Source organism: Tiliqua scincoides, chromosome 2 (assembly GCF_035046505.1).
Source record: "Tiliqua scincoides isolate rTilSci1 chromosome 2, rTilSci1.hap2, whole genome shotgun sequence".
Classification (NCBI taxonomy): domain Eukaryota; kingdom Metazoa; phylum Chordata; class Lepidosauria; order Squamata; family Scincidae; genus Tiliqua; species Tiliqua scincoides.
In genome coordinates this window covers 70,007,352-70,068,299 of record NC_089822.1, presented here as the reverse complement: position 1 = coordinate 70,068,299, position 60,948 = coordinate 70,007,352, and the positions used below count along the sequence as shown (strand labels likewise).

The 60,948-nt window shown below is 41.8% G+C and overlaps 2 protein-coding genes across 2 annotated transcripts; one reads left to right on the top strand and one right to left on the bottom strand.

The window, feature by feature from the left end:
- Nucleotides 1–1,256: 1,256 nt before the first annotated feature.
- Nucleotides 1,257–17,151, bottom strand: ABHD17B (abhydrolase domain containing 17B, depalmitoylase). Its single transcript, XM_066614870.1, has 4 exons — nucleotides 16,781–17,151; nucleotides 7,970–8,444; nucleotides 3,265–3,444; nucleotides 1,257–2,891 (listed from the first exon to the last, which is right to left on the bottom strand). Exons 2-4 carry the CDS (start codon nucleotides 8,434–8,436, stop codon nucleotides 2,672–2,674), a joined length of 867 nt encoding a protein of 288 aa, XP_066470967.1. The 5' UTR covers nucleotides 8,437–8,444; nucleotides 16,781–17,151; the 3' UTR covers nucleotides 1,257–2,671.
- A 253-nt stretch (nucleotides 17,152–17,404) lies between these two features.
- C2H9orf85 (chromosome 2 C9orf85 homolog) lies at nucleotides 17,405–49,152 on the top strand. Its single transcript, XM_066616363.1, has 4 exons — nucleotides 17,405–17,525; nucleotides 37,693–37,799; nucleotides 46,520–46,630; nucleotides 48,729–49,152. Exons 1-4 carry the CDS (start codon nucleotides 17,424–17,426, stop codon nucleotides 48,877–48,879), a joined length of 471 nt encoding a protein of 156 aa, XP_066472460.1. The 5' UTR covers nucleotides 17,405–17,423; the 3' UTR covers nucleotides 48,880–49,152.
- Nucleotides 49,153–60,948: the final 11,796 nt, after the last annotated feature.

The following is a 60,948-nucleotide window of genomic DNA, read 5'->3' as shown; positions in this document are numbered from 1 at the left end:
AACTATGTTCAGGGATGTCACTAGGACAAGTGACAGTGAGCAGATATTTTAAAAATACAAAAGATTGTCTTAGATAATTATTTAAGTGAACAAAAACACTGAAGCGAAGTTTTAGAGATTCCTTCACTCATTAAGGGCAACTGAACTTGTTGATTTGGTAATACAGAATAGAACTTTAAGAAGGTACTTGGGCAGAAAGCAAATCAGCACTGTATAGCAGGGGTCTCTAAACTTTTTGGCCAAAGGGCCGCATCAAATATCTGTATCAGTGTTGAGGGCTGGAAAAAAAAAATTAAATATAAAATTTATATAAATACATTAGAGATAGAACTTAGATGAATGAATAAATGAATGGGCTCAAATGTCCAGGACTTCTCCAAGCACAAACACAGCCCAAGAAATAAAGCACGAACTTAAATAGACCCCCATTCCCCTACCCCACAAGCACAACTCTGGTTGTGCTTGGTTAACTGGGCCACATGCTCTCAGGGGATCAGAGGCTGGCCGCAGGCTGGATAGAGGCTCGCCGCGGGCCGCATCTGGCTCCCAGGCTGGGGTTTGGACACCCCTGCCCTATAAAATTACTCCAGTAAATTCAGCAACACTTTCACAAGGCTATATTGTTATGGGTGACTGCATAGTTTGCAGTACAATGTTGTAAAACCACCAACATCTACACAGGCACTTAACTTGATATTCCAAGTAACTTTGCCTTGATCAAACTGCCTCATAATGTATGAAGCAAAGCTGTGCAGAGATGTAAAATTAATGGTCATAATATATTTAATAAATCGAGCCATTATGGCATCTACGAAGTCTTCACCTTGAATGGTGGTGGTGCTTTTGATTATGTCAATACTAGAACACCTTTAATTTCACTAGCACCACTCTAGGGATCTTCATGAGTGTGAATTGGTTGCCTTTACCCATCTCAACATAATCCTTTCTGTACAGGGAATTACAGTAAATCAAAACACAGTATGACCCATACAACCCAGGGAAGACTGCCTGCAACCATTATTGCAATAATGGCAGCACTTTCACCAACGCACAGAGGCGAAGTGTTCAAATGTGTTCCTATGCTGCCTAATGTTTCAACTGGGGTTTGCCATTACATGCAAGTATAGTATTATTTTTTATGTTTGACAATATTTGCTACTCACTTTAATATGGTTTACCCAGCATATTTAATATGCACAGTCCTTCATTAAAACATAAAAAGCTACTCAAACCTCTAATTATAAGCCAGTGCGACTTTTATTTAAGCAAAGTATTCGATAAACATGACTGTTTAAAACAGAAATGGACAAGGAGATTGGGAAAAGCTCTGGAAGGGGAAAGAGGTCAGAATGACAGAAGCAGCAGTTTTGGGCAAAGTTTTCTAGTCACATTGGAAATCGTGCTATTCTAGCTTTTTCATGACAGAAGATTGGTTAATCAGCAACTTGGCTTATGCTTTGCAGATAAGACTATTAAGTGTGTGGAATTTCTCTTCGAGTTTAACACATTGGAACCCCGCATTCACAATACATAATACATTATACAATATTAGACTATCACAAAAACGAGCAGAACAAGTCAACTACGTAAGGCTTTAAAATTAGAAGCACAGTGTGTATTGGAGTACTATTACTTTGTTTACAAATTAGGCTACATTTTAGGTCTATTTTATTCAAGCAAAAATTTATTCATGGGAAAGGCAATTTTACTATGAGTTAATTGTTAACATTCATTTCACTATATAGGAGTACATTAGTAGAATTCTCATAATAATTGAAACAATGAGCCCTACGCTTACAAACCTTCAAATCAAATTTGAAATGACAATTGCGACTTTGCATGTTTGCCAGTACAAAAGTCAGATAAATGTTAGGGTTCTTATAATCCAAGTTCTGCTTCTTTACATGATCATTTCAAAATGGCCACACACAATGATCTTTACATTTCATTGGTTTCTCTGAAATTAGTAAGAAGTTCCAAAATTAATTTCTTTAATGTGGACCCTGTTACTAAGACAGGTTAGAAAAGAAACAAGTTTTGTGCCTCTGCTTTGTAGAGCAACATGAATGATCAAAAGGCGTTTTTTAACATCAATCATCCAGGAAGAGAAAAAACATTGAGAATAAGACATGAAAGGTAATAAAACACTTGTTTTGACTTGCTCCCTATATAATAGGGCCTGTAATTTCCAGCAGTCATTTTCATTCCTCTTTCTTATTCTTCAGATCTAATGGCTATTTGTACAACTTATTCAACTACACGTGTGCAACAAAGTCACAGTATGCTTGAGATGTTTTAAAAATATTGTATATAAAGTTGCTTGATATGCCAAAGCATTTGGCAACACCTTTACAGCATCTGAGATTTTACATAATTAAAATTGCACTTTCCTCCCTGTGATTTATGTACATCTTAAGAATAACTTGCAAATATACTTCCATTTAGTCTAAGAAACTTGCACAAAATATATGAACTACACCAGCTTGTTTCCATCATCTGTTCCAGTAAACACTGGTGTTAAAAACCTTCATTAATTATGTTTACAAATCATTACCTGTACATTTATGAAGGCAACTGACCTGATTTGAAAACAAAACCATCAGGTTTTATGCTGAGATTACCGAGACGTGCAGTTCAGCAAAAAAATTCCACAGTAACTATTTAAAGCAATTTACAAATTCACCAGTTCTTGTGATACAAACTGTTTTAATCTTTCAAGATATTGTCCATAAAGCTCAACATCATTGTGCCCTGCTCCTTCTACCCACAGTGGTTCCACAGGTCTTTGGCAGCGCTCAAATAATGCTAGGCCATGTGAAAAGTCAATCACTTCATCTTCAGTCCCATGTATTATCAACACTGGAGATGTTATTTTAGAGATCTTGTCAATGCTGTAGAAAACAGAAGAGAGTTAGTATAAGAACATGGCTTGACAAATAGTCAAATTATTTACCTATGCATAGGAACTTTGAATATCTGAAGCTGATCGAATGTTTACCATGCTTGCTTGACATATCAGTGGTGATTTTCAAGCCAGCACACAGAATTCATATGTTTTTATGTAGACATGGTCAGTTGGGAAAAAAAACTGATAAGACATATTAACGCTCTCATATTTACAGTAAAAACTGCTACACATTGACCAATCCTTTCATTTTCTTGTTTAGTGACTTCTTTTAAGTGAGAAGTCAACATCTGGCCCACCATGAAGAGCAAGTGAAGCGGCTCATTTCTCTCTAACCCCCTTTAAATACTACAGCTTACTTTGGGAATGCATCAAAGCAGTAGGTCTTCTTTGTATCAGGAAAAGCTACTCGCATTCCTGAGGTCAGAGGTGAATGAAGAATTACAGCAGCACTTTCATAACGAGCAGCAAGATCCACAGATGGCACTGTTCCTATGCTTTGGCCATATATGATCACATTTTCAGGACGAATTCCGTACCTGGAAAGAACAGCATGTTATTTCAAAACAGGGGCAGATAGCCTACAAATAAAGTATCATGCACACATGCTACATCTCAGAAAATCCTGGAATTGCATTACTTAAAGAAATCTGAAGGCCAAAGGATTTTCAGTTTTTTCATCAAGTGCAACAAATCAAATACATTGTATTCTACAAAACTGATGTTTGCAAAATATGTACTTATGGACAAAATACTTTCTAAGATGAAAAAGTAACTGAGCATAAAGCAAAGATTTCTCCTTATAAGTCTACAAGTCTTCTTATAAGTTTCTTTCTAAAAAGCTTATAAAAATGGCAGCCATCATGTGCACAGCTGTCATTTGTTCTCTCAGAGTTTTAAAGAACATTCCTGCTGCATTCAGAAATTTAGGACCAAAAACTGTTTAGAATATCCCAGCAGCTTTCAAGACAAGCCATGTACCTAAGCAATTCTTTTGAATCCTTAATTAGGACATTCCTATAGACTAAACAGCTTGCCTAACGAATTCATCCTGCATAATTCAATCCAGAGTAACCACTTTGGGCACACTACAGAGGTATCATGTGGAACCAAGTCTCATTTCCATGCATAGATGTCACTGTGTTTTGTGTTCTTGCTGACACAAGCTAATATGGCTTCTTTCATGAAGAGAAAGCCAGGTAAGAGGCAAGACTGGATAGTAATTGTTTTTTCACACCAAAGAAACAGATTCACATTGTATGGCAATCAATCAAAAGCAAGCAAGCAGAAGAGCTCTCAGGTTAGAAACCTATACACACACTATCCCAGAAGTCAAGTTCCACTGAATTCAGTGGAACTTGTTTCTAAAGAGACATGCCTCGGAAAGCACTGTCAAATACTCATTGTGTTAAAACTTTAATTGAAGTGGTGGAAACAGGTTATTTTTATATGTAAAAACAAGCATGTAGTTGAATAAAATAATTTAAGATCACAGAACATGGTGCAAATGACATACAGATCCAGCTATCTGTTATTTTTATTCTACCTTTGACTTAGAAGCCCTAAAAGCAGCTTAAAAAAATAAAACCATATACAATAAAAACCACAAAATAAATCTCCTCTGTTGCAGTCAGGTGGAATGGCTGTTGAAAGGCATTTCTAGGAAGGAAGAAACCAGAAAACCAGTTGATCTCAGCTGGGCCAATGAAGGAGGCCCAGCTCCCTGTCCTCAACCCCTTGTTGTAGAGAAGACAGCCCTGTCTGAATACAGAGCAACAGCTTCATGAGTCTCCAAATTAAACTTTCAAGATAATGCCTGGCCATGTGTTCATAGCTGGTACTAACACCCATTCCGAAATATTCCCCATTTTATTCCAGCTAACCTAAGCAAGCCCTATTAGCCTGGTTTACAGGGTAAGACCACACATTACAGAGTACTGTAATTACTTTTTCCCCCTCAAAGTTTACAACGTTCACTATTGATAATATCACTATTAACAAAACTTACAAACACACCCTGGAACCTAACCTAAGTACAGGAACTCGTATATCTTACATCTTAATGCAGCAAAGATTATTATAACAATGTCGACTGGCTAAGAAGAAATTCTTGCACCTCAAGGGCTTGTACTTTCACAGTGCACAAAAATTTTTTGCAGTCATTTGTGACTGGACAAGCACAAGATTATAAAAACTGGTTGTAACCCAAGATCAAAGTCTTTAACTATTAGTCCCCAACAGCCCAATCCTGAGCTCCCATCGCGTGCGGCTGTGGTGGCACCAAAAACAGCTGCCACCGCATCCTGCATGCCAACAGCAGCCACGGGTGGCACCTTGGGAGAAGGGGACTTTTGTCCCTTTCTCCCTGGTAAGGGAAGCAGCCCCGCAATGTAAGAGCATTCATGTCAAGCACCGTGCCCCACACGAACGCACAGGTTCTGGTGCAGCAGAGCTCTACCAGTCCTGCCTCCCTCCCCCAGCACACCATCCACTGCCCTCTCTCTGCCACGGCTCCTCCCCACCCTCCGCCTGTCTCCCCCTCCCTGGAACACCTCCTCCCCGCTTTCCTCTCTGTGGCTTGGCGGTTCCTGTGACCGCTAAGCAGCGGAGACCAGGCATCCACCCAGCTAGCTAGCACAGGCACTTGCCTGGCATTAGGCCTCACAAATGTGCCTTACAGCACATTGGCAACAGTGCACGCCGGCAGTAAGCTGGCACATCAAGCCCAGGATTGGACTCTAAGTCATTGACCGCTAGTTTTCAGATGGTATCTAAGGTGTTTGACCACAAACCATCATTCCACCTGGCAGCAAAGTCATTTCCACAAAATATACAGTAGGTCACAGGTAGCCAAACTATAGATCATGAGCTGTTCGCTCCACAAGACAGATCACAGAAAGGGGGGGACGATAACATTGTGCATGCATATGTGCGCATGCACACATACTTTTTTACATATATAAAAATACAAAATAGAAGAAACTTTGGGATGTAGGAACTTTCCCTTCTCTATAATGTGTATTACTACAAACTGGAAACAACGGAGTGAAGAGCAGGCTGATCTTCACATTTTACACTTAATGTGACAGGTTAATATGCCACAGGTTATCTAGAGCAGTGGTTCTGAAACTTTTTAGAGGCTGCAGCCTGATGTAGAAACACCGAAGGTGTATAAAGGTGATTGGGCTTCCCCCCCTCCCAGTAACAACTAGTTTAACCCTTGATGCACATAGCCTAATCTGCCCTGTCAGTTTCATGAATCACCAGAAATTGGGTCAAAACCCATTGGTGGGTCCCAGACCTACAGTTTGAGAATTGCTGAAAACATATAGAAACAGTTTTCTACTTCTGTTTATAATTCATATTCCAGATTTCCATTTACTAATGTCAGCCCCACACAAAAAATCTATTCTATATACTTCATTTTCAAACTCATTTTACTATCCCCACTTACCCACTATTCAGACATTACTTACATCTCAGCCTTCACTACTCTACAAGTATCTGAAGCAGTTTGCACTAAAAGTTCCTAAATAAAAGGATATCAGAATGGAACTTCAAGAACTTATAGGTCTCCTCCCTTTTTGCACCATTATTGCAGCTACCAGATTCCACACAAGAGGCACAATTTACCTTACACACAAAGTGTCACAAGCCTAGAATACTATATTTTTTATTTCCATTCCCAGTTTCACAAATATTACATGTCAAACAGTCCCAGAAATCTTCAAAAATATGACAAAGATATACAGTTTGCATTATTTATCTTCCTACAGCAATTATTTCAGAATTCCAAAAAAATCAGCCAAACTGATGATGGCTCCTCTGAGCGGTACCCAAATATATGCCACTGTTGGGAGGACAAACATCCCTCTAAGTGGAAAGAATAGGAAGAGGGAGCAAAATGGAAGCCTAAAATCTTCCCTCCATGACCACAATTTTGCAAGCACCTAAAAATATGTTACAACGTATCAGATACTAGGCAATAGAACAGTTCTAAACATTCACTTGCAGATATAAATACAGAAATTTATGCTTGCATGATGTCTCAAAGTGTCAACTAGCCTTAATTTACCTAAATACAAAATCTTCTTTACATGATGCTCACATAGGTCATTTCATACAAAAAAAGTTTTCTCCAGCAATTTAGTTAGAAGCATCAAGCTGCTTAATGCTATCACACATCCCATACAATATATGTCTTAAAGATCTCTGAGATATTTAAATTCTACAAATAAAAGGACAACATTGCACTGGTCAAAGCAAAAATAAGTAATTAACTGCTCTCTGTGATAAAATACCAACTGCTCCAAGGAGGATAGATCAAGGGCAATTGTTTCTTCCAATCTTCAAGAACATTTTCCTTAAGCAAGAAACAGCATCATATCCATCCCGGGGAAGACTGACATTGTTGAAGCTGCAGGCACAGCTCAAAAGCACTCATTGCTGAGTGAAGAAAAACAACCACCAGACACGACTGCTTCATACAGTCCTAAACAGTGACAAGAAATAGATACGACTGCAGAAGGTGAATGTGAAGGTACATGCCTATACAAAGGGATATAGAGGAAAAGGAAACTTTACATTTATTTGTAAGGTTGTCTTAAACTCCTTACAAGTGAACTGTATTATCAGTCCTATAGTAATTCCGAGATACTTTGTAGCTTCTCTTGCTATACATGGTTATATGTAAACCTGTTTTTAAAAAATGCTGCTTTGTCTTTCACAAGCACTCCTGTGCAAAGTAAGAGTTTCAGCTGCAAGCAAATTTCAATAGAAATCTATGTTCTCACTTGACTCTCTTGCTTTTGCAGAATTTCTGACTAAGATCAACCATTCTTTCATTAACCCATGCTCTGAATTCCACCAATTTAAACTGCTATTTTTGCTTGCTATACTATGCATTAGCAATGTTTCTTTTCTCTTCTGGGGGTAGGGAAGATAAAGTGAAGGTAATATGGCCTATGTACAAATCTTCATAAAAAAATTAAATTGATTACTTTAACAATGAACATGTTCCAACTTAGTAAAAAATATACACCAAAATAATACATCTCTATTTACCTTGTTCTAAGAGCTACCCATGCAGCATCGATGTCAGCATACAAATTTTTCTCCGTTGGTTTTCCAGAACTTGCTCCGTATCCAGAATAGTCATATGAAAATATGTTGCAATTAATCCTTGAGCCAAGTCCTATGTAAAAGCTGCTCATCTGACCCAAGTCAACAGCATTTCCATGTGAGAAGAGCAAGGTGTACTTGGCATTAGGGGAACAACGCACAAACATACAGGCAATCCTGTTACCTTTGCTGGTTCTAGTCATGAAACATTCAATGGCATCTTTTTCTCTAGAAGAGTACTGCCAGTCTGCTCGTTCAGAAAGATGTAGAGTCCAGCGACTCCCACTTTCATCACACATCAGTGTATATGTAGGGTCTGGGGGCAAAAATGCCAGTTTGGAAGCAATTTTTCCTGGACATGGTGGACAACAGAATAGGCAGCACAGTTCACTAAATGAAAGATTGTTCATCTTCTAATCTGAAATAAGAGAAAAAAATTAGCTTCCAGTAGGATTCCTATTCAACGTGTTCTTTTAAAAAGCAGAGATTTAAGAAAGAAAAACATTAAGTACAGTGTTCCATATATTTTTAGTACAACTCATACACTTTTGTTAAGGGGTTAAGCAAGTCACAGGGAGTGGGCCATTTGCACGCCTATGGTGAGGCTCCCTGCAGCAAGAAGTGCTTTGTAAGCTAAGATGAGGCTCCCTGCAAAACTTAGTGTTTTGCATCCCCTCTAGCTACCCTACTTGTGGGCTCCATTGTTACTTGGGAGGAGAAAGCCTCAATGAATGACCAGAAGGACTACTTCTGAGTAGAGCTGCAAAGGATTGGGTTGTTCTGGTAAGCCTTGCAGCTGCTACATGTGACCCTCTTGCTGCCTCTGTCCTGGCTCTCACTTAGTCTGTCCCACCCCCTCCAGCCCTGTTTATAGATGGAATGGGGACTGCAAGGGAGTGGTTAAGGTAACTCTGACAGACACACACACACACACATACAACCCAGTAGCAGTCCTGTTTTTTTTCCCCCAAGGCTGGTTTTTTTTTTTTTTTTAAGGGAATGACTCAAGTCTTGAGTCTTTTCAAGTTGCTAAAATGCTCTAGGCAACTCAGAAAATGCCCCCTTTAGGACTCATTTCCAAGTTGAGTTGCAGGGGGCAGAGATTCATGACTCAACTCAAGCTGTGTTGGACTTCTTATTCCTGCTTGAAAGCATGAGTGTACAGAATGGCCTCTGATACCCAAGTAACAGTTATGATGACAACACTAGGCAAATTTGGGGTATTCCATACAGCAATTCCATAACTTGAGCACCACCACAAAAAGGTCCTTTACCCAACAACCATTCACTAAACTTTAAAAGTTAGAATCACATGGTGGAGGGCCTCACTTGCATATCTTCAATGACAGGCAGATTTCTATGGCAAAAGTCAACCATGAGGAATCCTGGTCCCAAACAGTTTTGGACTTTAAATAGTCAATATTCTTTCTAGAAAAGCCCACCAAGCTCAGTCAATGCCTGCCTTCAAGCATATGAACAAAGTTTGAGCTTCTGGGGGGACATTGCAAATAAACTGCTTGGCTTATGGGCAGAAGTGCTTCCAGCAGTTATGTTAATTTGTGGCTATGATTACTTTCATTTGTATTTGTGCAATTGTTTTATTTAAAAAGTTGTTTGCAACTTCAAATACACATTATGATAGAAAGGTAAGATGTAAAGCTACCTAATTTGGGTAGAATAATAGAAGTTGTTAACTTGTGTGAACTTCAGTGGCTGCCACTGCATAACAAATAAGAAAAAGTGGCCAGGATGAAACTAATTACAGTAGATACTCCCCTATAGTACCTGAAATTTTTGCCAAGTACTCAAGCTCAAATTATCACTTTGCTTATCTCCGGGTCAATCAGAGGGCAAAGCCTTTCAACTCTGAAAAGTTTCTCAAGCTGCAGACAGGCAGCAAAGTTTCTCAAGTAGCAGGCAGCTCCTTAGAAGCAATCTGTTAACCTTTTATTCTCCTGCTGCAGCCTGGTTCTGCTTTGCAAATGCTTGCAAAGCAGGTGTTTCTTGAAACACCAGGATGGAAATCCTTCTTTCCATTTGAAGCAGGCTACAATCCAATGCACCCTTACTTAAGAATAACACCCATGGAAAGCAGTGGATCTACTTCTGAATAAAAAGGGTTGCAAATATATGCAGCTGCATCTCTCTGCTGTGAATTGAATTGCACACTCCCAGTTATATGTTATGGGTTGTATGTTGTACATAGAGCTTCTGGCTTAACACACCAGGCACCTTAAAGGTGGATTTGATTCATGGTTCGCCTGCAGTGGTTGCCAACCTTTTTCACTTGCATGTCCCTTGGCAGCCCATTTCCATAAATTGTACCCTTCATATTAGCAAAATGTTTGTAATTAATAATACAAGCCCTCATCTCCTCTATATGAAAGCCTCTTCATGTATTTATCACAGAGTTTTCTCTTTTTCTTTGTTTGAAGAACAGAAGACTCTGCCTTTGCACTGTTTTGCACCAGAAGTGTGCTGAGAAATTCTGGCTGACTGACCACTTTCCATATTATGTTTCAGCTTTTTCACTGTGCTGGTTTTCAATCACTGGTTCATACATGAATTGATGACCAAAAACTAGCTATTGGTGGGGCTTTCACAGCCAACTAGCTACCTCCCTTCCTGGTCCTTGCAATGCATTGCTGCCTTGCAAGGCATTCTGGAGCATGACCTGCCTTTTTCTACAATTATTCCATTCTTTTTCAAGCACCCCTAAAGGTCCTGTTGAGTGTACATGAATACCAGGTTGGGAACCACTGTTTTACTGGTATGTTGTTTACATTGCACTTACTCTGATAGTGCTTACAAAAAGGTAATGAAGACCTGAATTTGAAAATAATAAAAATGTATCTTATGATCTTTTACTATGTTTTTAATAAATTAGAGACTACAGTTCTTAGGTAACAATTAGTGATGGGTTATTTTTCAGGATCTGGCGTCGAGTAAAATCAGACAAAACTATAGTCAGACACCCCCCTAAGTTAAACCCTGGACTTATCCGAGTGTCATAGAAAATTCCATGATTTTTGGCTCAAAACCTGCCCTCGGCTTATCTGTGGGATCGATTTATGGGCGGGTGTCTGCGATAGGTGAGTTTCTGGCTGATTTTCTCTCCAGGTGTTATTAATAGTTCACTGTCCACCTGGGAAAAGGTAACAGGCAAGGCACCTCAGTGATTCTCCAGAAAACAGTATGATTCAATGTTTTCATCAATGACAAAGATCAGAGCATTTATTAAGTTTGTCAGTGACATATCCAGAAGGAATGATAAGCCCTTTTAAACACTGTTGCATAAAAATATAGTTATCAAGAATAGATCACCAGGAGAACCTGGATGAAAACATCACCTTGAAATTCTATAAAGATGCAAGGTACATCACATGTGCAAAATGGATTGTAACTAAGTATAGGACATCTAAAGGGGAGACACACAAAATACCAGGGATAGACAAGATCTTGAAGCATGTCAGACATGCTTTCCCCATCAGCCAAGCTCAGGGTGGGATACCTCCAAGCAGGCAGAAGACCCTCAGTGACCTACAAGAATCTGCAAAAACCAAATTCTTTCAAAGCAGGTCATGATGGTGGGGCACTGAGAAGCTCAAAGTTGTTGCTTTATATCAATGCTAGTGCCCCTTGTATGTATTTAATACCAGGTCAGAGATTTGTTCTGTCAATGTTCGATTAGTGTGAGAAAGATCTGAGGGCACCAATTATACATTGTCACCAGATTATAATTGGGGCTTAAATATGACACATGCAAAGAGATACATGTATTTTGGGCTACATTTGCAGAAGAATCATTTTCTAAAAAGCTAAGACACATTTTGATGAAGTCCTTAACACATTGCTAATCATCGAAAGCTATCTTCTTTTTAAAAAAGAAGGCTCTCAACTTATCTCTTCCTTTGGGGTAATTTGAGTAGAAAAAATTACTCTGGTTTGTTACAGGTAGAAATATAACATTAGTTGGCTCCCTATTCTTATTCTTTAAAGTAGCTTTGTAATGATAAACAAAAGGCCATTGAAGTTGCTATTTTGCATAGGTGTTGGAAGAAATTATTGCATCACAATTTTAGTAGTCTACTAGAAACGTAGTAATCTAGTAGATCACCACAGCAATTAAGATACTGAACTTAATATAGCTCAAGAAGGCAAAAATAAGAATTTACCACAGCTAATTGTGAAACCATCTTAGCATGCAACAATCTGCACTGACACACACCTACACAAAACTAGCAAAAGAGCAGCCCCAGCGGTTGATTTGTAATGTCAATACCGTACTTCCACCAGAATACACAAAAATAAAAGAAAGTTTTACAGCTCCATGGTTAGTTTAGTTGTATAACTCTTCAAGAATCAGGAAGTAAATGTGTAGGGTAAGTACACCTGCTTATGATAGAAAACTTTGAGATTTGCAGTTCAAAGCCTCTTACAAAAGTATATGGTTTGACCCAATAGTATGTTAAAAGGAAGTACTGTACAACACTTGCATTTCCATGCTGTTGGATAAGTATGAATAGAACACTTGATTAAACAAATCAGTTCTTCACAGTGTACACTAAAAATAAGATGTCCATTAATAATTATTCTGCTCGGTTATGCATAAGTGAAGATTTTTAAGTCAGACATACAGCCCACGGCTATGTTTACATCGATTTGGCAATCACCCGTCAGTGGTCCCCACCAACTGTACTATCGCCATTATGTATTTTAGCTGCCTGTGAACACAGTTGTAATTGCTCAAGAACTTTAAATGACTTTATTAGCATTATGTTGGGTGCTGCTTTTAGAGTTTTAGTACTTTTAATATTTTACCAGCTGCTATTTTATGGCTTATTAAGTTTTAATATTCTCTTGCGCTTTATTTTATTATTTGTATCCTAAATCATCAAGGAAAACTCTGAAGTGCCTTATCCAGAAAACTCTGAAGTGGGTTCCTAACTCACAGGAGGGTCTATCCTCTACATTCTGGAAGCAATGGAGCTATGCTCTGGTCACATCCAGAGGACCTTCTGAGGGTCAGGTATTCCTCCCCATACTTCAGAAGGCTTTTTGAGACCTTCAGAAGGCCAAAAACTGCAACTTCTGGTTTTGGCTGAAAACCGGTTGTGGTTTCCAGCCTTCTGGAGGCTTCAAAAGGTCCTCCAGATGCGACCGGAGCACAGCTATGTTCAAGTTTGGAGGCCTGAAATCAACAGATTCAATCATTCATGGATTTTGGTATCCACAGGGGTTCTGAGAATGGAACCCCGTAGCTTACTAAGGGCTGCCTTGTACTAATCAATCAGGGCTGGTCAATGGCCTTCTTGTGTCTAAAGCTGTGATTTTCAAACTCTCTGGGAGTTTGAAAAGTGCAGTAAGTTCTTGCAAGGGAGGGGAGGGAAGCAGCAGGGGCGAGGGAAGGCAGCAACGCAATCCCCAGGGGGACTGCAGGGACTGGGATGCACTCACCAGTCCCTGCAGCATTGTCCTGGGGGTGCGGGGAGCCCTGCGCAAGCACATGAAGAGCTCCCCAGCTGGTTCAAAGTGAAAGTAGAGCGATTGCGTTCCACTTCCGCAAAACTGGAAGTGGAGCGCGATCGCTCCACTTTCACTTCCAACCAGCTGGAGATGCCTGCAGGCGCTCGTGCAGGCGTACCCTGGGAAGGCTGCTTCAGGGACTGGTGAGTACATTCCAGTCCCTGCAGCCCCATTAGCAACACGATCCTGGGGATCGCGTTGCTGCCTTCCCCCCTGCCCCTTAAGGGGTCAGAGGCCTGGGCCCTCAGGCTGGGGCATCACGACATCCCAGTCTGAATACCACTGGTTTAAAGGGATGTGCCAAATGCTCCCCTCCCTTTATCTGGTGATGTACTAGCTTCTCCTCCATACTTCATCTTCTGCTCTGTACCTCCTTCATTTTCCCAAATCCAGGAAGTGAAAGGAGGAGGGGCAGCAGCAGTGGTAGGTAGGTAAAGGTAGGGTCCCCAAACAATCCACTGCCTGAGGAGACCACTTCTGTTGAACTCATGGATGTGTTGGCCCTGCTAGTAGTACACACATTTACTGAGAATCAAATGCCACTTAGTTCAATTTAGCTCATTCCCAAGTAAATGTGCGCATGTTTACTGCCTAATTTTATAAAGTTTAGTGTACCATGCATAAATCACAGAATTTGCTATGTAAATAATAGCATTTGCTATGACCCGTAGATAAGACAAGTGAAAAACTTAAAGATTTATTAAGTTCTTTGAATTAGATAATTTGATCTGATTTTATCCAAGATACTGGAAAAGCTGACTATCATTCTTGACATCAAATGACTTACCAGTAACTGTTACCAGTAATTGTTACCAGTCAAATTTACTGAAGAGTAATAAAAAAAGTGAAATCATAAGATACACAATGGTGGCACTATGGTTGTTAAGTGCCAATTTGTAATAGTGTCTGTGCATTAAAGACTAAAATAAACTTAAATGAAAATGTACTTTATGATTTCACTTTTTTGACCTTAGCTGTGCATTTGGAGGTTCCCTGAAAATGTTGCAAAAATGAAACTTTTAAAATGTTGCGCAAACGCAACTGCTGTAAGAAACGGGTGTTAACCTGTCAATACGAGTATAGCTTTTAAGGGTTGATTTTAAGGCTTACACTTTTTTCTTATACAGTATATACAGTATCATTTTCTGTGGATATTTTAGATGTATCCAGGTGAAGTCTCAATCCAGATCTTTCTACCACCAATCCAGCAGTGCTCCCAGTCATCCTTTGCACCTTCCCATTCAGTATAACAGAAGGACACCTGTTATTTGGCTAATGACAATGCAGAACCAATAGCTCTGAAAAGGACTACTTATATATATATATATATATATATATATATATATATATATATATATATATATATATATATATATATATATACACACACACACACACACACACACACACACACACACACAGATATAGCTATCACAGGATACATCAGCATTAACTACAGGAGAAAACACTCAGATACGTTTATCTAAAAGATTTGAGAAAATATAGCTGAGTAGGAACTATCATTCACAATTCATTTTACTTGATTGATACACCATGGGCTAAAATGTAAAATAGTATAATGCACTCTAATCTAGTAACAAGAAAAAAAGACAAGAAGGGAGAGAAAGAGAGATACACCTTGGGTTTCTGTTTCTATTTGCTATTTCTCCAAATCTGAGGAGCATATCAGAGGACTGACCAATGTGAATAAGTACTAGTTTCCAGTATATGTTTCCAGACAAGTTGAATTAAGAGACACTTGCCACAAATCAAGTTAGGTACTGTCTACACGGACACCTGACCCATTTCAAATAAGCAAGGCTAGTTTTAAAAGCAAAGAATAAAGTCAATGAAGAGACAGAAGCTATGATTCCCAATGTGACTGAATCAGATTTAATATTTATACATGCCAAAGCATCACACTGTAGCTCATTCTGTTCAAACATACAGAAAACAATCTGCCCATTCATAACCACTGAAGCCCTGCATTGTGCCTTTTACACCATCTCAAACTGGTACCTCTTTTCCCCATCACAAGACTGAAGCTTAGGAAGCCTTTTGAGAACCCCAAACACTAATCGGAAGCTGAAATGCCCTTTTCTGCTTAGTTTTGTTGACAAGTCCAAACAAGGAAAAGGAGCCATTATCTACCAACTGTACCCTCCTTTGAAGCTGTAAGTCTTCAGACTTTCTACAAGCATCAGGATCCAAAACAGGGCTGGAAAGGGATATGGTTGGGGGGGTGAGGAGGGAGGAGGGAGGGAGCTTTGTTCAGAAATAAAGCCTGCACTGCTTGGCTCTTCTGTATCCCTTTGGAACAGCATGCTTCTCATACCCAAAAGAAAAAGAGCTCTCTTACATGCAGATGAGGACTAATCAGACTCCAGGTCCTTTGTCTGTGTGTGTGAGTGAGTGAGATGACTCCAGGTCGGTCTCTCTTTCGTGTGTGTGTGTGTGTGTGTGTGTGTGTGTGTGTGTGTGTGTGTGTGTGTGTGTGTGTGTGTGTGTGTGTGTGTGTGTGAGAGAGAGAGAGAGAGAGAGAGAGAGAGAGAGAGAGAGAGGGGGGGGGGAGGCAGGGAGGGTCCTTCCTGGAGTGATCTCTCTCACACACACACACACCTGAAGTGCCAGAACTCTCAACTACATATCCCACCTGCTCTGTCTTCCCTTCTCTGCCTCCTGAAGCTGCAACCCTATGAACACTTTCCTGAAAGTAAGCCCCACTGAAAACAATGGGACTTACTTGGGAGTAAAGTCAAGCCTAGGAGGGGGCTCTAAAGGAGCCATAGGCTCTATTCAACCTCACCACACAGACCAGAAGGCGACTGTGTTGTGGCAGCACCGTAGAGTCTTCGTGGTGGGGGGGCGGAAGGGGCTCCTCAAGCCAGTCCCTCCAGCAGCAAGGCATGCGCCCCATGGCCTCAGAGGCCGTGAGAGGTCGAGCGGGGGGGGGGGAAGCGAGGCGAGTCAACACGGGGGAGGGGGCTGTGTGGTCTCAGTGACGGGGGAGGTGAGGTCGAGGGAAGCTCAGGGCCTGGCTCCCTCGAAGGCAGCTGAATGAGGGCAGCCCCAGGTGAAGCTGCTGCGCTTCCCAGGCAGCCTCTCATACAACCCCCCCCCCCTTGCCCAGGCTCGGGTGAGTTCCGCCCAGAGCCCACTCAAGTCGCCTGAACAGACGCTGTCCCCTCCCCCCCTCAACGCGCGCGCCACAGTGAAGCAGGGACTCACCTCTCGTCTCGCGCTCCACTAAGAGCGCGCGGCCGCGGCCAACGACCTCGCAGGGCGGCGGCGACACGCAAGCTCCACACACTCACTGGCTGGCGGCGCGCGCGCTCCCGCTCACTCACTCAGCCGCCCCCCTCTCAATAGCGCCTTTAACCGCCGCGTTCGAAAGCAGCAGGAGACGGTTGCGCTGAGTAACCGCCTCGCGTTCCGGCTCGAGCCGCTCTGGAGGTGGACAAAGCACGACGACGGCCGCCGAGGAGGAGGAGGAGGAGTCTCTGTCGCCGAGGCCTGTGGGCACCGGTCTGCCCTCACTACTGCCGCCGCCGCCACTCCCGAGCTCACTGACTCGGGGAGCGCCAGCCTGAGGGGAGCCAGTCGAGAGAGAAAGGCGAGCGGGGCGGGACCAACGCCTTCCCCGACCGGCAGCCCTGAAGACTTGACCAATGAGAGGCCGCCCTCCGCCCTCAGCGATCGGAAAGGGGGAGGCGGGGCCTGCCGTGGGCCGAGCCAATCCCAGGCTTCACGTCGAAGCGGTGAGGACCCGACGGCCTTGACGTACGGCGCCTTGGCCAACCCGCTGACAGTACGCCTAGGCACCGGAAGCTGAAGTGCCGTGCTTCCGGGTTAAGTCCAGCGGCATGGAGACATGAGTTCTCAGAGGGGGAACGTCTCCCGCACGCGAGCCCAGCGCCACCAGAACGTGGAAGTCTTCAGGAACGACAAGCACGACTCCAGCGCGCAACGCAAGGTAAGGTAAGGCAAGGCAAGGCACGTGCGTGGGCTGAAGTCCCGGCCACACTTACCTGGGAGTAAGCCCCGTTGACTGTAATGAGACTTACTGCTGAGTAGACAGGTGTAGGGTTGGGTTCTGAGGCTTCAGCCCTGTCCACTCTTACCTGGAAGTAAGGCCCGTTGACTATAATGAGACTTACTCCTGAGTAGACAGGAATAGGGTTGGACTCTAGTTCTCCGGACGTGAGAAGAGCAGCGCATGGAGAGAGTGCTGAAGGTGCAGTGCCTTTTCTCTCAAGAGGCTGCCTTCAGCCTTATTAGACCCTCCCTCAGACCTGTGTTGAATCTCCATCTGGCCAGGTAGTTTCAATTGTTTTCTATGTATGTGATGTACACCAGTGTCTCTCAACCAGTGGTACTGGTACCACCACTGGTACTTGAGGTGGTATCTGCTGGAATTAGCAGGACCGCTGGACACCTGCCACTTGGCAGTGATGGCCAGAACATGATGCAGCAAACAGTGGCAGGAGGCTTGGCTTGGTGGGCAGAGCACCAAAGCACATTTTTCTGCACTTAGCAAAGCCCCCCCCCCATCCACCCTGATCCTCTTACCAGTCTTTGTCACTTCACATCTGGCCTCCCAACCCAGAAGTAACTGGCAATTATGTCATCTTAGTTACTGCAGTTGGTACTTCAAATAGGTGGACCATGCGAAGATATATGGTGGAGGACTAACATTGAGAAAATTTGGGCCCGATCCTGTACAATTTTCCAGCACTGGAGCAGCTGCAATGCAGTCCTGAGGTAAGGGAACAAATGTTCCCACACCTTGAGGAGGCCTCCAAGACTGTTTCCCCAACACAGGGAGCAGTGCATACCCCATAGGCACAGCAGCATTGGCATTGGAAAATTGGATGGGATTGGGCCCTTAGATGTATACAGTGGAATTTATATCCCTCCCTTCTCTTTTTGCACAGCTTTCAAGGTGGTTTACATGAGCAGGCTAATCTAAACCCCTCATTTTTCATATATTTACAATATGTTATGTGAAAAGCACCACAGTACCCTCAGTCACCAGATGTTGCTTCCAAGGTGTGGTTATCGCTGATAAGTCATAACCATGACTGCAACTAAGCTTTAACAAGCAATTGTTAATCAAGCCTGGACGGGTCCTCGAGGTTTGTCTCCATCTTATTTTCCTCTTTTGAGTGACCACATGCAGAGGAGGAGGGCAGCAGGACTCCTGCACTTTTTTAAAGTGAAAAGAGAATTTTTAGCAGGAGCTGCTTGCAGTGAAGCCTTGAGTAGTTTTACTGACCCCATATTTGCTATTCCATGGTTATATAGACTCTTCTTGCACCTGGTACCTCTTTCTTTCCTCTTTAAAAACTAAGACCAATATATGCAAGAAAAGGAAAGGGTGGTGGCATTTCTGATGCAGCCCAGTTCAAGTTAGGGTGGGGTCCACTTGTGGGTCCTTGTCTACTGGTTGAAGACGAGTGATTTAAAGTGAGTACAGTAAGTAATTTGTACATTTTCCATTTCATTCAGACTGGTAGGGATGTGCTGGAGTCACTGTGCCAAGTCATGAGACTCTGACCCCAACTCGAGTCAACTCACAAGTCATAATAGGTGGCCATTACGACTCATTCTATACCGCTGTAGAGTCATTTTTGACTTGAGTCTGTATTATTATGAAAAATATATGCCATGAATCAGATGGTGCAAAAAAAAAGTAATCAAGCACATACGCTCACACAAGTCACAAGCACACACAAAAACGAGTCAGGATTGAAGTCTATTCGAGCCATGACTTTTTTCCGAGTCATTGGCCCGAAGTCACGAGTCAAGTCCAAGTCAGTGAGGTCTGTGACTCAAGTGAGCATGAGTTTTTGCTACTTGAGTCAAGTCTTTACTAGTTGAATTCCCATCCCTGCAGATTTCGGTAAAGTGGGAGTGTGTGTCTGAAGGCAACTCTGTGCATGTACTTATAAGTTCCACATAATACAGTAGAATTTACACTCGGGTGTGTGAGAGCAAGATCTGCAACATTTAGTTACCTCAAATATGCTTTGCATGGCTTTATTACAGCCATCTAGCTTGCCAGACAAGGCAAGTATCCCCTGAATGTAATTCCAAGGTTCATCACTATATTCATGTCTTATTATGCACTGACATCTTGAGGATGCTGCACTGATTGAGTTGAAGGTTGAAGTTCTTGTTTAGGTGTGGACCAGGGAATAATGAATCTTACTAATTATTTTTAAGGCAATAGGAGAAGTTGTTTTTCTTAAAACTATTATGAATTTTCATCCTGTAGATAGGTGTTTGATTTTTTCCAAACATGTTTTTCCAAATATGTCCTTTCTCCAGCATTGAACTGAAGCCATACTTCTCCTACTAACTGGGTAAAGAGTAAATTTTTAAAATGTTGCTGCTCTTTTGTTTAACAGCAGACGATCAATTGTCTGTATTGGCAATTTTCAACCTTTTTTATTCTCACAGCACTCTGACAAGGTGCTAAAATTGTCAAGGCACACCATCCCTTTTTTGACAATTGAGAAGGCACACTGTGCTGCTAGAAGGGGATTCGCATTCCCCAGTGGCCCTCCTAATAAATGACCGTCCCCAAACTCCCGTGGCATACCTGCAGACCATTTGCGGCACACTAGTTGAAAACCACTGGTCTGTATTCATTGCTGCCCAGCATATTTTATAGTGGTTGTTTGCTGATGTCTCTTCTGTATCTGTTTTAGAATGTGAGCTATTTTGGGATAGGAGCTATTTATTGCGCTGTGTGAACCACTTTGTGAATGTAAACTGCTTTGTGAACTTTTTGTTGAAAAGCAGTATATAAATACTAGTGATGATGATACAATACAGTTGGACCTCGGTATCCACAGGGATCCATTCCTGGACCCCCTGCAGATTCCAAAACCTACAGATAATGGAGTATGCAGGTTCAGTTCAACAAAGACCTCTGAAAGCATTGAGAACTGCATTCCAGTCACATCTGGGGGTGTTCTGAAGCATGGGGAGGCAGCACATGGCCTCTCCGCACTTCAGTAGGATTCAGCTGGATTCTTTTGAAGTGCATTTCTGGTTTAGTGAAAAATCGGAAGTGTGCTTTAAAAGGCTCTGGCAGACTTTCTGAAGCACGGGGAGGCTGTGCACAACCTCCTGCTTCAAAAAGCCTCCCTCTCAATGTGACGAACACAGTTCCAGTCGCCTCCTGAAGGTACAAGGCGGCCCTTCTGACCTGCGTTGGGTCAGATCCACTGAGAAGGAAGATGAACCTATACTGCTGTGGAGAGAGGGAAGGAACATTTCTGTGTAGTCTGCCAATTACTTTTGCTTGTCATCCAGTCTTATAAAACAGCCGTGGAGAACTCAAACGTGCTTAAAAATTAGTGTCTATTTGGTTGGTCTTAATAAAGAATTATTAGACTGTGGTATTTTATTTTAAACTGTTAAACTCTATTGGAGTGGAGAAGACTAAGGGCCCAATCCTATCTGACTTTCCAGTGCCAGTGCTGCAGCAATGCAGTCCCAAGGAAATGAAATAAACATTCCCTAACCTGAAGGAGGCCTCAGTGATTGCTCCTCTACCACACGATGCAGCGCATGTCCTGTTGTGCCAGCTGCACCAGTGCTGGAAAGTTGGATAGGATTTGGCCCTAAGCTACTTCAGAAACCTCAACTGTGATCAGGTTTTATCAAAAAGGGAGGACTGAATCCACATGTGTGCTGTACTTGTGGTAGAGAATCATTAGTCTATCCTGGAAATACATATAAATAGTTTCACTTTATAGTTCAGGAACTGACAAATTTAACTGACTCATCATTGATTCATAATTCACTATGTAATGAGTTGATTGTATAACAAGAAATAAAGTTCAAATCTCTTGACAGCTAATCCTTTGCCATACAAATCTAATAATTAGCAAATTATTTGTGAAGCTTTAAGTATCGCACAACTCCATTTTAATTTACAAACAAAAATGAAGGGCTGAAATTGTTGGCATTCATTTGTTTGTAAACATGAACAATTTCATTTCTGTACATAAAGGCTTACTAACCTTTTTATAGAAGCTGAAGAATAAAAATGACTACAAGCTATCTGGCTGATTTTAACACACAGGCAGCCCAATCCTAACTTGTGCTGGAGCAGGTAGGCCAGCGGGCCTGCACTGCATCCAGCGCAATGTTGGGGCCAACTGTGGCGCAGCCCGAGACAAGAGGAAACTTTCCGCCTTACCCCAGGGAGAGGCAAAGTAGCCCCAATGGGTCTACTCGAATCTGTGCCACCTTAGGAGATCACCTCAGGAGTTGGTGCAGATCCCAGCAGAATGGAGCGGTCTGGAGCTGCTCCGCGTGATTAGGAAATGGGACTAGAATCTGGCATAACTGCTGAGTTCTGGCCCTTTGTCCTTCTCCCTGCCTGCTCACTCCCAGGAACGCCCGCCCTTCCCCCGCTCCAGAACACCCCCTCCCGCCTCTTCCTCACACTCCCCCCCACACCCCTGTATTGTCCGAGCTTGACCGACATAATCTTATCATGCCAGGCATGGATCCGGCACAGAGATGCTAGCGCAACTCCTTGGGCTGGCCTCCCTGTCTCTTAAGTCAACGCCCCCAGGTTGGTGTTAAGACACCCTTAGATCGGTGCAAGTGACTTGTGCTGGCCTAACCCGGGGGCACAATCCTATCCATCTTTCCATACTGGTGTGGTGCAACCCTGAGGTAAGGGAACAAGTGTTCCCTTGCTTTGAGGTGGCCTCTGTGACTGCCCCCCCCCCCACTGCAGGATGCAGTGCAGGCATTGTTGGCATGGCTGCATCAGTGCTGAAAAGTTGGATAGGATTGGGCCATTATTCATTGTAAGGTAGAATTAAAGTAGTAAAAAATAATAATAAAGAACAGTACAAAAAATATGACTTTCAAAGTACATGCAACCTGGTTCTGTGACCAAATGTCATCTTGGGAAGATGGCATCTACTCTGACCAATCCAAGCTAGGAAGAATCCTGTGTCCAGCCCCCAGCAAAAACAAGCATTTAGAGTTGTAACATGGTAGGCAGAGATAGTTACAGACCCTCCAATAATCCAGAACAACCGTGCTATATCCTTATCAGTTACTGTGCTATATCTATACAGCATCCCCCCAGCACAGAGCAGCGCACTCCAATCACTCATGAAATCATATTGCAGCCTTCCAATCATGATGCCAAAGAAAGAAAATCTAATGGATTGAAATTCCAATCCAGTTGGTTTGAAAGTGGGTACTATTGGTTTAAAAAAAATTATATAAAAATAATTGTGCTTAGAAATGCTGCTTCCTAGCAATGCACTTTAATCTCAGTGATTCCAATGAGATTTTGCATTTCTAAGCCTTGAAGATATTAAAGTTATCATATTTTGTACAGCAGTTTGTTAATCTGGGAGTTGCCACCTGGTTAAAGAATGTGCATAAAATCTTTCTTAAGAAAGCTTGAGTTCTTTGATAGAAGCTGAAATTCTCATCAAATAATGTGAGCATTAATTTACATTAGAGATGATCACAACTTTCAATATCATATGCAACAGTCCATTTCTGTAGTCAAATGTGGGCAGTTTCCAAATATCTGCTTGTGAACAATGAATGTATGTAGAGAGTCATTTCAGACTATGGATTTTACTCTCTGTAAAATTAATGTCTCTAATGTGTGCTAAAGACGGATCCTGATTCTTCCCTATCCTCCTCCCCCCCCCATAATGAGGAATGTTCTTTGGGAAGCCATTTAATAGACCTGAATGAATTTGGTATATCACATGCATTTTATAAACATTGAGCATCATATCTGCATGAAGGATGGTGTGATAATACTATTAGCGTAACACTCTAGTGAGCAGAAGTTTGTGTGCTGAAGGCAAATGTCTAGTTTGGTCACGCACCTGTCCAACATGTGTACTGGAAAAGCCAGTTCAGGCATTGGAATTTAGCAAACAAGGAAGATGGTGTGTTGCAGCCAGTGGCCAAAAAAAAAAGTAGCTTAATTTTACAACTAAATGTAATCATCAGTATACAAAGATATTCTTAGGTTAATGTATAAGTAATTCCTTATTTCTCTTTATGAAGCAGGTACATCAGCTATCAAAGAAAGCCAAAATGCTTACAGGCAAAGCAGTGGCTTCAAAGTGAGGGAAAACTTGTTTAAAAGCATGGTCTTCTAAATACTTATATTTCAATCTTCTGCTGTGTTTTGTCAATTTGATTTAGCATCATTCTGCTGTATCTCAGTCTTCTTTGGACACTGGCATGATCCAGAAAAGCTTTACCATATTTAAGGCTGCAGTCCTATACTCAGTTTTCCAGGTGTAAGCCCTGCTTAACATAATGGGACTTACTTCTGAATAGATGTGCTTAGTCTCACTGACTTCGTTGGACAATGATTGATTGGCACCATGATCCAGAAACAGATTTATTTTGTTTCTGTTGGACTTATTTTCAAGGATGTATGCTTTGTTCTGCAATGTAATTTGTGTAAGGAATTGTACCATGATCTCTCGTTTCATATTGACAATTATTTATGTACAGGAGCTAATTATTGTATAATTTAGTTCTAGAAGGTAAATATTGACACTTGGAATTAATAATATGCTGAATATTCATTTGAAGTCGTGCTTATTGGCAGACAATTTACTTGTTGACTAGTTTGGTGATGGTCATACTTGTGTGTGTGCACAGTGTCGTGATGCTTTTAGGCTTCTCTATGTTCTGGAATTCTGTAATCACATAAAGTACTATTTGTGCATGAATTCACATCTTGAATTTTCAAATGCCTCAAATAAATGCTAGGGAATGCAATTTTTTGCTGATCCTGTGTACTGTTAAAAACTTCTGGGAGCATCTCAATCTGCTTACTGTTGGAACCAAAGGTGTACTAGATGGCATTAGACCAATGGTTTTCAGCCGCTGTGCCGTGAGGCTGCCTCAGGTGTGCCGCCTGGCCAAGGAGTCAGGTGGGAGCAGCAGTTGCTTGGAGCCTTGCGGCAGCAGGAGAAAAAGGGGCAGCCGCGCAGGGGCTTGTGCGCTCCTGCTGTTGCTGGTGCCTGCCCTGCACGCTGATTAGACAGGCAGCCAGAGGAGCCTGGAAGAGATCCTGGTGGGTGGGAACGTGGAGGGAGTGAGGGCGAGCAGCGAGAGCGAGGAGGGAGTGAGAGCGAACCTGAAGGTGGAAGCAGATAGGAGCCAGAAGCAGCTGGCTGAAAAGGATCCTGAAGAGACCCTTTTCCTTGCCAGCAATGCCCCAAAGTGACCCTGCCTGCGTTGCCTCACCTGGCAAGGCTTTGGCTCTAAGGGTATGGACCAAAATCCGATCCACACTTACCTAGGAGTAAGCCCCATTGACTGTAATGGGGCTTACTTCTGAGTAGACATACAGAGGCTTGGTCGCACTCTTTCTTGAATACATGAGCAGGCAAGTGATGCTTTTCTTCCCCCCCCCAACCCATCTCACCTCCTCCCCTCCTGCAGACACATCCCCCCATCATAATTGCAGTTAACCCCTCTTACTGCCCCTCCCCACTTCTCCCTCTTCCCCGCCTTCCAAAGTCCAGAGTCAGTTACCTCCCATTCTCTCTCTCTCCCCCCCCACCCCAGTGAATCCTGCACTTGTTTCATCCACATCTCCTTACTGCCCCTCAGCCCCCCTTTCTCCAGTATGCTCAGTCTCATCTCTCTTTACCAACACCTCCTGGCATATCAGAGCATATCAATCAGTTTGAACAGACCTGCTTCAAAACATTGTTCTTCCTTTCCAGAAACCACATACACCTCCCTCTCCTAGCTTCTTGGGAATTTCTTTCATTGTCATGTAATGATCTAAGGCTGCAATCCTAACCACACTTTTCTGAGAGTAAGCCCCATTGAACAAAATAGGACTTACTTCTGAATAGACTTGGTTAGGCTTGTACCCTTAGTTATATTAATTAAATTAATTGTAACATAATAATGTAATTAAAAACTAGTAGTGTGCCTTGACAACTTTAGTGCCTTGTCAGTGTGCCATGAGCTGAAAAAGGTTGAAAATGGCTGCATTAGATCACTAGTGTGAGACCCAGTGTATGTATTTTTGATAGAATAAATTGGAGATAATGAGCAATTATCAATAAGTTGTACAGATAAAAAACCAGTGGCTATGCATGATGGATTCCCAGTACCCATTGAACTGGATAGCATCTCTAGTATTTTGATCCTGAGATATTCACAAGCAGGCCTGTATGTCTATGTTGTAATTCTGCAAGAGTGAAGAGCATAGTGATGGTACAGAGTTCAACTTCCTGAGCGCCTCTCTCCTTCCCTTTAAAAACAAGTAATTGTCACCTTGGAACTATGTCAGGAACTATGCTCCTAGCCACTGGAATTCTAGTTCAGCCCCATCCCCTGCTTCTAGTATTTCAGCAATTAGTGTACAAACATAAAACTGCTGAAATCTTGAAAGCAAGAGGAGTGGCTGGATCTAGAAGTGGAACTAGATCTCCAGTGGTGGGGGGGGGGGCAGAGTTTCAGAACTTGTAGCTCTTTGCCCGGCTTCAGCAAAGCAAAATCAGAACAAAGTATGCACAGTAGAAGGAACAAGAGGAGCTTGCCATGCAACAAAACATTTCTTTTCCTCAAGCCAAATGTCCAATTTGCTCAAACAGGTCAATTTCCTCTCTTTCCCCTTCCTCCACAATTGTATGGTTAGCATTTTTCTGACTGAAACCTCAACACTGCCTGACTCCTGGGAGCCACTGAGCATGCTCAGTCCACATCAGGCTGTTGGGGTTTTTTTCCTTCAAATTTATAAACTTACCTACCTTTGCTACCCAAGGAGACCTCTGAATCCTTGCCTTACTACTTTGCCTGCTGGTGACCCTTTACATATAGATTTATAGGCACTCTGCCACTTGAGTTCATTGTAAGTGTATGTGAAGATATTGATATGTGTTTTTGTTTAAACCTGTACAACCTGTACAATGTTGATACACAGTACAAAGGGAATATACGAGGGTCGCCCAGAAAGTAATGCACCACATTTTTTTTTCAACAATTATTTATTGAACACAATGAAACTTACACACAAGAAAGAATGATGTTTCTTCTACACTCCCTATTTTTCCACGTAATCTCCGTCCAGTTCTATGGCCTTCCTCCAGTGAGACACAAGGGCATATATGCCCTGTCAGTACCACTCCTTGTTCTGGTCACAAAGCCATTTCTGCACTGTGTGAATCACCTCTTCATCATCCTCAAAATGTCTTCTGCGAATGGCATCCTTTAATGGCTCAAACAAGTGGAAGTCTGAGGGAGCTAGGTCAGGGCTGTAGGGTGGATGGGGTAACACAGTCCATCCCTGTTTAGTGATGTGTTCCAAAGTCCTCAAACTTGTGTGAGGCCGAGCGTTATCATTCACCTGGGTTGTTATGGCGCCGAAGTCGCTGGAAGCGCTTCTTGAGTTTGGTTAATGTCTTCACATAAGCTTCAGAATTAATGGTGCTGCCTCTTGGCATCACATCAATGAGTATGACGCCCTCACAGTCTCAAAACACAGTGATCATGACCTTACTGGCGGAAGCAGTTGCTTTGAATTTTTTCTTCTGTGGAGATTGAGGATGACGCCATTCCATCGACTGTTGTTTTGTCGATGTTTAGCTATGCTATCTGTCTGAAGAAACCAAAAATTTGTGTGCATACTCCTGAAAATTCAAATAATGTATATCTAAAGTTTTGCGTTCGTACCATTACTGTAGGCTGAGAAAAAAAATGTGGTGCATTACTTTCTGGGCGACCCTCGTACATTGTATTATTATTACTGTGGCATACACAAAATTTTGAGAATGTCATTAGCTGGTAACAGTGGCAAATATCTAGATTTAAGCCACATTTACACCTAATGTTAAAATTTAACCTAGACTATGAGTACTAAAAACCTGGCTCCTGTTTTTTTTTGTTTTGTTTTTTTTTAGAAGTTGACTTATTCAAACTTCCAAAGCCATATGATGTAAAGACTTTTGCCATACTGCTGATCATGCTCTCCATAAATGCGATTTCATTGAATCCAAATATTTTATCTAGTAATCCTTTCCAGTTCTTGTCTATCCTGCAGCTGAACTAAACCCAAACTCATGTAGCTTTCACTTTTCAGGTCCACTGCATAAAGGCATGAAACCAACAAACTATTGAAGAGTTGTTAGGTTGCGTCTCCCAAGAATATCTTTCACGCCTTGTTTGGTGTGTTAGCACACAACTGGAAGTACAAGAGAAATTGCCTGAGTAAGGATGATTGATATGGCATGCAGGATGTTGGCATCACACCTTGAGTGACTTGGGCAAAGCCTTGTCATGGCTCTGTTTTCATTCCCTTCTGTTTTGCAAAGGACGTGGTGTTGGGCATACATGGCAGATAAGTTGAGATCATTTGCTCTGAAAATAGCCCAGAATAGATGTGACTTTCCACCGTGTCTTTGGTCTTCATCTTTATCTTTGTAATCTAACCTTAGGAATTTGGCACTTTTTCTGAAAACCTTTTCGGTTTGATGACATCTTGAACTTTTCATTGACTGCCAGTTCATTTTATTTATCCGAAACCCTTCAAGCCCATTTCTTCCTTTGTTTAATGTGAGCCATTTTCATGAAATTTTTTTTTATGAAGCGTACTGAGAAGTTTTGGGAATGAGTTATATTGCATCTATACTCAAAACAATGGATGGGTTCTAAAATCAATATCTGACTTTTTAGTAGAACGTAGTTCTCGTATCCTGTCAGTTCTATTGCTCAGTATCTTTTATCTGGTACTAGCTAGTAACAGGATGAGCTGCAAAACTCTTGTAGTATGTCTGCATACTATAAGTTGCCTTTGGAAGGTCACAGCCTAATAAAGATCACTGTAAGTATGAATATTTAGATCCCTTTCCAAATTAGTAACTGTTATATATCTGCACGTTTTCATCATACTTAAATCTTTGCCACAGGATGTGGTGATGGCATCTGGCCTGGACGCCTTTAAAAGGGGATTGGACAGGTTTCTGGAGGAAAAATCCATCACGGGTTATAAGCCATGATGTGTATGTGCAACCTCCTGATTTTAGAAATGGGCTATGTATCAGAATGCCAGATGCAGGGGAGGGCACCAGGATGCAGGTCTCTTGTTAACTGGTGTGCTCCCTGGGGCATTTGGTGGGCCACTGTGAGATACAGGAAGCTGGACTAGATGGGCCTATGACCTGACCCAGTGGGGCTGTTCTTAAGTTCTTATGTTCTTGCTACATATTTGGCCTTTCTCCAATTATGTGATGTGTTATATGTATCCTTCTGCGGCCTCATTTCATTGACTGAATCATCAAAATCCTGATTTAGAAGATTGTGAATGAGCCTTGATTCATTTAGCACCCTTTCCCATTTGCAGGTGAGGGGAGCAAGTTCATAACTTCTCGTTGTGGTATGAACTAATCACAATTCCCCATTTTGCCTAAATATGGGAAATTTGTGGTTTACTCAGTTCACATTAGTCTATGGCAGACCTGGTTTGTCAGCTGGGTTTGTGAACTAGCTGTGGTATGCATAATCTACAGTTTCCCATATTCAGGCAAAATGAGAAATGCATGCATAGGAATGAAGGAAAGCACAAGTCCGAAGCTTGCCAAGGTTAGTTCACACTCCTAGTCTAAACCAGCAGTTTTCAGCCAGTGTGCCAAGGCACATTGGTGTGCTGTTAATGGACTGCAGGAAGATGGGGGGGGAGGGTAGTTTATTAGTAGAACCTCTGGGGATGTGAGTCTCCTGCGGGCAGCATGGTATGCCTTATCAATAGTAAAAAACTGATTGTGTCTTGATAATTTTAGCACCTTCTCATGACACACTGACATGAAAAAGGTTGAAAATCATTGTTCTAAGCTATGGTTTAGAAACAGATTATTCAGATTCAGCCATTGTTTCCTTTGGATGATTTATTTTTCTATTGTAGACTAAGAATGACAATTGATAGTTTTCCTTGTTCATTCTGTGATTTTTTTTTCAAAATTAAAAATTCCTCTGAAGGTTTTATTCTCTACATTATTGAATGTATGATGGGCTGGAAATGTCAGAATTGTCAGAAATTTCCATTTGCCATTTCTTCAAAGTATCCTTAACTAGTTTTATGATGTTTCTTAGATTGGTTCCTTTTATTTGTCTGGTACTGAACATTTCATAATTTTTTATGTTGTGCCTTTCAAGTGGCATAAATCACATGCATGAGGCTCAAAGCAGAAGAGCAGAGGGTTAAGGTCTGTGCTTAACCCTTCAAATCCAAGAGACTTGGAGGCAGTCTTAAGTTTGTGTGGTCCTTGGGGAACTACATTTCAGTGGTCAAATATAGTACCCTCTTTCCTTCTAGTTTGAGGCCTATAGTAAGACAGGCTAAAATCACATAAACTGGAAGATGCCCTTAAAGCGGTGGCATGTGTGGTCAGGGGGAGGGGGGAAGCATTCTATCCTGGCGCTACAAAGTACAAAAAATGTGGGGTTTTTTCTCCTCCGTAACAAAACTGTTTTCTATATTGCTTAAAATAAAGCTGTACCCAGATTCTAGTCAGAGTTGACATGTGGAGAAACAAGACTATAGTAGGAAGTATATGTTAAACAGGAAATGAGTATCATGCTATTGTTTCATAATTGCAGTATTCCATGCTTTATTGTTATTGCAATAATGAGCATTGGGCCATATCATAGATTCCTCCTTGAGCGATATGAATGATGAGTGATTTAATAGCCCTTGGGAGGAAAAGTGTGCATTTATTTCAGAACCTGCACACATGAAGCACTTCTGGGCATGCCTTCTTGCATTCCAAGTAAATAAAAACACTGCTGAGCTTGCCTTTATCATCACTGAGTAAAAAACATTACCCTTTCCAGTCGTGATGTCATAGTCCCTTAATGGAATAGTAAAGTAACTTGGAAGGAAATGTGACAGTTTTCAAAACAACACTGCTTAGCAGCATAGAGCTTTCTTTTGGCTTTCAAGCCTGGAAGTCTTTTGGAGTTTGCTTGGTGCCTCCCAAAATGATTAAGCTGGTTAATGATGCCAAAGTGCTCTCAGGAATACAAAAGACTGTATCTTTTCCTTGGCTTCCTTCTGCATACTAATTAATACTGACTAGAAGAGTGAGGAAGAGTAAATATTTGTTGATTGTGTTGCTTGGAATATTTAAATCTAATTTTCATACACTTCCCTACACACATTTGTCAGTCTTCTGGAAATTGGGGAATGTGTGACCTTTCCTCTACACCAATATATTTAATATATGGCACACTAAAATTGAGAGCTATCCAAAAAAGGCAACTTTATTTAAAAGTCTTATATAGCTTAAAAGTTATATATTTTTTCCAGAGCTCATAGTGGTGAATTGTAGCTGGAGTTTGTTGAAGTATGCTCTACAACCTAGATCTTTTTAATTCAAGGGCCTGTACTTTTCAGTTATGGACCTAGCCCCTGTGGCACCCCAGGGCCAGGTCCACAATGCCCGCTTCACGCCACCTGCTCCTGGGATACTCACCCAGCACAGAGCCTCGTGCAGTATTCAGGACAGCTCTGAAAGCCTTCTGAGCCTTCCGGAGCACTCTTAAGCAGTACTTAGGTCTGTTATTGAAGTCCCAAGTAAATCATTTTCTATCAATTTTTCTTTAAAATAGGTCATTATCTTATACAAGATCTTTTGATACTAATAAATATGCTAAAGCCCATTGCACAGAATTAAATAGTAAACTACTCCAGGGCAGATGGCTTCAGGATTGTAGCATATGTGCTGGAAAGTGTACTTGGCCTCTTGCCCTGACAAAATATCAATGATGAAGAGAGAAAGTCATTTGGCATGAGGGTGACTGCATGAAGTATTATGCTTAGACTGCTTGATGGTTCATGAATCCTATGCTTGTTGTGCATTACTTTATTTCGGGACTGCTTGGTTAGCAGTGGTGGAAAGTAGAGTAGGCTGGATTGTCTCATTCTTGCCTGATAGCACTACTGTGTTTCTACTGCAGTCATTTTAGCCATCAGTTTATGTCGTGGCTTTATTGTTTGGTGTAATGTTGCCTGCCTTGCTGCTGCTCCACAAAATTCCCAATCTACCTAAAATTGGCATCTAAACATTTAGGGAGAGCAATGTGAAGTCATTGTCCTTCTGAATACTTCAGATATGACTTGAACAAGCATGTTGTAGTTGACGCATCAGTATAGCTATTATGGGTGGTAGCTTATGAAAAAGATACCCCAATAGGCTAAGACATCTTTGAAAATTTCAGACCTGCCAAAAGTGCACATGACACCTAAAGCTAGACTAAAGTTGTACAGAGCTTGCATTGATCAGCTTGAAAATAGTGACAGTGTATGAACTATAAAAGTTTGATGCTGCTTTTTGCTGAAGACATGAAGAAATTTTGTACTTTGAAAGCAAGACTCATTTTCTGTTGCCATTTGCATGTGGCCACTTAGCTTTCATGTTAATGTGTATTTTCATAAAGATCTAATATGCCTAGACACAAAAATGTATTAGCCAAAAACCAACAGTATAACTGACAAATTGCAGAATAATAACAGAAGGGGAAATACTATTCAGTAAACTCCTAGTTAGTATTGTCATTGCTGCCGTGCTGAAACACCATACATGTAACTTGAAGTCAACAAAGAGATAAACCATGCTAGTCCACACCCTTATAATTTGGGAAACAGGAAATCACTCTTTCAACATCCCTTCCTTAAAGCCACAGAAACCCATCAACCTTCCTTCACTAGAGGCATCAGTATAGATAGAGGAACAGCATGCAAACATTCTTCCACCATACAATTGCTTTTCAGTGTTTGCATTAATGTAATTCTTTTGGATAATGATACTTCAAAGCTTAGATTTTTTTAAAAAGTCACTGAATAGACCAGGTGAAGAAATATTTCTGATTCTATTGTCCAGCATGAGTTTAAAACTGTAACATGACTCTTGAAGTTCTTTGTGGTAGTATTTCCCCTTTCCCCTTTTCTCAGCAGCTTTTACTCAGACAATAGAAGCAAAACCAGAAAATGATCAAATCACATTTTCTTCTCATGTTTCTTTAGAATGGTATCATCCAATCTAAAGATTCATTAAGCTTCACATTTCTATCACTTCTGCTAGTTTTCCACAAATAATTCACCAACCCTATAAATGTCTGAATCAATCCTAAACAGAATATTGATTGCGATGCAAAAGGGTTTTTCCCTCTTTAATACGTATTGCATAGTTTCAGCAGAATGAATCTAGTGACAGGGATCACTGGATTATTCTAAATGTATGACAGTATGCCTCAGTATATTGATAGCTCCCTGTGTTCCTCATATTCTTTTGATAATTACATTTTGTTGCATACAACTGATTTAACGAGTTCAAATATAACAAAATATTGTAGGTTTTGTATAGTTATGAGAATTAGACAACTTTTAAAACCATGTTCTATCTATCTTTGGATTGTGGAATTGAAATTAGCTGAGTATTTGTTAAGGCTCTTCTGCTTCCAACTCTGATGTATTCAGACAACATGGATTAAGTGTCCTGAAGGCCAATATTTCTCCTCCTTTTGTAACTGGAAATCTTTGTTCCAGTTATGATTGCTACAGTCGCCTTTGGAAGCTATAAATTAGCTTCCAGCTAATCTTTCTTTGTCAACAAACATTGGAACTCTGGTCAAGGAGGTCATTGATATACTTCTTTTCTTGCTAAAGAAAATGGATTTCTGAGCATTAAGTTTCTCTGCTGGCACTATCATCATCTCTCTGCAAATTATTCTCCATTATTTTGTACCTCTTGTGATACAGTCCATTTGTAGTTTTAATAGTATACATCCATAATGTGCAAAGCCTTTTGCTTTACGTTCACTCTATTATATCTTGCTGACACTTGAACTTGACCTCTGAGTGATCTTGTCTTACTCTATTATACCATCTCCTCCAAGAAGCTTTATTGGGATGAATATAGGCAATTTAAATTACCCTTCCAAACATCAGAGAAACAAAATGGGATCTCCTATTTGCATTCTGAAGGAGTTCTTTATTTTTTCAGGCAGAGTTTCTCTTAATTTACTGTAAAAAAAAAAATTTGATTTTTAACTGGTTGTGTCTAAAATGGTAATGGTCACAAGATGATGAAGATAAATAAATGCTTAAGTCTTATGGGGCATTTTATAAGGGTGTCAGGGAAGCAGTCATACAACCATAATTTTTTGTGTCTCTTTCATACTCCTCAATTGCTTTCCTCATTAGCTTGTGAATTGCATCTATGAAAAGAGCTGCTGATCTTTTTTCTGTTCTCTATTGTACAGTACATTGGTCCATCTAGCTCACTATTGTCTACTGGCAGTCGTTTTCCAGGATTTCAGTTGGATTTTCCTGGATTTTCCAGCTCTTCCTGGAAATGCAGGGTTGGAACTTTCTGCAAACAAAGCAGGTGCTCTACCATTGACCTATGTTCCCATCCCCAGTGCTGGCTTTACATGTTCTCAGGAGTCACAGGTGGAAAGAGAAGTGAATGAGTATAGGAGTTTGGGAAGGGACTGTGCTTCATGAGATGGTGTGGGAAGCTTGAACAGTCTAAACAGCAAGCATAGAAGAGGACTGCTCCTGACTGCTCCTATGTTGGGTCAACAGTATGAGTGGTCTGCTGTGATTTGTTCTTGCTTGGGACGGCTGAGTCACTGCTTCGCATAGCTGCAGGGAGAAGCTGACTAGGTTATGATACTTGCTTGAAAGGCTGTTAAGGCTGTCCTAGCATGATGACGTTGACATGTTAATACACAGTGATGAGTACCAAAATAACCACTTTCTTAATAAAGTAACCAGCGAGGTTAATTTTAACTAATTAAAGAGGATGTTGGAAAATGTTTCTCTTCATCCTTGCACTTCCCTGACTAAAAGGAGAAGAGGCCCAGCAGGGAGTGGTGGTGACTTTGTTTGAGCCCTGGTGTTATGATTATAGTAAACTATCAGTTCTTACTTTTATAGTCTTTCATTGTATATGGGGTTATTAGAGACAGCAGCTTTTATCAAGGGGAAAAAATGTTAACAGTTTTGTCACAGGCCTACAGGCTATCTGTTAGAACAAGAAAACAATTCTTATTGTGTTCACATATGCAGCTATAGCACTGCACGTGCACACAGTGCTCTAATTCTCAAGCACAACCCATATAGTAATTTAGAGTTGTCTTTCAAAGTCAGGACTTCTTTGTGTTAGTGAATATAGAGCATGAATTTTTGCAAACACAAGACTGATTAGCCTTTAAAATTGAGAGCCAGTGTGGTTCAATACCTAATGTTTGGGATTTTCCTGTGGATACCCCAGGTGAATGCATTCTTTGGCATTCAATTCCTGTGTCGAATCTAAGGCCATCCATATCTCTGAATTTCCCTGCAGCTTAAGTATAAACATGAATGAGACCCAAATCCTAATCCACTTTCCAGCACTGGCATAGCTGTGCCAATGGGACGTGTGCTGCATCCTGCAGTTGGGGGGCACTAATGGAGGTCTCCTCAAAGTAAGAAAATATTTGTTTCCTTATCTAAGAGCTGCGTTGCCCTTACTTTGGTGCTGGAAACTGGGTTAGGATTGTGCCCTGATTGGGTTGGATAGTAATGGACCGGCTGGACATTGCATAGCTAACCATAAAGACCAGCACACAAAGAACTGTACCACTATTTGTGTGATCCTAAGCAAATTTGAGCCTGTTTCACAGTATATCCCTACCTGTCACCAATACTCATGGAAAACTTTTTCTTTTGAAGTAGAGGCAGATACCCAAAGAAAATTGCAGTATGGCCTGGGTAGAGTTATTTGAAAATTGTATTATATTTTTTGCAAATTTTGGTAAATAAAAAAATTGAAAAATGTAAAAAGTCGTATTATGTCTGTATTTGTATTCCAAGTTACCATTTAAAAGAAAGTACTTGTTGTTAAGGTGTTCAGAGTACTTTTACAGTAATGTACACCATTTATTATATATGGGGTTATTGGAGACAACAGCTTGCCGTGGGGCGGCGGCAAGAAATAGGGCCTTCTCAGTAGTGGCACCAACGTTGTGGAACTCCCTTCCCCTTGACTTGAGAATGGCTCCCTCTCTTGAGTCCTTTCGGCGAGGCCTGAAGACCTTGTTGTTTAACCAAGCCTTCTGACGTTCTGGCCTTTTTAACATCTTTTATATATCTTTTAGTTGCTTTTTTTACAGGGCCGATTCCTCTAAGAACTGCTGTTTTATGCTCTTTTATTCTGACTCTTCTGACTACTGTTTTTATGGGTTCTGCTAATGTGTTTTTTAATATGTTTTTATCTGTGAAATTATGTTTTAATTTGTTTTATATGTTGTTAGCCGCCCTGGGTCCCTTTTTGGGAGAAGGGCGGGATAAAAATAAAGTTTTATTATTATTATTATTATTATTATTATTATTATTATTATTATTATTATTATTATTATTATCAAGGGGGGAAAAATGTTAACAGCTTTGTCACAGGCCTACAGGCTATCTTTTAGACCGAGAAAACAATACTTGCTGTAAAAAGGAAAAAAAAAAAGCACATGCAAAATCATACCAATCTAGAATAATCCATGCAGGGTACAGAACAGAGGCATAGGCCAATGTTTACAGGGGTAAAACCATAGCATGCATCAATAGACAATTTTACCTGGCCAGCCCAGAGTTCCTTTAGCCCAAGTGGAAAGAGCAACTTTCATCACACAGCAAGCTTGTGTGCTTGCTTGCAATGCCCAACACCTCACCTTCTTGCAGTTTGATAATAAGACTATGAGAATAAGTTCCTGGGAGAGGAAGGGTGCTTTCTGAAAAATGCAACCTGAAGCCATCTAGCAGTGGGAACTGGTACAGCACCAATAAGATGAATGAACCCATGAAGTTTTACTGGAACTTCCCATCTTTCAGAGGCCCTGAGAGGCCTCTGCAACTCATTTGAAAAGAAAACAGGATCATGAGACAGTGCTGAGAGGGGTAAAATTTGGTTGTTTTATTTTATTAGTTACAATTGTTTTGTTTTTTAATGCAAATTCGGTGTTTCGCATTTTCTATTTTCAAACACCTCTAGGCATGAGGTCTGCTGTTCAAAGAAAAGGTAATAAAATCTGTTAGGTGTACTTGAGCTGAACAAACTATCTCAATCACTTTGTGAACTTTATTTTTGAAAAGCAGTATAGGTATGCGCCCCTTAGCAATGTTCCAGCTAATGCTGGGATCGCATATTCGGCGACCACTTGTGGTCATCAGGGGCGCACATCCCCCAACCCTCCAAAAGCGAGGGGAGCTACTCTCCCCTCTGGAGGGTTGTCTGAGCCTCCCAGAGGCAGCGCATATCCAAGCACTGCCTCTGCAAAGCTCAGACTGAGGGAAATCGTGTCTCTCGCGCAATTTCTGGCTTCCTCCATGAAACCGGAAGCTATGCGAGAGACGCGATTTCCCTCAGTCTGAGCTCTGGAGAGGCAGCAAGCGGATGTGCGCTGTCTCTGGGAGGGTCAGACGACCCTCTGGAGGGGAGGGGAGCAGAGCATCCCCTTCCCTGCTGAGGGTCTGGATTGTGTCCAGTACCGCTTGACAACAGGGATTGTGGTCCCGATCCCTATCATTAAGCGGCACACAACTATATAAATATTCTTAATACTAACAACGAAGCTTATTTAATGTTGACTTAGTCCTTGTGTCAAGCTCCTTGGCTCCAATGGAGTCTGGTACAAGGACAGTAAGTGGTTTAGTTAACTTGTGCCATAAAAGTCTTAGCATTCAATTTTTTGAACTGAATAGAATTCAGTTGAAAACAATACTGAGAACTTGCAATAAATGCTGTACATCTGGCAGATTTTCTTGTCCTTAAAAGAGGCCTTTGTGTAGCCTTCCCCCAGTGCTATCCTGCAGAGGTGTTTCAAAGGCAGCCTGGAATGCAGGGACTGCTGATCAGACACAAGACCACCAACAGTGGTAGGTAAACAGAAGGCATTTGGGTAGGTACATCAACGGAGCTCCTTGGATTGTGGCCTGTGACTAGCAAACTATAATGAAACATTTTTGAAAATAATTTCTTAAACTAAAATTAAATAGTTGTGCATTTGTGAGATTTGCCTTTTAAATGCAATTAAGAGAATGCAAACTCTCTAATGTTCCTTTGTAGAAAATTAATGCAAAACTCCACGAAGGGCTGTGTCAACATTGTAAGGAGGTCCTGGAATGGCGTGTGAAATTCAACAAGTACAAACTACTAGCGAAGCCTAAAAAATGGTAAGTGTATCAATTCATAGCTGTCTTCTGGCAGTGTGGGCACAACCTAACTTATAAGAGTTTTGTTTCCAGACACACTTAGTAAGTTGGAACTCTTTCTGTGCATGCAGATACACAGCTCTGTGGAAGGGTTTGGGACAAGTGAAGAAAGAGCTGTGTGAAGAGAAGGCAGGTGGGTGAGTGAAGTCAAAATAGAGGTATGAGGAGCTTCCTGCACTTGCTTCTGTAGAGAAAGCATGGAACAAAGCAAGAAAGTGAGGATGAAGATGCCGCTGGAGGGGTGACACACCATGCTCTCCAAGCAGCAGTGAACCAGCTTTAAAGGCATAAAGAGGAGACTGGGGGAGAAGTGCTGATGGAGAAGGCAAATTCCATTGCTCAGGCAACAGCTGTTACTTTCTTCACTTTTGTAGAAGAAATCTCCTCCTGCCTTTTAGAAAAAAAGACAAAATGCTACCACACGATCCTCAGAGCACTGTGATCTTGCCTCTTGCCTTCTCACCTTGCTCCCTTCTTCATCAGGAAGGCAAGAGGGCAGACCACTGTGTTCCCTTCATCTGCAAAGGCCCTTTAAATGAAAGAGAAAACGCTGAGTGTGCTGGGAGTGATCCCAGCATGCTTTGGATTTCCTGCTTTGTTTCCAGAGCAGTGTACAGCCAGCACAGGTGTCAGCTCTTGCCTCTTCAGGTGGCAGCTCTTGCCTCTTCAACAGAGGCAGCCCAAACTTTGGCATATAATCAAATCTTACGTAAATTAGATAGTGCCTCTATCATTTATGGGCCTTTTCCTCAGCTTAATGAAACATTTCTATTATTTTTTTTCCTGTTTTGTTTTATTTATTTAGTTTCTGTTCTTGATATACAGAGTTTCCATCTGCATGAATTATAGGATTGTATGTTAGCAGAAGCTAAAGTGGTTTTGAGTGAAATATGCAATTATGTAGCACTTATATAAATTATTAGGAAGATGCTGCCTTAAAATACAACACACCTTCCATTGGCACAAGAAGATTTGAAATATGTAATGGTACCATAATTTCACTAAAAATGTACTGGCTTTCTTTTTGCTCATGAAACACCATCCTTTTCTTTGTGATATTGGAATGCTCATTCTTTTTTTCCCCAAAATTGTTTGGTACTTTATTTTACAATAGTGGATAAGAACAGTAGTCATCTAAGTGATTATTAGGTAGGTTTGTACTAGAGTGAATAGTATGTGCTTGAGGTTAACATGGCTGTTTCACATCCGAACAAATATTGGTGAGATTGCTATCTGCCACGTGATCTCAAAATTGAGGTTACTGAAAAATCCAGTTTTTCTAAAAACTGTGATGTCAAATATAACTGTGATGTCATTCGTTGTCCACATCCACCCCATCACATCCATCTACAAGGGTCACAATGATACTTTCAGTGCAATCCTGACTTGGGCTAGAACAGGGAGGCCAGTAGGCCTTCCCCATATCCAGTGCAAGTTTTGGGCTGCAAGCAGCTCAGCCTGCGGCAAGGGGAAACGCTTCCCCTTAACCCAGGGAGAGCCGTTGCAGCGCCAATATGTCTACTCAGATCTGTGCCACGCAGATCTGAGTAGCCCAGAACCATGCCGTACTGCCCAGGAACAGGGTCAGAATTTGGCACAAGTGCCAGGTCCTGGCCCCACTGCCTGCCCACAGGCCCACCTGCCCTCCCCTCACTCTAAACGCCTTCTCCTCACCCTCCCCATGTCTCCCCAGGCCCCTGCTGTCTGTTTCAATTGTGCTCTTAGGGTCTTTAAGAGAAGATAAAAGGAAGTGAGTAATAAGGGTTTGCCATCTGTCTGATCTCCACTCCCACCACTATATTTATTGCTCTCTAAGCAACGGGGTTGGGACTTTTAATGAGAAGTATGGGCTGAGGATAGATGATGGGTTCAAGGTCCAAGTACAAACTTAGAAGCTCTATGTTTTCTGTCAACTGCTCTTATGTCTTTTTAGGAGTACTCATCTCATTTTTGAGAGCTTCAGTAAGTCAAGGAAAAGCTCTTGAATGTCTTAATACAGGTGGAGCCTATTTATCTGCGTTAGTTCAGTTCCGTGACTCAGCGCAATTAACAAACGTGTTGTGCTAAATACCATAGAGTTACGCAAATATGCTGCAGCCTGACACTTCTAGATGGAAGGAAACTAAGGCAGCTGTTATCAATCCCCTCCCCTCAGCCCTCCAGTTGCCAGCTGTCCCCATTTCTTTCACAGGTGGGATGCTGAGCTTTTAAGAGTCCCTACTCAGAAGTAAGCCAGCCCCATTGTAGGCAATGGGGATTACTACCAGGAAAGTGTGGAGAGGATTGTAGACTTGCTGGGCTGTTTTGTTTCCGTAGGCTGGAGCATGGAGAGCCTGCACCATGGGGGGGGGGGGAATTCGGCAAACACTCCCTAGGTTTTTTAAAGCAATCCCCTCTGTTGTTACTGCACCTGCCTCTGTGTGTGTGTGTGTGTGTGTGTGTGTGTGTGTGAGAGAGAGAGAGAGAGAGAGAGAGAGAGAGCGCGAGCGAGCGAGCGAGCGCGCTCCACCTTGCTGCACCTTGCTCTGGCTATAGAGGTTTTCTTCCCCCCCCTTCCCCTCTTCAGCCTCTTTGCTGGCTCAGGGGCTCCAAGAGTGTTACTGTTCCTGCCCAAGGGGAACCTCTTCTGTGGCTCCAGAGCTATTTCCCTGTCTGGGCAAGGCGGAGCCTTTTTGCAGTGTTTTGGGCTGCCTGGAAATGGAGCAGAGGCCAGCACATGGCAAAGGTGTGTGTGACTTTCAGTTCCCCCACCCCATTCTCAGTGAGACAAATCAGCAGATTAAAAATCCGTGGATAAATAGGCTGCACCTGTAATATCTAGGAAAGAGATGGCAAATATAAAATGACTACAATGAAAATCCCTATTAGACATTTTCTCTAGTAGTATGTGCTTCATCACTATGATGTAGCAATATATTCTGAATTTACATTAGAACACATCCAACCATTACAGAGAGAGATTGGTTTATTCAGGTTTCAAGCCTGTCCTATCACACAGGTTGAGCTTCAATAAATTTTGAAACATACCCATAAAATATCCAATGAAAATTGGCTTGAACAAATGGAATATGTCAAACTAAAATCTCATACCCTAACCTTTGACTGGAAGACGTCAGCTGAAATGAAGAGTAAGAGAAAAAATTTAGACTGGCTTGGTTAAATGGGCTAGTTGTGATTCATAGCAATGTGTGCTTGTTTCTCAAATTGGCTACCTTTACTGCATGATAGTTTGCCTGAGACATTTGCCTAAGAAGGAAGTAGCTGCTTCCTTGTTCCTTTGCATTTCATTTTTGTACCATTGCTTTGGTCTGCTAGATAAGTGGGCCTGTTCAGGGGCAGGTCAGGGGAATGACAGCACTGTAATCCCCAGGATCCGGGATTGGTCCTGGGGTTAGGACTGCTGCTAGGACAGAAAGGGGGTTTCCTGCAGTTAGTGCCTGCCTCCAGGGAGTGTGAAGGGAGCTCCGTGGGCACCTCTGAAGGGATCTCCAAGTCTCCAATTAGCAAAAACTAGAGATTGAACACCACTTTCGGTTTCAGTCATGAAACTGGAAGTGGTTTCCAATCTCTATTTTAGTTAACTGGAGGCTTGTGGAGCCCTGTAAAGGTGTCTGTGGGGCTCCCCTTCTCCCCCCCCCCCCCGGCTAGCTGCGGGTAAGTTTTGTTTTTTTGTTTTTTAAATCCTTCTGTCTTGGCAGTGGCACGATCCTGGAGATTGTGACGCTGCCATAGTCCTGCCCCTGCAAAAACTTAAGTGATTCCCAACTCCTGCAAAGGACTTTGGAAACCACTGTGCTAGATCAATCCCTGCCTTGAGATACAATGTTTAAATTATATAACATTTAATGTTTTGACATTAGTAAACAAGCATCAGAAGGTAAAGAGCATTACAAGCATTAAGGGTGGTGAGAATAGTGGCAGTCTTACTTACGCAAGTACCTTCACATTGGGGTTTTAGTCTTATGTGCCTGATAAAGAAGTGTAGTTATATGTAAAATTATCTTGGACATGCCTTCTGAAATGGATGGATATTTTTAAGCATTTGTGGAATGCAAAATGGCTACTATAGCAACATGTAGCATTCCAAAATACTGACTTGATTGCCATTTAATGTTTTAAAAAATTATTTCCTGGTACGATTTTGATGTAATCGCTTTCTTTGCCAGAGACTGGATTCCACAGTCTGGGATATTATTCAGTAAAATACATAATTCTTTCTAAACTTGCTTGCAGCATGCTCCATATATAATATGTGGAAGATTGTTGTGTTCAGTTAATCTGGCTGTGCTCCAAAGCTGAATATTCTTCAACAGGGATGGGCCAGTTCTATATATTAGAGTCCTATATATTAGCAGAATTTGCCACTGAAAGCTTATTACGTCTGCTTTAGTTTTTGCTAGTACTGATAAGCATATCATTGCGCTACCACTGCTGCTCAGGGCAACCGTGATGACTGTCAGAAACTGTGTGAAGAGGTTTTCAGCAGCTTGTCAGTTGCACCCATGATGTAGGATCCTGGAAGGTAGAGCTGACTTTCTTCAGCTCTTGTGCAGGAACTCAGTTTGAGTCCCAACCCTAGTGGAAGGGTGAAGTTGTCCCTGTGCTGGGACACTACTCTGCCAATATTTATATTTAGCAGGTCATTTTTATTTTATTTTATTGTGCCAAGAATATGAAAGTTGCTCATTAGCTTGTGAGGTCAAGCATTAAGTTGCAAATTGAGAGACGTGCTGAAGAATGTTAACACAAAATCCTAGCAAAGGAAAGCCCATGATTAAATTGGAGCCATGAAGTACTACAAAAGTGTTTTGTATAAACAAAGCTAGCTAAACTTTATTAACTTGGAGAAATCTAGGTAAATAGTCTATAAAAGTGTACTTTGAACTGTCTTAGGCTCACGTGATTGAATAAATATTGGTTCCTCTTCCACAGATTCAAGGTCAAGTAGCAAGTTGCGTGCAGATATATGTAACAAATTCCCAACCTTTTCCCCCTTCACTCAACATGAAAAGCACCTTCCAGGTGCTTGACTTGGAGTAGAGAAACAATTGTGGAGGCTTAACCCTTTTCCAGCATTGGCAGCTCTTGAACAGAAAATGACAGAAGAATATTTAAGCATTGTCTCAAAATCATTTCCTCGAGTCTGTTTTACTATTTAGTTTTAATGTCATAGTTTTGTTACATACATTTGCATATATTATGTGGTTTGCCTCTCAGATGTGCTTTTGCATCCAAAGATGATTCATGAGGTGGGGTGCCTTTCACTCACTTTGTAAACAACCTCTGTTTAAAAAGTGCAATATCTGTGTTACCATAGAATGTCACTGTTGCAAGGGAAAGGGTGTGTTTGAAAAACCTGGTGACTAAGAGCTTTGATATTTAACAGTTATTGGATAATATTCTACATACGTTTTATAACTTTCTCTTCATGCCATGCTTTTACTGCTAAGAATGCTGACTAATCAAGACATCACTGTTTCTACAGTTCTGTTTCTAATATTTTGGGTGGTGTATGTTGATATAACTTGCAGAAGTATGGTGTCTGATCCATGTATGCACCTGCATGTTAGTTATTTCCAGGTCCCCTCACAGCTGTCTACTCCCACAACTTTGTGGAGTTCATAAGGCACTGGGGTTCCTGTAAAGGACGTTTTCAGTACTGTATTGCAAAGTGTTAAAAGTATTTGGAGTGTGCGCACAGCAGCTTGTGTGCGTACATTAAAGAGGGCTTTGGACTGCTGCAGTGGTTCTCGAACTTTTCCGGCCTGCAGCTCCCCTGATCCTTGTGGCCTTCGGCCACGGCTCGGCATTAGACATCACCTCACCTCAGTTACCCCCCAAATGGGGAAGAAGGTGTTATAATTATACACTAGAAACAAAAAAACAAGAGGTCAAATCTTCAGGAGAGCTGCCAGCTCTCTGAGACTGCAATCCTAACCACACTTACCTGAGAGTAAGCCCCATTGAACAAAATAGGACTTACTTCTGGGTAGACTTGGTTAGCATTGTCCCATGAGTTTGTTAGCAGCACACCTGGAGGGTTTTGGAAAGGGGGGAAGAGAAGTGATGAATTTACTGGGGGAAGGGAAAACTGTGTGTGTATCTGCTAATTGCATACTGATGCAAACTGAGACCCAGAGATTGTTTGGCTGCAATCCTAATCTCACTTTCCTGGGAGTAAATTCCATTGAACACTATAGGACTTACTTCTGAGTAGACCTAGCTAGGATTGTGCCTTTTGTCTTATAATAGCAGCCAACATGGGAAGTACCCCCCCCCCAAAGGAGACAGGAGGAAAAAGGGGGATGGCTGAAAAGGAATGGGTATTTTTATTTTTTAATCAATTTTTGGAGACAGCTTGACTGATCAAGAGCGGCTTTTTTTTCCTTTTTTGAAGGGGGAGGGTGAAGATCCTTGGTTAAGCTGACACAGACCCCAAGCCTATTAGGTCTACTCAGAAGTAAGTCCCATTTGAGTCAATGGGACTTACTCCCAGGAAAGTGTGGATAGGATTGCAGCCACACAGAGCAAGACTACAACTCACCCCCAAAGTAGATGGGGGCATGCTCACACACATACACCCCAACATGCAGATGCCACCCCTATTCCCCCCAGGCAAGACAGAGGAATGCAGGCTGTGGCATTTGGACACCCCCTTAAGAGCAGGCTGAGCTCCCTCCTTCCCAAGCGGAGGAAAGCGCTTCGCTGTCTGTACTTACTCTTCCCTCCCAATTTGAAGCCTGCCAGGAGCTTGCCCTGTGCTGATGAGATGCAGCATCTCTGCCCCTACCCAGCCAGCCTTCTCTCCCACCTCCCCCCACTGTGTTTCACAGCCCTCCCCACACTGCCCCACCCACCTCATTCAGAAAAGCAGCAAGTAGGGAGGCAGCATGTGCAGCTGAGCTGAGCAGCTATGGCCACCTCTCTCCCCAAGTTGCCTCACAAAGCCCCTGGGGGCTAGCCACACCTCCCTAGGGAGTCCCAGTGCACAGATTGAATACCTCAGGATTGCTGGATTAATGTGCTTTCTGCAATTGAAAAGAAATCTGCCCAAATATCTTTTCTATAAATGGTGGGGTTATTTTTTCCTTTTTTTACAAGGCAGGGGATGCAGAATGCTTCAGGTATTTCCTCCTGCTTAGAGGAGTGAAGGTCTTATAGAAGAAACATTCTTGAAAGTAGGAATATGTTTTCTGGGTACGCACACTGTGTATGGGTGTACTTCTGTTTATGGGTGGGGAGAAGATGTGCTGAGGGAGGGAATGGGTCATGAGGGAGGTGGGACCAATGGAGCTCTGCTTTGCTGCATCCAGAGTGCCTGTCTTGGTCCATGAGTCCCACCACAGAGGCTCTTGATTCTGCACCAACCCAAGGGGCTACTTTCCTTCTCCCGAAGAGCCACTGGCAGATGCCTTGTTGTGTATAGGATGCTGCAGCAGCCATTTCAGTGCCACAGCAGTCCTGGCACAACAGGCAGCTGAGGATTTGGCTGCCCCTTCTTGGATCTGAAGATCAATTCCAGATATTCTATGTGGTCCTTGCCCCCAGACTCTATGATGTACTATTTTGTCTGTGTGTCTTCTTTGAGCCTTTTGTTCTTCAGGATCTCTATTAGTAGATGACATCCTCCACCAGGTAGTCTACTGTTGGTGTGACAGCACAGAGACCACAAACAAGAAAGACAGATTTCTTACTGTGATTAATGTTCTTTGAGTGGTAATCGTGCACTCACACATTCCACCTTCCTTCCCCACTACAGGACTCTGTGTATTCTGCTGCTGAGCAGGAGGGTGCTTGTTCAGCTTCTCTTTGAAGGGAATTCCCTTTTTTAGAGGGATTGGTAAATGCTAGATCCTTGGCAAAGGTGCTAAAGTTTCTGCTCTGAGCAGGTTGTGGATCACATTGGTAATTTTGCACGGATGGCTACTGAAAGAATATGCATTACAAGTAAGCAACCTGCCTTCTGTTTCTCCATGATAGTGCTAAAGTCAAGATAGCGTTTTTGTGTCCAGATAAGAGAACCTTCTTTCTGCTTATTGCACTATTGATAGTTTCTTTTAACTTATTTTGAAAATATAGCAAGTAATTTCTTCTTTTTCATAACAATGCGCATTCATGTGCATGGTGCTATACAAATAATGAAAAAGAGAGATTCTGATTCTGGGGATCTTACCATCTACTGACACAAGGGAAGGGAAAGAAATAGAAGCAAGAGTAAATGCAGCACAATGTGTCATTATTTCAGTTACATCTTCTTAAGCTTTGTTACTTGCCCAGTTGGCAAAAGCAAGGATACCAGGAGATGCAGCAGCTTGCATCTCCATCTCTGACAGTGGGTATTATGTAATTAATGTTATTAAAACGATAAGACATTTATATTTTTGGGCTAGAATCGAGTAAATGATACATTTTTGTATTATATCTTAAAACACGTCATGTTTGAAAATACAAAAGTAGGTTTTGATAAGAGAATTGATATTGCATGTTCATTTTTTTTCTTAAGACTTTCATTTATTTTTCCTCATAGCTTCAAATGTTCTATAAATGTAATATTTCTACTCCTACTTTAGTAGTTTGGTGCTTGGAAAGAGACTCTGCTTATGAGTTCACAGATTGCTGCTTGGCAGAGAGAGAATAGTCATGTTAACTTGTAAAACTGAGCTTTGTTTCTCTTTTAACAGTGTGAAATGTCTGCAGAAGACTGTAAAGGATTCTTACCACACTATCTGCAAGCCATGTGCTTGTGAATTGGACCTATGTGCAAAGTGCGGAAAAACAGAAGATGTTGTTCCGTAAGTATATCATTTAAAATTTGGGGAATTTCTTATATTGGGAGTTCTTATACTATGAATTGTGTTATAACAAATACAGGCATTATCTGTGTTTCATTTATCTGCAGTTCCCTGTGGGGACCCCTGCACGCCCCTCCCGCTATGTCCATTACCTTCCATTTTTTAAAATAACAAGCAATCATGTTTCTTTCTTTTACAGATTCTGCAAGAGGAAACCTACAAGCAGGCAGGGAGCCTGCATGCCTAAGGGGGCACAGTCAGATTGTTAACAGGAAGCAGGACTGTTTCTGCTTCCTGTTAATGTTTTGACTATGTCCCCCTAAACATGCAGACTGCCTGCCTGCTTGTAGATTTAAGATTTAATGGGTGATGTGTTACGTAAGAGGAAAGAGCTTCAGTCATACATTGGGAGAGGCCTTTTGACAGCATTCCCTTGTGTCTTATGGAACACCAATCTGAAGAACCCCCAACTTTGGAGGGAGTTCTGGGGTGTGATGGGGCTGTCATTTGAAGGGAGAAGCTTCAGAAACCCTCATGTGCAAATGAAGCAAAGATATCACACTGATTAGGATCTCAGTCAATGTGTCTGAAATGAAATAATATGGTCTTGTTTAACACACTTACCAAGAATAATACAAACCTATCTAAGGGAAGGTTTGGGTGTTATAGAAATTCAGAGGGAACAGGAATTGCAAATGTTTCTATCTTCAGTTTCTGCCTTTCCCATAATGTCTAAAGTAACCACTCTCCAAAGTGAAATGTATATATGGTTCCTGTATGCCTCTCACTTTGGTTGGAGTTGTAACCCTTTCATTTCTGACATTGAGGAAATATAGAATAAGGTCACAAGTCACTCAGTCACAATTTCCCCCTCCTCAATTTCCCCTCCTAAACATCTATTTGGGTGTAAGTATATTCATTTCAGTTCTTTTGCATGAATGTGCTTAGGTTGACAATCTTAATTAGATGAAAATCTTCCCTTGTTTACTATAGTGGGCCGAAACTGTATTTTGTATTTTACAAGGAGAAAATGGGGAACAGTGATAAAGTTGTTGCAAGCTTGCTAGCAAAAAGGGAGTTAACATAAACACTCACAGCCTGGCTATATTTGTCCATCCAAATGGCTATGATGGAAATATCAGTTTAATTTGTCTGTTAATGAAAAGGCTTTCTTGGACCCTCTGTGGACAATTTTTAGTACAATAAATGCACAGTTGCCATGACATTTCTCAAAAAATAAACACTTTTATCACTCAAAACAGCAATATTTTGTTGCTTGGAAAATACAAATTTCCATTAGCTAGCAGTCTGCAGTTTTGTTCTTGTTCTCTTGAGATGGAGACATAGCAAGATGAGGACAACCCTGCCCACCCCTTACAGGGCATTTGAAACAACTGTTCCTAATTGCTTTTTCTGGGTGGGTGGGTATTTCCCCCTAAAGCCTATTGTAAACCTCATAAGTAGCCAATCAGGGTGTGGCCAGAATAATCACCTGCCAGAATGAGGAGGAGAATGAGCTCTGTTTTCTCCATTCAGACCTAGATGAAGAGATTCCTCACCCCACCCACCCAAGATATTTGAAATACTGGCCCTAGAGACTTTCGTTTTTGGGGGGGAATGAATCCCCAAGTCCTCATGTGAGCTGTGTAAGTGTCTGTTAAATGCAGGATTTTATTCCTGTCAACAGCTGTGAATAAAAACATTGCTTGCTTTGGAACGTGGACTTTAAAAGGATTTTAAAATGCCATCTCATAAGAGGCAGGTAATAAATCCATGTTCTAGATTTGCCAAATGATGGTTCATAGATAACACATTAAACAGAAAAAATGAAACCAGCCTGGCTTGCTATAGATACAACTGTTGTACTAGCAGTTTCTCTTTGCTTAGCACCAGGCATTCATTTTCTGTTTATGGGCCAGCATGCTCTGGCTGGTTGCAATATTCTTCTGAGGTTTTATTCTTGTTATTGTCTCACTCCATCTGTGCCAAGTGAGAACAAATCTGAATGAAAGGTCTTTTCTTCGCCCCCACCAATCCCACTTTTTAAAATTCAGGAATAAAACTTAAATGATTATGTTGTGCATGTATTTTGTTTTAGAATTCAGACACATCCTGAGAAGACAGAGAAGGAGCTTGCCACAAATGACCAAAAGAGAAATAACCAACACGGCAAACTTGAGGAAGGAGATGATGAAGTGAATTTAAGTGGAATAGAAGATGAGGATGATCTGGATGTACTTTTGCAGTAGATAAACACTTAAATCCTGAAAGGACAGGAGTCTAATGATCTCTCCAAAGAGGACGTTTTGATACAAGGTCACTTTCCAGTCAGAAGACATCATATCTGAAGGAAAGGTCATTCTTTTACATTGGCCATCTTTGCTATGGAAATGCTCATGATGTTTGGGAAAACTTTGACAAAACTTAACGATTGTATTTTACTTATGTTTCTTACTACCAAACTCTACTAGTGGGTTCTACCACTTAATAAACCTTCTGAAAAGATCAGAGGAATGAAGTAATTCCCTGTCTTCAGTGTGAGAGTTTTGTTTCCTTCCTGCTCCTATGTCCGTGCCCCTTGCCATCATGTTCCCTCGGTTTATTGGTCCTATAACTGCCTTCCTTCAAATTCTTTTTGATTTCATCAGCAAGACATTTTTTGAATAACTATAGCTGTTTTTTTGTACACTTTGTCATCACCATTCTGTCTTCTGCCAATAATTGCGGCATCTTTCTCAAGCCCTGTAAACACACACGGTTTTTTTCTTTTCTCTGTCTACCTGCAAGTCGCTACATAGTCCCTAGGTCACCAGTGCGTAATTTAAAATTTCAACTTCCAGTGCAGTTGTAGTAATGTTACAAACAACATGCAACCTCTGAAAAGTGCACTATAAATTTTGTAATTGTAATGAGGATGTCTCATTTTGAGCAGATCCTCTTCATCAGAGGCACTGATAAAGCACAACAGCCTTATATAAGTTGAGATAATCTAGAAGACTGCATTGCTTTATTAATGCCCTTTAGGAGTACCGACTCAAACTGTATTGGGCTTCATAAATTTCTCATACACCTTTCATGTTTCTTCTCCTTTCTGCATTGGTCCTCTCCTGTCATTTCTTAGTTAGGAAATCAAATCTAATGACAAAAAATCTCAGAATCATGGTCAAACAGAAATCAAACAGAATCATACTGTTTGGGGGGCGGGGTCAAATGAGAAAATTTACAAATTAAATCTCCAGTAATCTTATTTTTAAACAGAACACTTCATCTACGTTTCTCTCTCTACTGAGCAGAAGGAAGAGGGTTGCCACAAGAGACATTTCCTTTTGCTGTGGGGAAAGCGATGACTATGCTTATGGAGAAGAGTCTTCTCTGTATTTGTCAGTGAGAGAATTGAAGTAAAAGAGGAAACAGCACTGTTGTAAAAGCCACTCCCATTGTATGCATGAACTGTAACAGGAATTTGGAAATGATTTTTTTTGCCGGATCTTAAGCAATTATAGTGCCTAGCCTAGTACAGTATAGCTACATAGCTCTGCTTTTTAGAAATGGTTTTCTTTGAACATCAGTAAAACACAGTGATAATGCTATGTCTCTCTTCCCTCAAAAGTGCACTTAGAAATAAGCTTATGCATCTTGAGCATTTTGGTCGCCTTTTTTCAGTGCTAATTGTTCAAAAAATTCATCAACTGCTGCCATTTTGATGTCTCTGAAAAGTTAGAATGTCTCTGAAAAGTTAGAACCTGAACCTGTCTTTACAAAATGGCAGCTCTTTACAGGTACTACTTGTTAATATAAATCAGGACTTCTTGTTTGCTCCCAGATTGTTATGGGGGAGGAAGGTGTTGCTGAGGGACAGCGGCATACCTGGGGAGGATCAGGGGGGCAAATGCCCTGGGCAGTGCCCTGTGGAGGGCGGCGCCACAACCTTTTCCCCAGCTGTCATTTTTTTCCTTTTTGGGGGCCTGTTTTTGGGTGGCACCAGGACCAGGTTCACAGTTGCTGAGGGAGACCTGTTCCTTATTCTGCCACCAAAGCTAAGAGTGTCTGAACTGGCAGTTCCATCAAGACTGCTCCCGTGAGGGTTTTAACTGCCATGAAGCCAACAGTACACCACAAAACTATGCAAAATGGGTAGGTGGCTTTTACAGAGGGCAGTACCAGGTGTTTTTGGCTCTTTTTGTCTTACAGAGATTGCTGCAGCTCTGGTGGCTAGCAACATCTCCCCCCCCCCCCCCAATGATGAAAAAAATCCAGTTAGGATTTTAGCAGGAGCCTATGGGCTATGAAAAAGAGCCTGGAGGCCTAGGGTGACAAATGAGTTGCCCGTCCATTGTTGAACATACATAAAGATTATAACCTTGCTAATTCCAGGGTTTGAAATGATAGACATAATAATACACATCTCTAGCAACGTTAATGAGTTAAAAGCAAATGGAAGCTGCAATTTTATGAATTAAAGAGTTGCAAGTGGCGGTTGCTAAAAGCTTTGGCAGCAGCTATCAAAAGGTTTTCTGTGCTCTTACAAAAAAGAAAAGATCCTGGAAATGATTACTCAGTAGAGAGAATAAAAGATGTTCCACCAGTTTACAGCTTGACTGTCTTGGTCAAATAGGAAGTGGATGTTTTGGACTCTGAACTTAAAGATCAAGTTTTGCTATTTTCTGAGGAAATTCTCCCATGGGGTGACTTTGACGTTGGCTGTGGTTGGTGTTGCCCACCTTCCTGCTTTTTCCACGTCAGTGCACATACTAGCAAATAGGACTCAACCACTCACACCTGCTTGGAAATGTTGGAATGAATGGACAAACTGAAATCCCAAAACATCACGTGCCACATTTTACTCAGGAGGTCAATTTTACATGCAACAAACATCCTTTTGGTGAGTAGGAATAATGCTGGAAAAAATTACTGATGTGGATCATTACAACCAAAGGTGAGAGGAAATCCTGACACGGTAGGAAAAGACGTCAAAACTGGCAGCTTCTGCTAATTAAAGGGCAGTTTTTGCTGTTGTGATAGTGTCTACGCCTGTCAGTTCAGCTCATAAGCAGATGGCATACCAAAAAGGACAAAACAGGAATGGGGGAGATAATAGCTTTTAATTCTTCCTGTGATGCAGCTTTCTGTTTGTGGGAGTTATAGGTAAAGAGTATACTTTCATATAATTTAATATTGCAGCAGCTTTTATGTTTAGAGCTGGGCTTTTTGGAGCATGCAACTGTATTAGCTTCATCAGATTCCAGTTTCTGAGCCCAATTTCAAGTGCTGCTTGCAACCTTCAAGGTTCAAAATGGCTTGGGCTAGGATCTGTAAAGTTCCCTCCCCCCCCCCACAATCTTTGCTGTCCACTCAGAGACCCTATTCTGCTGGAGGTGCAGGATAGAGCAGTGATTCTCAACCTTTTTCATCTCATGGCACACTGACAAGGTACTAAAATGGTCAAGGCACACCATCAGTTTTTGAACATTGACAAGGCACACCATGCTGTTGGTGGGGGGGGGGGCTAACATCCCCCAATGGACCTACTAATAAATGACCCTCTCCAAACTGTCGCGGCATACCTGCAGACCATTCACAGCACACCAGTGTGCCATAGCACAGTGGTTAAAAATGGTTGGGATACAGTATTCTTGGTTGTGGCATCTGGGCTATGAAACACCTTGCCCTGAGAAGTCTGGATGGCCCTTTGTTCTCATTGATTAAAAGTGGTGCTATTTTGCTGGATTTCTGGTTTTTACTTCCTTCTATGACTTCATTTTTCACTGCGCTGTGTTTCAATACAATGTATTTTTAACTATACATTAATTATATTTATTATTGTCGTTAGCCATCTTTTGAAATATAAACTGTGGAATAAAACTATTTTAATAAATAAGCAACTCTTCATATATGCAGTCTTGCGTTGTTTAACATAGACTCAATTCAAACAGTGTTGTACACAATCACTTGAAATGTGACCAAATGGAAGCAGTTCTAGCAGCAGATTATTTAGCTCTTCCTTTAAAAAGTGGTTAACATTTGCCAAAGCTGTTAAGGAGATGCTCACACAAATGGCTTGAGATGCTGAGCAGCTTTTATGGGACTGCATTTTGAGAAGATGCCTATGGCTGCTTGAATGTCTGTCTGAATCACTTAAAGTCTATAAAAATGGTTCTGAACAGCAGGTATTGTATACAGAAGCTTTATCAGTGTGACCCAATTAGACATTCAAGGAGCTGTGTGCCGCCCACTTACTGTATGAGCAGCTCCTTCCACCATTTAGAGTGTTTTGCCATAGTATTGATTTGACTGATTTTATATCCTTCAATTCCACCACTGAGCTCCATGGTAGCTCACAAACATTCTTGGATAAAATTGTTTGCAATCTCAGCAAAGGCAAGCTTCCATCTCTATGCTAGAACCAGACTCCCTCATACATACATGATGTCTACGAGGTTCTGGCTATCTTGGTCTTGGCATCAGAGCAAAGAGCAAGCTTGGTGTAGTTGCCTTCTTTTTGCCAATGTCAGCAGCAGTTCTGGCTACCCCAACCTCAGCAAGGAGTGTGGTACTCCCTCAAAGCAGCCCCCTCTGGCCAACTCTGAAAGTGGAGCAGTTAATGGTGTTCATGGTGGGAAGACAGAGTTGCCCCTACTACACACTTCTTTCCTCCCCTAGCTGGCCATAAAGCCACAAGCCCTCCTTATTATTCACACTAATGTTGAAAGCGTCAGGACTGACATAGGAAGCTGTATTCTCAGAATGGATCATCATATTGAGTTGTACTCTTGCCTTTTATGACACTGCCTGCCTGGTCATCAAATGTATGAATGGATACTTGTTAATAAAGCCTGCAGCCATGGTTCTGCAGGCCTGATGCCATTTTGAGCTTCCTAGTAACTCAAAGTAATATTTCCTGGCTTAAAATAGTCACACACTGTCAAGTCATTTCTTATTATAGAACTTTTCCTGACCCATCAGCAATGTGCCCACTTACTATTTCCCAGATGCGGTTTACAGTTGGGCAGTAGCATAGCTAGAGGGGCGTCACAGTGCTAAATTTTGTAGGTGCCTGAACACGCTGTGCAAGTGGCCCCTCCCCCTATCCTTTGGAGCCATTCCAGATGGCAAGAACAAAATGGAGGAGACACCTCCATTTTGCTCTAGCCACCTGATATGTCTCCGAAGGGGAGAGGGAGGGGCTGTTTTCATGGCATGTTCAGGCGCCTGCAAAACATAGTGCTGTGGCCCCCCTCTAGCTACACTATTGCAGTTGGGCACCATAAGAGCAAAAATATTTTTGTAGTCGTCCCTTTTACTCCTGTATGTGTGTCTTTAAGTAAAAGCTTGTTCACCACAGTGGTTCTTGCTAAATACATGTAACTGTGATGTGTCAACTCTTAAGAACATAGGAACATAAGAACAGCCCCACTGGATCAGGCCATAGGCCCATCTAGTCCAGCTTCCTGTATCTCACAGCGACCCTACCAAATGCCCCAGGGAACACACCTGATAACAAGAGACCTCATCCTGGTGCCCTCCCTTGCATCTGACATAGCCCATTTCTAAAATCAGGAGGTTGCAAATACACATCATGGCATGTAACCCATAATGGATTTTTCCTCCAGAAACTTGTTCAATCCCCTTTGAATGGCATCTAGGCCAGATGCCATCACCACATCCTGTGGCAAGGAGTTCCACAGACCAACCACATGCTGAGTAAAGAAATATTTTCTTTTGCCTGTTCTAACTCTCCCAACACTCAATTTTAGTGGGTGTCCCCTGGTTCTGGTGTTATGTGAGAGTGTAAAGAGCATCTCCCTATCCACTCTGTCCATCCCCTGCATAATTTTGTATGTTTCAAACACCGTAGCCTTTCCTCTTAAGGAAGGTGCCCCTGCCCCGTAATCATCTTAGTCACTCTCTTTTGCACCTTTTCCATTTCCACTATGTCTTTTTTGAGATGCGGCGACCAGAACTGGACACAATACTCCAGGTGTGGCCTTACCATAGATTTGTACAACGGCATTATAATATTAGCTGTTTTGTTCTCAATACCCTTCCCAATGATCCCAAGCATAGAATTGGCCTTCTTCACTGCCGCCGCACATTGGGTCGACACTTTCATCGACCTGTCCACCACCACCCCAAGATCTCTCTCCTGATCTGTCACAGACTGCTCAGAACCCATTAGCCTCTATACGAAGTTTTGATTTTTTGCCCCAATGTGCATGACTTTACACTTACTTACATTGAAATGCATCCACCATTTTGGTGCCCATTCTGCCAGTTTGGAGAGATCCTTCTGGAGCTCCTAACAATCACTTCTGGTCTTCACCACTCGGAAAGGTTTGGTGTCATCTGCAAACTTTGCCACCTCACTGCTCACCCTGTCTCCAGGTCATTTATGAAGAGGTTGAAAAGCAGCGGTCCCAGGACAGATACTTGGGGCACACACTTTTCACCTCTCTCCATTGTGAAAATTGCCCATTGACACCCACTCTTTGTTTCCTGGTCTTCAACCAGGTCTCAATCCAGGAGAGGACCTGCCCTCTAATTCCCTGACTATGGAGTTTTTTCAGTAGCCTTTGGTGAGGGACCGTGTTGAACGCCTTCTGAAAGTCCAGATATATAATGTCCATGGGTTCTCCTGCATTCACATGCCTGTTGACCTTTTCAAAGAATTCTAAAAGGTTTGTGAGGCAAGACTTACCCTTACAGAAGCTGTGCTGATTCTCCCTCAGCAAGGTTTGTTTGTCTATCTGTTTTGAGATTCTCTCTTTGATGAGGCATTCCACCATCTTACCCAGTATAGATGTTAGGCTAACTGGCCTATAGTTCCCCCCCCTTTCCCTTTTTAAAGATCGGTGTTACATTTGCTATCCTCCAATACTCTGGCACTGTGGCTGTTTTGAGGGACAAGTTGCATATTTTACTCAAGAGATCAGCAACTTCATTCTTCAATTCCTTAATAACTCTAGGGTGGATGCCATCAGGGCCTGGTGACTTATTGATCTTTAATTTATCAATGAGGTCTGAAACATCTTCTCTTTTAACCTCTATCTGACTTAATTCCTTGGTCAGGAGGGGCCGTTCGGGCAGCAGTATTTGCCCGAGGTCTTCTACCATGAAGACAGATGCAAAGAACTCATTCAATTTCTCTGCCATCTCTAAGTCTCCTTTTATCTCCCCTTTCCCTCCCTCACCATCCAGAGGGCCAACCGCTTCTCTGGTGGATTTCCTTCTTCTAACATATTTGAAGAAGCTTTTATTATTCCCCTTAAAGTTGCCGGCCATGCGTTTCTCATAGTCTCTCTTGGCCTCCCGTATCACCTTCTTACATTTCTTTTGCCACAGTTTATGTTCCTTTTTATTCTCTTTATTAGGGCAAGACTTCCATTTACTGAAGGAAGCTTCCTTGCCCTTTATGTTCTCTCTAACTTGGCTGGTTAGCCATGCAGGCACCCTCCTGGACTTAGTCGAGCCCTTCTTCCTTTGCGGTATACACTTCCGCTGGGCCTCTATTACTGTTGATTTGAGCAACCTCCATGCTCTCTGTAGAGACTGGACTCTTTTTACCTTCCCTTTCAACCTCCTTCTAACCAGCCTCCTCATTTGAGGGAAGTTCCGCTCGTCGGAAGTCAAGGGTTTTTGTGAGAGATTTGCCCAGTTTTCTTCCCCCGACGTGCATGTCAATATAATTTGCTTTCCCTTTCTCAATAATTTGCTGATAATTAGCCAGGGACCAGAGGAGGGCAACAGCTTGCAAAGCCCTGTAAACTTGCTTCATTTACAATCTCATGGAATGTATTTATCATCTCTACCAGTCTTCTTGGGTCCTATAGATTACTTACAGCATTTCTCACCTGAGACGACCCAAAGATATCAGCAATGTATACATTCTGCATATGGGTGGATAGGTGTTCAGTGAATGGTGTTCAGCATGGTGTTCAGAGCATGGCAGCTGAAGATTCATGCAATTCATGCAATATTTCACTGCCAAGACTGTTCAAGCTTTTTAAATTTCATAAACTAGGGCCACAGGCAATTATCTTGCTTCAGGCCTGTCCCAATTCTAGCAAGAACGTTACTGCTAAAGTCCTGTTCATTTAGGAAGCTCTATTCAAATGGCCAATCTAACTTCTGCAGTCGTGTAGTGCTGAGTATAATAAGCCATGGCTATTTTGGTATGTGCTTACTCTGTGGCTAGTTAAGGAATAGCCCTTCCTCAGTATCGCATGCAGCTGTCAACCCTCCCTGACAGATATGATTAAGTAGGCATAAAATTTGATGCAACTGCATTTCTTCTTTACAAAAAGTGCTTACTTGGAATTGACATTTCTTCACAATGTCCCCTAACTAACCCCAGTATGGTTGTTTAGGAAATGAACGATGAAGATCTTAGAACAATAAGCAACAATAGTTGAGGCAGACAGGTAGAGAGCAGGTGCCGAGGTGATGGGATAGATGGGTCACACGCTGAATGAAACAGAATCATTCCACCATAGAAAGTCTTAACCTGACCTCATATATACACCTGGTTAGATTTTTGCTTTGTGAGCTAGAAGCAGGCACTTTTTGGACGGACCTCCACTTTCACAGAAGCCCAGTCATATACTGGAGAACATGTCACATTCAGTGTCACACTAATTATGGAAAGCCTTACAAACCGTAAGAGCTTTTGCAAGAGCCAAGCCAAGTAAGTGGCACTCATGAAAGAGAAGTTTCAACAGTAACATTTCAGAAATGTGTCTCAGCAGACATTCTTGTCGCCCTCAGTGTGCCAGGCCAGATGCTGCTTTTATTTCACGAGCAGTTAAAAATAAAGGCACACATCACCTCTTTGTTCTGAGGAGAATAACTCATTCAAATTACTGGGTGCTCTGTGTGGCTAAAGAGAAGAGAAATGCCCGTGCTCAGATTTTCTAAACTGAAGCCAGCACCTTCTCAGTTTTCAAAATGACGCAAATAGCAAAATGAAGCTTTGGGCAAATGTGTGTGGATATTTTATTTTAAAAACATGTTTATCAGCCTTTCCCTGTACATATAAGGTGACAAACATAATCAAAACACTCAACAAAACTGCATAATACAATAAAACCATGGTGTTAAAAAACAGCAGCAGCTCAAAAATAAAAGTGACAAACCTCTGCAGCAGAAATTAAAGGGAGAAGGCCAAATGAAATAAAAAGGTTTTCAGCCCTTGCTTGGAAGGTCAACATGAAAAGTGCAGTTCTTAGTTCCACAGCTATGGCACTACCACAAAGAAGGCCTTGTCCCTGGTTGCTGGGACAATTAGCTTAAGCCAGTGGTACTCAAACTTTTCTGGCCAGTGGCTCCCTTGACCCCCATGGCTGTTGGCCATGACTCCCCATCATGTTCCTGAGGGCTAGAAGTGACATCATTAAACAGGAAGTGGCCAGAAAAATTAACTATATTAAATATAATATATTTATTATAATATAATATTAAATATTAAATATATATTAACTATATTAATATTAATTATATTAATTATATCATTAATTTACTGCAGATCTTAACAATATATTATTAATACACAGCAATATACATGCTTTATAAATTAACAGCTGCTGATCTCTGTTGGAGACAGGATGCTGGAGTAGGTAGATTTTGTCTGGTCCAGGAAGACTCATTTTTTTAAACTTTGTAAGCATACCAATAGAATTGTTTTATCAAATGAACTTTGTGAACAACCAGTCTGACCAACATTACACACACACAGCCCTGTGGACCCCAGTCCAACTAGTCATTTCTCCCATTCTCCTTGAATAGGATTGAACCCTTTATTAATTTAATGAAATTAAATTTTTCCAGCAGCTGGTAGGGAAAACAAAAATAGACCATGAAAATATATAAGAGTTGATAAGGGTTTGGTTAGGAAGCTGATTTGTCTCCTATACGAGGAAATGCACAGCTCAAGCCTATGCATGTCTACTCAGAAGTAAGTCCCATTAGAGTCAATGGGGCTTACTCCCAGGAAAGTGTGGATAGGATTGGGCTGGCAATCACTTCATCAATGGCTGATTAGTATTCCCTTCAAATAGCAAGATTCATCACTTTAAAAATACAGCCTTTCCTCTTCAGTCAAACAACAAGATTAATAAATCACTTTAAAAACAGTACCCTTTTTCTGCTCCTGGCCAAGTAAAGTGTGTGCTTGTCTCTCCCCTCCCCCTTTGCCAACTGCATGGAAGCAACTTTAAGACCCCTGGTGACTGGTAAAATGGGAAGTGTTTTATTTGGGGAGGGGGAGGAAAGCGGAAAGGTTTGGAGATTGAAAGGGGGGAGTGGAAGAGGGAGGGGGTTGAAAAGAGAGATTTCACTTTGATGAGAAGAGATAGGAACCAACCAGACAAGGATCAGCGAGGGTTAAGGACTGCAAGCTGAGCATGCTTGGTACTTGCCAGATGGGGGTTGGAGTGGAAGAGCTTTGGAAACAACATGCAGCAAACACAGAAGGCGGCAGCCTGGAGTGGAGGGAGAAGAGGGCGGGGAGGCAGCAGCCACTCTCGCAGCTGAGCAACTCTCGTTTCTTCTGCTTTAAAAAAAAGCACAGACAGAAGACGGGCTCCTATTCTGCCCAGGGGTGTGACTGTATGGCTGGGAGAGGACATCCCTCCCTTTTGAGTTCCTGGTGCCTCCCTAAAGGGCACAGTTTGAATAACACTGGCTTAAGCTAATAGCAACACACAAAGGTGCTCCCCCCAGATCACCTCAGGCTTGAGTTGTCTTGTATGGGAGGAGCCATTAAAGCAGCTCAGTCCCAATTCATAAAGGGCTTTAAAGTTTAAAACCAGTCCTTGAATTGCTCCTGAAAGCAAACTGACAGCCAGTGCAGCTGTGGGAACAACAGCCTGACAAGCCACCAGGCTCCCATAACCACACAGACTACTGCAGTTTATAGATGGATTTGAAGAACATAAGATTCGAAGAACATCCCCATGTAGAATGCAGAACAGCAATCCAGTCTACATGTCACCAGTGTGTATGGTCAGGTCTGATCAACTTGGTTGAGACCACAGTTAGTGCACCAGCCTAAGCTGGATAAATGCTCCCTTGGTTGCCACTGCCAGCTGGTTATCCAGGAGCAGCAAAGAATTCACACAGACACCCAAACTGCAAACCTGCTTCGGTAGACGGAGTGCAACCCTTTTAAGAACAGGTTGATAATCCAATGCCTATGACAATAGCTCTCCAGGCCAAGAGGACCATTGTTTTGTTTAATTTCTGCTTGTTGACCCTCATCCAGTCCCCTCGTGCTCCAAACACCCACAGCTTCCAACATTACAGGCTTTGGAGAGACAGAGCTAGGTGTACTCTGCATATTGTTGACACTCAACTCCAAAACCCTGTATGATTTCCCCCAACAGTTTCATGTATTGTAGATATTAAATAACAAAGGAATTGTAGTTTGGGTGGGGAAGGTGATAATATAGCATGTTTTGGAAGCATGAAAAAAATCTTCAGGAAAACACATGTGCACAACTGAAGGCACCTGCAGTAAAGCTAGCATACATACACCACATGCTCAAGTTCCAAGAATAACAGCCAGAGTTGCCTTGCACAGCAAATATGCAGTCACCACTATGTAAGTGCCAGTGTGGATGACATTCCAAGAAGTTTAGCTTCTTGGAAGCAACTTCCCTTGGATTAAAGCCATTTAGCCAATGAGCATTCCAGGTGAGTTCATTTTCAAACCAGGCTCTGTGGACCTCAGGGACAGATCTACTTTTCTGTAGTAACACAAAGAATTAGAGCAGGAATTTATAGGCATCATATAGTGCAAATAAGAAGCAATACTCTTCAGTATCAAACTTCTCAATCTCTGCTTTGTTGGTTTAAGCTTTGATGCCACAAATACATCTCCAAGACAGTAAAAACAGTCAGCTGTAAGGTATGATGATGACGATTTATTCAAGCTTATGAAACATGCACTTAAAAGCAAATTGGGAGCAGATGTTTTCTTGTTTTGCATCATGCTGCAGAGAGTGCCACCTGATGGCACTGATGTATAGTGAACTGAAAACTATTTGTTCTCACAGCATATCATGACCAGGTGGAACTCATGGCTTGCTAAATCAAGGAAATGGTTGCTAAAATGGGTGGCTGTGGTAGATGGCCTACAATTGTTCTGGATTTTGTGCATATAATCCAGCTGCAAATCCAAGTAACTTGATTGCCAGATAGTCTCTCTCAACTTTCTTTGTTTGGCAAATTACTTTTAAAAATATATGCTAGTATGTATCTCTGAATGCCAGATGCAGGGGAGTGGCAACAGGATAAAGGTATCTCAGTAGTTCCCAAAACTGGTG

Coding starts and splice junctions, on each gene's coding strand:
- C2H9orf85 (XM_066616363.1), top strand. CDS start 17,424: ATGAGTTCTCAGAGGGGGAACGTCTCCCGCACGCGAGCCCAGCGCCAC. Junction 17,526..37,692: donor ACTCCAGCGCGCAACGCAAG/GTAAGGTAAGGC, acceptor GTTCCTTTGTAG/AAAATTAATGCAAAACTCCA. Junction 37,800..46,519: donor CTAGCGAAGCCTAAAAAATG/GTAAGTGTATCA, acceptor CTCTTTTAACAG/TGTGAAATGTCTGCAGAAGA.
- ABHD17B (XM_066614870.1), bottom strand. CDS start 8,436: ATGAACAATCTTTCATTTAGTGAACTGTGCTGCCTATTCTGTTGTCCA. Junction 3,445..7,969: donor TGGGTAGCTCTTAGAACAAG/GTAAATAGAGAT, acceptor TGTTCTTTCCAG/GTACGGAATTCGTCCTGAAA. Junction 2,892..3,264: donor TGCTTTGATGCATTCCCAAA/GTAAGCTGTAGT, acceptor TGTTTTCTACAG/CATTGACAAGATCTCTAAAA.